This window comes from Hordeum vulgare, chromosome 1H, assembly GCF_904849725.1.
Source record: "Hordeum vulgare subsp. vulgare chromosome 1H, MorexV3_pseudomolecules_assembly, whole genome shotgun sequence".
Classification (NCBI taxonomy): Eukaryota; Viridiplantae; Streptophyta; class Magnoliopsida; order Poales; family Poaceae; genus Hordeum; species Hordeum vulgare.
Window position 1 is genome coordinate 499,139,975 of NC_058518.1, and position 72,089 is coordinate 499,212,063.

At 45.1% G+C, this 72,089-nt stretch overlaps 3 protein-coding genes and 1 pseudogene across 3 annotated transcripts; all 4 read right to left on the reverse strand.

Annotated features, from left to right (window-relative positions):
- Positions 1–22,870: 22,870 nt before the first annotated feature.
- Positions 22,871–23,749, reverse strand: LOC123419411 (annotated as a pseudogene).
- A 6,642-nt stretch (positions 23,750–30,391) lies between these two features.
- LOC123419426 (probable serine/threonine-protein kinase PBL9) lies at positions 30,392–33,246 on the reverse strand. Its single transcript, XM_045107172.1, has 2 exons — positions 32,801–33,246; positions 30,392–32,538 (listed from the first exon to the last, which is right to left on the reverse strand). The coding sequence occupies exon 2, from the start codon at positions 32,530–32,532 to the stop codon at positions 30,502–30,504; it is 2,031 nt and encodes a 676-aa protein (XP_044963107.1). The 5' UTR covers positions 32,533–32,538; positions 32,801–33,246; the 3' UTR covers positions 30,392–30,501.
- A 6,867-nt stretch (positions 33,247–40,113) lies between these two features.
- On the reverse strand, positions 40,114–40,620 carry LOC123402185 (plant intracellular Ras-group-related LRR protein 4-like). Its single transcript, XM_045096068.1, has one exon. The coding sequence runs from the start codon at positions 40,618–40,620 to the stop codon at positions 40,114–40,116; it is 507 nt and encodes a 168-aa protein (XP_044952003.1).
- Positions 40,621–58,773: 18,153 nt separating this feature from the next.
- On the reverse strand, positions 58,774–60,293 carry LOC123419442 (aspartate, glycine, lysine and serine-rich protein-like). The gene is made up of 3 exons (XM_045107173.1): positions 59,705–60,293; positions 59,502–59,609; positions 58,774–59,404 (listed from the first exon to the last, which is right to left on the reverse strand). Exons 1-3 carry the CDS (start codon positions 60,140–60,142, stop codon positions 59,111–59,113), a joined length of 840 nt encoding a protein of 279 aa, XP_044963108.1. The 5' UTR covers positions 60,143–60,293; the 3' UTR covers positions 58,774–59,110.
- Positions 60,294–72,089: the final 11,796 nt, after the last annotated feature.

Genomic DNA, 72,089 nt, shown 5'->3' on the forward strand with positions numbered 1-72,089 from the left:
TTATGATGAGCTTTTGATCACCTCCATAAATGAGAAACATCTCCTTAGTTTTTTTCACGTACTTAAGGATATTCTTGACCGTCGTCGAGTGTTCCACTCCTAGATCACATTGAAACCTTCCAGCCATACTTATGGCATGGCTAACGTCTGGTCTTGTGCATAATATTGCATACATGATAGAGCCTATGGCTGAGGCATAGGGGATGACACTCATCTTCTCTCTATCCCCTGTAGTCACTAGGCATCGAGTCTTACTCAACTTCACACCTTGCACGACAGGCAAGAACCCCTTCTTGGACTGATCCATTTTGAACTTCTTCAAAACCTTATCAAGGTATGTGCTTTGTGAAAGTCCTATTAATCGTCTTGATCTATCCCTATAGATCTTTATGCCTAATATGTAAGCATCTTCTCCAAGGTCTTTCATTGAAAAACTCTTGTTCAAATATATCTTCACGCTTTCCAAAAGTTCTATATTGTTTCCAATCAGCAATATGTCATCCACATATAATATTAGAAACACTATAGAGCTCCGACTCACTTTCTTGTAAATACAAGCTTCTCCATCAACTTGTATAAACCCAAACGCTTTGATCACCTCATCAAAGCGAAGATTCATACTCCGAGATGCTTGCACTGGTCCATAAATGGATCGCTGGAGCTTGCATACTTTGCCTGCATTCTCTGGACTCACAAAACCTTCAGGTTGCATCATATACAACTCTTCCTTAAGGAAACCATTAAGGAACGATGTTTTGAAATCCATTTGCCAGATTTCATAATCGAAAAATGCAGCTATTGCTAACATGATTTTGACGGACTTAAGCATCACTACGGGTGAGAAAGTCTCATCGTAGTCAACTCCTTGAACTTGTGAAAACCCCTTTCCAACAAGTCAAGCTTTATAGACGGTGACATTGCCTCCGTGTCTGTGTTCCTCTTAAAGATCCATTTGTTCTGAATAGCCTTTCGACCCTCGAGTAATACTTCCAAAGTCGACACTTTGTTTTCATACATGGATCCTATCTCGAATTTCATGGCCTCTAGCCATTTGTTGGAATCCCGGCCCACCATCTCTTCTCCATAGCTCGTAGGTTCATCATTGTCCAACAACATGACCTCTAAGACAGGATTACCGTACCACTTAGGAGCACTATGCGTCCTTGTCGACCTACGAGGTTCGGTAATAACTTGATCTAAAGCTTCATGATCACCATCATTAGCATTCTCTTCAAGTGGTGTAGGTGCCACAGGAACATCTTCCCGCGCCCCGCTACTCTCTCGTTGAAGTGAAGGTTCAATAACCTCATCAAGTTCCACCATCCTCCCACTCAATTCTTTCGAGAGAAACTCTTTCTCGAGAAAGGACCCGTTCTTAGCAACAAACACTTTGCCTTCGGATCTGAGATTGAAGGTATACCCAACTGTTTCCTTTGGGTATCCTATATTCCTATGAAGACGCACTTATCTGCTTTGGGTTCGAGCTTATGAGGCTAAAGCCTTTTGACATAAGCTTCGCAGCCCCAAACTTTAAGAAACGACATCTTAGGTTTATTGTCAAAACATAATTCATACGGTGTCATCTCAACGGATTTAGATGGAGCCCTATTTAAAGTGAATGCAATTGTCTCTAATGCATAACCCCAAAACAATAGTGGCGAATTGTTGGGGAACGTCGCATGGGAAAGAAAAATTTTCCTACGCGCACGAAGACCTATCATGGTGATGTCCATCTACGAGAGGGGATTTCCGATCTACGTACCCTTGTAGATCGCACAACAGAAGTGTTAATAAACGCGGTTGATGTAGTGGAATGTCCTCACGTCCCTCGATCCACCCCGCGAACCGTCCCACGAACCGTCCCGCGATCCGTCCCACGATCCGCTCCGATCTAGTGCCGAACGGACGGCACCTCCGCGTTCAGCACACGTACAGCTCGACGATGATCTCGGCCTTCTTGATCCAGCAAGATAGACGGAGAGGTAGATGAGTTCTCCGGCAGCGTGACGGCGCTCCGGAGGTTGGTGGTGATCTAATCTCAGCAGGGCTCTGCCCGAGCTCCGCAGAAACGCGATCTAGAGGTGAAACCGTGGAGGTATGTGGTCGGGCTGCCGTGGCAAAAGTTGTCTCAAATCAGCCCTAAAAACCCACTATATATAGGAGGGGGGAGGGGAGGAGGCAGCCTCAAAACCTAAAGGTTTGGCTGAAATTGGAGGTGGAGGAGTCCTACTCCAATCCTACTTGGAGTAGGATTCCACCTTCCCACTTGGAAACTCTTTCCACCTTGTGTTTTTTCCTTCTCAAACCTTATGGGCCTTAGTGGGAACTTATTCCAACCCACTAGGGGCTGGTTTATCTCTTCCCATAGCCCATGAGACCCCTTGGGGCGTGACACCCCTCCTGATGGTCCCCGACACCCCTCCCGGCACTCCCAGTACACTACCGATGAGCCCGAAACTTTTCCGGTAATGCACGAAAACCTTCCGGTAACCAAATAAGGTTATCCTATATATCAATCTTCATTTACGGACCATTCCGGAAACCCTCGTGACGTCTGTGATCTCATCCGGGACTCCGAACAACATTCGGTAACCAACCATATAACTCAAATACGCATAAAACAACGTCGAACCTTAAGTGTGCAGACCCTGCGGGTTCGAGAACTATGTAGACATGACCCGAGAGACTCCTCAGTCAATATCCAATAGCGGGACCTGGATGCCCATATTGGATCTTTATAGTCACCCAGTTACGTTGCGACGTTTGATACACACAAAGCATTCCTCCAGTGTCAGTGAGTTATATGATCTCATGGTCATAGGAACAAATACTTGACACGCAGAAAACAGTAGCAACAAAATGACACGATCAACATGCTACGTCTATTAGTTTGGGTCTAGTCCATCACATGATTCTCCTAATGATGTGATCCCGTTATCAAGTGACAACACTTGCCTATGGTCAGGAAACCTTGACCATCTTTGATCAACGAGCTAGTCAACTAGAGGCTTACTAGGGACAGTGTTTTGTCTATGTATCCACACATGCACTGTGTTTCCAATCAATACAATTATAGCATGGATAATAAACGATTATCATGAACAGAGAAATATAATAATAACTAATTTATTATTGCCTCTAGGGCATATTTCCAACAGTCTCCCACTTGCACTAGAGTCAATAATCTAGTTCACATCACCATGTGATTCCAACGAATCCAACACCCATATAGTTATGGGGTCTGATCACGTCTTGCTCGTGAGAGAGGTTTCAGTCAACGGTTTTGAAACTTTCAGATCCGTGTGTTCTTTACAAATCTTTATGTCATCTTATAGATGCTGCTACTATGTGCTATTCGGAAATACTCCAAACATCTACTCTACTATACGAATCCGTTTCACTACTCATAGTTATTCAGATTAGTGTCAAAGCTTGCATCGACGTAACCCTTTACGACGAACTCTTTAACCACCTCCATAATCGAGAAAAATTCCTTAGTCCATCAGTTACTAAGGATAAATTTTGACCGCTGCTAGTGATTCAATCATGGATCACTCTCTGTACCTCTCAACAGACTTTGAGTCAAGGCACACATCAGGTGCGGTACCCAGCATGGCATACTTCAGATTCTACGGCCAAGGCATAGAAGACGACCTTCGTCTATTCTCTTTATTCTGCCGGGGTCGGGTTTTGAGTCTTACTCAAATTCACACCTTACAACGCAACCAAGAACTCCTTCTTTGTTGATCTATTTTGAACTCCTTCAAAAACTTGTCAAGGCATGCATCTTGTTGAAACTTCTATTAAGCGCTTTCGATCTATCTCCATAGATCTTTGATGCTCAACGTTCAAGTAGCGCAATCCAGGTATTCCTTGAAAAACTCCTTTCAAACAACCTTGTATGCTTTACAGAAATTCTACATTACTTCTGATCCACAATATGTCAACCACATATACTTATCAGAAACTCTATAGTGCTCCCACTCACTTCTTTGGAAATACAAGTTTCTCATAAACCTTGTACAAACCCAAAATCTTTGATCATCTCATCAAAGTGTATATTCCAACTTCGAGATGCTTGCACCAGTCCATTGAAGGATCGCTGGAGCTTGCATACTTGCTAGTATCTTTAGGATCGACAAAACCTCCTGGTTGTATCACATACAATGTTTGCTCAAGGAAACCGTTGAGGAAACAATGTTTTGACATCCTATGTGCAATATTTCATAAATAATGCAGCAACTACTAACATAATTCTAACAGACTTTTAGCATCGCTACGAGTGAGAAATTCTCACCATAGTCAACTGTTTGATCATGTCGGAAACATCTTTGCGACAAGTCGAGCTTTTCTTAATAGTGACTTATCACCATCGTCGTCTGTCTTCCTTTTAAAGATCCCTCTTTACTCAATAGTCCTACGACCATCAAGTAGTTCTTCCAATCTCTCGGATTTCATGGCCTCCAGCCATTTGTCGGAATCCGGGCCCACCATCGCTTCTCCACAGCTCGTAGGTTCATTATTGTTCAACAACATGACCTACAAGACAGGGTTACCATACCACTCTGTAGTAGTACGCGACCTTGTCGACCTACGAGGTTTGTAGTAACTTGATCCGAAGCTCAATGATCACCATCATCAGCTTCCACTTCAATTGGTGTAGGCGCCACAGGAACAACTTCCTGTGCCCTCCTACACACTAGTCGAAGTGATGGTTCAATAACCTCATCAAGTTCTATCACCCTCCCACTCAATTCTTTCGAGAGAAACCTTTCCTCAAGAAAGAACCCGTTTCTAGAGACAAACACTTTGCTTTTGGATCTGAGATAGGAGATGTACCCAACTGTTTTGGATATCCTATGAAGATGCAATAATCCGCTTTGGGTTCGAGCTTATCAGACTGGAACTTTTTCACATAAGTGTCGAAGCCCCAAACTTTCAAGAAACGACAGCTTAGATTTCTCTAAACCTTAGTCTATACTGTGTCATCTCAACGGAAATACGCGGTGCCCTATTTAAAGTGAATGCGGTTGTCTCTAATGCATAACCCATAAACGATAGTGGTAATTCGATAAGAGACATCATAGTATGCACCATATCAAATAGGGTGTGGCTAAGACGTTCAGACACATCATCACACTATGGTGTTCCAGGTGGCATGAACTGCGAAACAATTTCCACATTGTCTTAACTGCGTACCAAAACTCGTAACTCAGATATTCATCTCTATGATCATATCGTAGACTGTTTATCCTCTTGTCATGACGATCTTCACTCTAAAATAGCTTTGAACTTTTCAACATTTCAGACTTGTGATTCATCAAGTAAATACTCCTGTATCTACTCAAATCGTCAGTGAAGTAAGAACATAATGATATCCACTGCATGCCTTATCACTTATTGGACTGCACACATCAAAAATGCATTACTCCCAACAAGTTACTCTACTTGTTTCATGTGGCATGTTTTGCATGTCTCAAGTGATTCAAAATCAAGTGAGTCCAAATGATCCATCAGCATGGAGCTTCTTCATGCATTTTACACCAACATGACTCAAGTGGAAGTGCCACAACTAAGTGGTACTATCATTATTACTTTTTATCTTTTGGCACTAATATTATGAACATGTGTAACACTACGATCGAGATTCAATAAACCATTGAGGGTAATTATTCAAGCAAATAGAATAACTATTATTCTTTTAAATGAATAATCATATTGCAACAAACAAGATCCAATCATGTTCATGATCAACGCAAACACAAAATAACAATTATTTTGGTTTCACCACCAATCCCGATGATAGAGGGAGTGTGCGACGTTTGATCATATCAACCTTGGAAACACTTCCAACACGTATCGTCACCTCGCCTTTAGCTAGTCTCTGTTTATGCCGTAGCTTTCATTTCGTGTTACTAATCACTTAGCAACCGAACCGGTATCCAATACCATCGTGCTACTAGGAGTACTAGTAAAGTACACATCAACATCATGTATATCAAATATACTTCTTTCGACTTTTGCCAGCCTTCTTATCTACCAAGTATCTAGAGTTGCTCCGCCTCAGTGACCGTTCCCCTCATAACAGAAGCACTTAGTCCCGGGCTTGGGTTTAATCTGGGGTCTCTTCATTAGTGCAGCAACTGCTTTGCCGTTTCATGAAGTATCCCTTCTAGCCCTTGCCTTTCTCAAAACTTAGTGGTTTTACTAACCATCAACTATTGATGCTCCTTCTTGATTTCTACTCTCGTAGTGTCAAACATCGCGAATCGCTCAAGGATCATTGTATCTATCCTTGATATGTTATAGTTCATCACGAAGCTCTCACAGCTTGGTGGCAGTGACTTTGGAGAACCATCACTATCTTATCTGGAAGATCAACTCCCACTTGATTCAAGCGATTGTCGTACTCAGATAATCTGAGCACACGCTCAACGATTGAGATTTTCTCCTTTACTTCATGGACAAAGAATTTTGTCGGAGGTCTCATACCTCTTAACAAGGGCACAAGCATGAAATCACAATTTCATCTCTTTAGAACATCTCTTATGTTCCGTGATGTTTCAAAACGTCTTCGGCGCCTTGCTTCTAAGCCATTAAGTATTTTGTACTGAACTATCGTGTAGTCATCAGAAACGTGTATGTCGGATGTTCACAACATCTACACACGACGCTCGAGGTGCAGCACACCGAGTGGTGCATTAAGGACATAAGCCTTCTGCGCATCAACGAGGACAATCCTCGGTTTTACAGACTCAGTCTGCAAAGTTTGCTACTATCAACTTTCAACTAAATTTTCTCTAGGAACATATAAAAACAGTAGAGCTATAGTGCAAGATACATCGTAATTCGCAAAGACCATTAGACTATGTTCATGACAATTAGTTCAATTAATCATATTACTTAAGAAATCCCACTCAAAAAGTACATCTCTCTAGTCATTTGAGTGGTACATGATCCAAATCCACTATCTCAAGTCCGATCATCACGTGAGTCGAGAATAGTTTCAGTGGTAAGCATCTCTATGCTAATCATATCAACTATACGATTCATGCTCGACCTTTCGGTCTCATGTGTTCCGAGGCCATGTCTGCACATGCTAGGCTCGTCAAGCTTAACCCGAGTGTTCCGCGTGTGCAACTTTTTTGCACCCGTTGTATGTGAACGTTGAGTCTATCACACCCGATCATCACGTGGTGTCTCGAAACGAAGAACTGTCACAACGGTGCACAGTCGGGGAGAACACAATTTCGTCTTGAAATTTTAGTGAGAGATCACCTCATAATGCTACCGTCGTTCTAAGCAAGATAAGGTGCATAAAGGATTAACATCACATGCAATTCATAAGTGACATGATATGGCCATCATCAGGTGCTTCTTGATCTTCATCACCAAAGCACCGGCACAATCTTCTTGTCACCGGCGTCACACCATGATCTCCATCATCATGATCTCCATCAACGTGTCGCCATCGGGGTTGTCGTGCTACTCATGCTATTACTACTAAAGCTACGTCCTAGCAATATAGTAAACACATCTGCAAGCACAAACGTTAGTTTAAAGACAACCCTATGGCTCCTGCCGGTTGTCGTACCATCGACGTGCAAGTCGATATTAACTATTACAACATGATCATCTCATACATCCAATATATCACATCACATCGTTGGCCATATCACATCACAAGCGTACCCTGCAAAAACAAGTTAGACGTCCTCTAATTGTTGTTGCATGTTTTACGTGGTGACCATGGGTATCTAGTAGGATCGCATCTTACTTACGCAAACACCACAACGGAGATATATGAATTGCTATTTAACCTCATCCAAGGACCTCCTCGGTCAAATCCGATTCAACTAAAGTTGGAGAAACCGACACTCGCCGGTCATCTTTGAGAAACGGAGTTACTCGTAGCGATGAAACCAGTCTCTCGTAAGCGTACGAGTAATGTCGGTCCGAGCCGCTTCGATCCAACAATACCGCGGAATCAAGAAAAGACTAAGGAGGGCAGCAAAACGCACATCACCGCCCACAAAAACTTTTGTGTTCTACTTGAGATTACATCTACGCGTGAACCTAGCTCATGATGCCACTGTTGGGGAACGTCGCATGGGAAACAAAAAATTTCCTACGCGCACGAAGACCTATCATGGTGATGTCCATCTACGAGAGGGGATTTCCGATCTACGTACCCTTGTAGATCGCACAGCAGAAGCGTTAAGAAACACGGTTGATGTAGTGGAACGTCCTCACGTCCCTCGATCCGCCCCGCGAACCGTCCCACGAACCGTCCCGCGATCCGTACAGCTCGACGATGATCTCGGCCTTCTTGATCCAGCAAGAGAGACGGAGAGGTAGATGAGTTCTCCGACAGCGTGACGGCGCTCTGGAGGTTGGTGGTGATCTAATCTCAGCAGGGCTCCGCCCGAGCTCAGCAGAAACGCGATCTAGAGGTAAAACCGTGGAGGTATGTGGTCGGGCTGTCGTGGAAAAAGTTGTCTCAAATCAGCCCTAAAACCCCACTATATATAGGGGGGGAGGGGAGGAGGCAGCCTCAAAACCTAAAGGTTTGGCCGAAATTGGAGGTGGAGGAGTCCTACTCCAATCCTACTTGGAGTAGGATTCCACCTTCCCACTTGGAAACTCTTTCCACCTTGTGTTTTTTCCTTCTCAAACCTTATGGGCCTTAGTGGGAACTTATTCCAGCCCACTAGGGGCTGGTTTATATCTTCCCATAGCCCATGAGACCCCTTGGGGCGTGACACCCATCCTGATGGTCCCCGGCACCCCTCCCGGCACTCCCGGTACACTACCGATGAGCCCGAAACTTTTCCGGTAATGCACGAAAATCTTCCGGTAACCAAATGAGGTCATCCTATATATCAATCTACGTTTCTGGACCATTCCGGAAACCCTCGTGACGTCCGTGATCTCATCCGGGACTCCGAACAACATTCGGTAACCAACCATATAACTCAAATACGCATAAAACAACGTCGAACCTTAAGTGTGCAGACCCTGCGGGTTCGAGAACTATGTAGACATGACCCGAGAGACTCCTCAGTCAATATCCAATAGCGGGACCTGGATGCCCATATTGGATCCTATATATTCTACGAAGATCTTATCCTTTGAACCTCAGTGCCAAGGATTCATATAATCCCGTATGTCATTTCCTTTGTCCTTCGGTATGTTACTTGCCTGAGATTCGATCGTCAGTATCCGCATACCTATTTCAATCTCGTTTACCGGCAAGTCTCTTTACTCATTCCGTAATACAAGATCCCGCAACTTACACTAAGTCACATTGCTTGCAAGGCTTGTGTGTGAGGTTGTATTACCGAGTGGGCCCGGGATACCTCTCCGTCATACGGAGTGACAAATCCCAGTCTTGATCCATACTAACTTAACGAACACCTTCGGAGATACCTGTAGAGCATCTTTATAGTTACCCAGTTACGTTGCAACGTTTGATACACACAAAGCATTCCTCCGGTGTCAGTGAGTTACATTATCTCATGGTCATAGGAACAAATACTTGACACGCAGAAAACAGTAGCAACAAAATGACACGATCAACATGCTACGTCTATTAGTTTGGGTCTAGTCCATCACATGATTCTCCTAATGATGTGATCCCGTTATCAAGTGACAACACTTGCCTATGGTCAGGAAACCTTGACCATCTTTGATCAACGAGCTAGTCAACTAGAGGCTTACTAGGGACAGTGTTTTGTCTATGTATCCACACATGCACTGTGTTTCCAATCAATACAATTATAGCATGGATAATAAACGATTATCATGAACAAAGAAATATAATAATAACTAATTTATTATTGCCTCTAGGGCATATTTCCAACACGAATCGGTAAGAGGCACCATATAACGCACCATATCCAATAAAGTATGATTACGATGTTTGGACACACCATTACGCTGTGGTGTTCCAGGTGGCGTGAGCTGTAAATAATTCCACACTGTCTTAAGTGCATGCCAAACTCATAACTCAGATATTCTCCTCCTGATCAGATTGCAAGAACTTAATCTTCTTGTTACGATGATTCTCAACTTCACTCTAAAACTGCTTGAACATTTCAAACGTATTAGACTTGTGCTTCATAAAGTTAATATCCATATCTACTGAAATCATCGCCTAAGGTGAGAAAGTAACGATATCCAACACGCACCTCAACACTCATTGGACTGCACATATCAGTATGTATGATCTCCAACAAGTCACTTGCCTGTTCCATTGTACACGAAAACGAGGTTTTCGTCATCTTGCTCATGAGGCATGGTTCGCATGTATGAAGTGATTCAAAATCAAGTGAATCCAAAAGTCCATCATCATGGAGCTTCTTCATGTGTTTTACACCAATATTACCTAAGCGACAGTGCCACGAGAAAGTGGTACTATCATTATTAACTCTACATCTTTTGGCACCAATGTTATAATTGTGTGCATCAATGTTATAATTATGTGTATCATCACTATCGAGATTCAACAAGAATAAACCGTTCACATTGGATGCATGACCATAAAAGATATTACTCATATAAATAGAACAACCATTATTCTCTGATTTAAATGAGTAACAGTCTCGCATTAAACAAGATCCACATATAGTGTTCATGATCAACTCAGGAACCAAATAACAATTCTTTAAGTTCATAACAAATAATTTTGAGTGCAATGCTTTATGTGATTTAGGAGATAGCGTTTCAACTATGTCGGAAGCAGTGTATGTTGTTATCGGTTTTACTAGTATGAGTGAGTGTTCTTTAAACTTGCAACTAGAGAATCAACGGTTAAAAAGCATATCGGTAGAGTGAATGATGTGTTTACAAATTCTAATAGATATTATGTTCCCGTAGATTTTTTTTCATTCTTGATATTGAATGCAATTCTGCTTGTCCTATTATACTTGGGAGACCTTTTCTAAGAACTATAGGTGCAGTTATCGACATGAACAAAGATAATATATGGTTCTAATTTCCCCTAAAGAAAGGTATGTAACATTTACCTAGAAAAATAAGTAAACCTCCTTTCGAATCTATCATGAGATCTACTTATAATCTATCTCTAAAAAAATAATAAAACTTGTTGGGAGGCAACCAATATTTATGCTAGAAAGGTATGTAACATTTCCTTAAAGAAAGATTGCATCAGGCCTAGCTGAAGGGCACTAAACAATGGCGCATGTTGGGAGGCAACCAATATTTATCCTTTGCTTTTATTTATTTTTAGTGTCTTTACATGATTATGTCCATTGTAGTAATTGTGTTTGTATATTTTATTTTATTTTTGTGCCAACTTAGACCTTTGAGATGTTGTAAGTGCTTGTTTATTATGTTATGTGCAAAAACACAAACTTTGCTGATTATTTTAACAAAGTACTGAATTACAACTTGTATGTAGTTTTCTAAGTTTTCGGAATTTCAGACTTGTAGAAGTACGACAATTAATTACATCCTTATGTACTGTTCTATTTTTTGATAAATTCTGTTTTGTTTGCTTGTTCTAAATTATTCATGGAAACTTTTGGGGGATGTAAATTGTGGAAATTTTAGGACACATTAGACATTAATTAGGAATTATTGTGAATCTTGTCTTGATGGTATATGGGTGAATGACTTATTTTTATTGTACAATGTCTCACGAGTTGTGTTAAGTTTTGTGTGAATAAATTTTTTATTTTTTTTATGAGATTGAGATATGAGATGAACAAGGAGCGGCAATAGCCTAAGCTTTGGGACGCCCAAATCACCCAAGGTAATATCTAAGAAAGACTCAAGCGTCTAAGTTTGAGGATGACCCGGATGACATCTCCTATTTTATCTTCAAAACTATCAATATATCTTACATGGAGTTATATTTTAGTTATTCACATGATATGTGTTTGCTTGCAGCATCATTTTCTTTACTTTTGTTTGCTGGTCTTTACAATCAATTTTTCCTGATCACATATATTAGGAGAGACACACATTCACCTAATATTTTTAAAATGCTCAATTATTTATTCACGTATATCTATTTGAGTTGAGGCTATTGCTCTTGTACTTTACTTATATTTGATTGATCACGATGTTATGTTTTTTTATAAGTGATATGTCCTCTTTTGCTTCACTTATATCTCTGAATATGAAGTGGTAATTTGCATGAATTACATGGTTGGTAAAAAATAATTGGTATATAACCGCGGTATAATAAAAACTTGCATGGAGCTTATAGATCACTTAATATGAAAAGTTTGATTTCTGGCAATATTTTTACGATACCGAGGTAGTAATAAGCGAGTGTGTTGGTAAATAATTAAAGCTAAGTATGAATAATTGTGTTAAAGTTTGTGAGTACTTATTACATGAAGTGGTAGCCGCTGAGATTAGTGAGGAAGTTGGAATATGGGATGTCTTTGACTGTCATCCATGTGTGTTCAGATTCTTGGGGGGGGGGGGGGGCAGTGCTAAACTCCTCCCTAATGGCATGAGAATTATTCTTTGCCTTGAGGGATACTAAACTTTACAAATACTTCGAGGGAACATGCATCCAGTGCGGAGTTTCTTTCTTATTTCCGGTTGTTTCTTATCTGGTTTGATTTTCTTACAATTCTTTATTTCTTCTTATTGTTATTGTTATTTTTTATTTTCCTTTATGGGTCCCATTGGTTTTTCTTTCATTCTATTATTTACGGGTTTCATTGGTTTACAACTTTTTAGGTTTCCATATTTATTATTTTGAATTGTATGAAACATTTACGAAAATTTCTTTAACCTATTTTCACATTACATAAAAAATATTTATAAAATGTTACTGTATATTCTTGAAATGTGAGAACATTTGTAAATAAATGTCCTATCTATAGTTTTGAATTACGAATAATTTTTGAATGACCCTAATATTTTTTTAAAGAACAAAAAGTTCTAAAACTCATTTTACAAACATGTAAACATTTTATAAGGTACAAACATATTTTTAAAAGTGTGCGAATTAGAAATTACATTGCATTATCATTTTCCAAATTCAGGATGAATATTTTAGAAGACTATATGAGTTAAATTAAAGTATATGTTTTTACAATATTTCAAAATATTTTTTTAAAACAAATAGAAGCTTTTTTTCTTACTACCCGTGTGTCTGACGTTTATGTGCCGGCATGGTTATCGGACTGTAACCGCCACCACTAGCGAGACAAAGGGGTACTATTCCTAAACGGTGCCTGCCCATTACACACACCTATGGTAGCGGTATATCTGGACATGGGCAGCCCGACCCGGCGACCCGGCCCGAGCACGACCCGACGACCCGGCCCGAGCCCGGCTTGAAAAACCCAGGCCTGGCCGGGTCGGGCTTTGTGTTCGGGGTGGGCTCGGGCTTGAAAATCGGGCTCGGAAGGCAGTTCAGATCGGGCTCGGGCTTGCAAAAAACGATGATTTACACGGAGGCACGACCCGACCTGGCCCATAATTCACCTTTTATGCCCATTCGGGTCGGGCTCGGGTTGATTTTACGTTTCTTTGGCCGGGTTCGGACTTGATACGTCCAGTTCGGGCTTTGTAAAGCCCGGCCCAAAGACCGGCTCGGCCCGGGATATGCCCAGGTTTAGGTAGCGAGCACACACCTCGGCATATCCTATTTGGCGCCTTAGGCATCGGTTACTGAGTATTTTGCAAATGGATGCCTAAAACACTCCAAACTAGGCCGACCAATTTTTTTTAATATATATATCCTTTTATTTACATAATTTCCTTCACTTTTTTAAAATTGGTAATTTCTTAAAAAAAGATGAACATTTTATAATTTATATACTTTTCACAGAATTGATAGTTTTGTAAAAAACATATGATTTTGTTTAAAATAAATGAATTTTACAAAAGGTTCTGCAAACCGACGATTTTTTAAAATTGGATGAACTGATTTTCAAAATCAATGAACATTTTTCAAACTCAATAAACTTTTTTGAATTCTATGAACTCGTTTTTTCGAATTAAAGAACAATTTTTCAAGCTTATGCTGTTTTTATCGCAAACAATGAACTTATTTGAATTCAGGGTGATTTTTAATTCTTGGAGAATTTTCCTTGTTTTTTTATTTTTTTAGTTTTAAATGTGAATACGTACATGGGGCGGTCTAATCACCGAATAGGAACTCTCTTGCACTGGGCCGGCATCTACAATTGGTCTAGCAACGGGCCAGACATTTTTCGTTTCTGTTCCGTTTTTTCCTGCGGTTTAACTTGGGTTCTCTTGTTTTTATATCTTTCTTTACTGTTTCTTATTTTATTTCCTTAAATAAGTGAACTTTTTAAAATAAATTAAATATTTTGCAAATTGATGAATATGTCAAATTCAATGAACCCTTCTTTAAGGCTGATTTTATTTTTCCAGTTTAATGAATATTTTCAAATTAGATGAACTTTTCTTGAATTAAACGAACTTTTATTAAATAGGTGAACATTTTTTAAAATTCTATGAACGTTTTGGAAATTCGATAAAATATTGTGAACTTTGTATGAAGTTGTTTGACTTTTTTCAAAAATTTGGGAACATTTCTTATGTCACAAACATTTTCGATTTTGAATACTCCCTCCGAATTTTAGACAAACCTAAGACAAGAATTTCGGAATGAATGTAGTATTTTTTTTGTTTTCCATTTTTCCGTATTTTTTGTGTAAGTTGACGGTCAACCTGCCAACTAGCAACTACGAGCGGTCAAAATACGATCAAGCGACCAGGTGGAAACTGGTCAAGCGATCGAACGCTTGCCTTCTAGCTGGCAGATGATCAGGGGCATGTGAGTGCCCGTTCCTTCAATTGGCGGTTAAGGAGCCACTTCGAACCTTCCACACAGGGAACAAAATCCCGTCGACAATGAGGTATGTACGATGCCTTCGTAAATCTCAAAATAATATGTTGGTTCGGTCTCTTAAAGATGTTCATAGGGATAGAGAATGCATGTGTATATTTCTAGAAATTAGTGTATGCACATTTAATAAACGTTTACGTCTATACTATATACAAAAAAACAAAGGGAAAAAAGGGGCACCCATAAGTCTCACTAATAGCGAGAGAACGCACGCAGAAGGCCTGTGTCTCGTGTGTTTGTTTTTTCATTTGTTTTAATTTGTTTGTTTCGTTTTTATTTCGACTTTACTTCCAAGTATTTTTAATAAATATATTAACACTTTTACTGAAACATTTGAAAAATATTTTTAATAAGCATTTGAAAAATATTGAATGTGTATATCGAAAATGTTCACGTGTGTACAAAGTATGCATACAAATGATATAAAATTTGTGTGAAAAAAGTTTATCGGGTATATAAAAATTTATTATTTAAGAACTTGAAAAAAATTCAAACAAATATATTTTAAATTACGCAAGCATTTGAAAATATTAAATACATGTAGAAAAATGTTAATATAGCATTTGAAAAGATGGTAATCAAAGATTTTAAAAATGTTAAATGTGAATAGAACAAATGTTGACCATGCATTAATAAATTATTTATCTTGAATTTTAAAAAATGTTATTCTTGCATTTATAAATGTTTAAAAGTGTGTATATGAAAAATGTTAACCATTATTCAAAAAATGTTGATCTTACAATGAAAATACGTTAATCAAGCAAAAATGTTTAAAACTATGTATGGAAAAAATGTTGTCCGTGTATTAGAAAAATGTAAAACTTGTATTGGAATATTTTTAAACGCGTATCTGAAAAATGTTGACATAAGGAATATGAGAATTAAAAACCAAAAGAAGCAAAGGAAAATCATTAAAGAAGGAAAACCGATAAAAAATAATTAAAGGAACAAAGAAAAACAAAAGGAAAACGAAAAAACAAAAACAAAGTAGAATAAAAGAGAAAACAAAACAAAACGAACAAAATAAAAAAAAAACAGGAGAAAACCGAGAAAAAGAAGGACAAAACGATCTTCATGTGGTTCACACCAAGTATAGGACGAACTCGATGAAGGTGTATTGGGGATCAGCGCTATGTTGGGATTTGGAGTACCTGGGATTCTCTACTATATATTTTGTGCTAAAGGCCGGCCTATTACTGTAGCACTCGACGCGAGATAGCTTTCACTGAGACAAAGCACGTCCTTAAAAACCATATACTACTATAATATACTCCACATGTGTATATTGACTTATATACTAAATTTCTGGCAAAAAAATATTGGTTATGTGCCGCATGCCCAAGAATTAGTCTATCCATAAAAAAACAAGTATTAATTTCTACCACGAGTTTACGACACCAAGAAATGCTAGAAAGTTCTACTTGATTCCATCTTCAGAATTCATGGCCGACTTCACAATACTGACCAAGTGAAGAAGATGGTTACGCTTTATGGAAATATTTGCCAGCCTAGAGCTTTGTGAAAACTATGATATTCTAGTTAAGAGATCTAGCAAGACAAAGAAATAGAAAAACGAATAGACTAGGAAAATGATTCAACTTTTTTTTGATAAGTATCTTTATATAGGTAATAACTAGGTAACGAAGTTATTTGATTAACATTTTCAATTTAACTAAGTAAGTCCATTCTTAATTGGGAAAACCTTTCCCTTAGCCGGCTGATCCGTGCTAGACATCGGTCGGACGCGCTGTCGTTCGATCGAGTCGATCGAATGGCTGCCTGGGCTATCTCTTTGCCCCACGTCCTCCCTATGTTACACAAAGACGAAGGGAAAAATTCTGCAACAAGCAAATTATTTCTGAAACTCGACCTTTGTTTCAGGAATTAACGAGTGCAAAATTTATTTTTCGTAACAAAGCGAAAGTTTCTACAACTCGGCCGTCGTTTCAGGAATGAAAGTTTGTGCAACTCGGCCGTTGTTTCAGGAATTATAGGATGCCCGGCTGGAGCGGATCGGACGGCTGCACGCACGCAGATCGGGACAACTGCGCGTACATTGGACGGACCTCCAGGTGACGGATGTTTACTAAATATCCGCCGGTAGATGCGTAGCAGCCCCCTTCTTAACTTTAGCTATTCCAATGAGATAAATCTTGGGAAATTAAAAATTCCAGTATTTTTTTTCTTATTCTTTTTATTTATTCTTTAAGAAAGAGATAAGACTTAGTTCCGTGAATCGGAAATAATTTATAGAAAAAATGAACCAAAAATTGCAAAAATTACAATTTCTTTTCTGAGGAACATGCATATCAATATGCATGGGTAATCCCTCTTCTCCCACTTCTAGATATTATGTCAGTGGGATATGGTCTTATTCTTATTCCAACAGCAACAAAAAGATCTTCGTCGCACATGGGCTTTCCCTAGTGTTTTACTCTTAAGTATAGCTATGATATTCTCAGTTCAATTGTCCATTCAAATGATAAAGTTTTATCTATCAATATCTATGGTCTTGGACCTTCAAAAATGATTCGCATATTAGGGTTGAATCGAGAGCACTTAGTAACTTCACATGTCGTTTTGGCAAAAGGATGGAAATCCTCTCCTGTGCGCCACCAATTTTTGAATTTAAAACAGAGCTTGGGAGTAGTAGCTTCCCCGGTCCATCAATTTTCGAGTTCTAAGTTGAGATTAGGCCGGGCTAAATTGAATCAATACATGCTAAAATAAGAGCACGATCACTTAGGATAATGGCAAGTGAAAAACATTAATTCAACTTTGTTTTGATTTGGTTGTTGCTTAATGCATGATGGTCTCTGGGATTAGCCAGTTTTGAGATTCCCCTGAACTGTGAAAATGTGGCAAGACTAAGCGGTACTGAACAGTTTCTTCTGTGTCGTCCAAGATATTACTTTCATGTTGTTCCTGCTTTGTAAGCCCGGAGTTTTGTTCTCTCTGTTATATGATTGGCCGTGGCTTTTTCCTCGTGATTTGGCCGATGATATATGAACTTTGTTTCCTTTCTGAAAATGGAACTTTGGTTTGGTTTGTAAGCCTGGAGTTTTATTCTCTGTAATGGCTGAACTTACCTGAACTTTGATTCATTTTCATGAAAATGGAACTTTGTTTCAATAGAGGTGTTATGCAGATTAAAACCATTACTAGTATTATGGAAGTGATTGCATCGATGCGCATTGGCCAAGGCCATCATAAAGAGGACTAAAGACAATATATTGTTAGACAAAAAAGTGGAAGCCAAACTAGAAAATCCAACATCAAACAGAGCACAAAGCTTAACACGAGCAATAGAGAAACATATACAGACTATAATATACTACCTCCATACCATAATAATTATAGTTGAAGAGAACTAGTCTAGTTCTCTTCAACCATAATTACTTAGGTATAGAGGGAGTACAATACTGATTATTCCTTTATCCGTACATGATGCTGTTAAGATTCCCCATGCAGATGACTGGTTTCCAAGCTTAGGCTAGCCATAGTGGTGGTATCTTAGCTAGTAACATATACTCGGGATTAGCAAACATGCTGATGTGGCAGAGAATTAAAAAAGAAAGAGAAGGTTAGAGTAACATAGGTAGATACCGTATCATGTTAAATGCAATGCTACTTTGTTTCATGCATGACAATAAATAAGATCATCTACGATACTATTTATGATAGTATGCACTATAAAGATAGTATCATACAATAATATCATATGCATGATACTATTATATGTTACTCTTACTATGACCAGCCTTATCATACACAAAAGTGGTAGGCGTAATATGATTCCAAATCTCCTGGTGACGCACACACACAGACACATGTATGCATGCATTAAGACACAACTGAACCTAAAAGCTACATAAACAATCCAAGCTAGCTATGGTAATAATTAGATAATGTAAGAACTGGCAAACAAGATAGAAACTTTCACTTCATCCTGACTCCTCGACATCGGACTTCTTTCTAACATTCCAAAGAGTTCTTGTCCTGGATGCCTGTTAAGCCTTTTAGATCAAACCAACAGTAAGAACTAGCATTATTAAGAAGAATTGGCATGCAAATCCATAATGTATCTTTTGTCATCATGATGAGACAATGAAATATTTATCTTTCAATGCAAATTGGCTCGTTTTATATGATCAATCATCCAAATAGCTTCTAGCTTGTATCCTCCATGTAGTGTTGCAATATATTTGGTAACTGGTTACATAGGATTTATCACAGGTTTAGAATTCTTTTAAGAGTGGGAGTGCTTCCCGTTATTTGGTCGCTTTGGCTATATAGAAATGATAAGGTTTTTAACGTTAAAAGTACTTCTCTGTTGTAGGTTATCTACAGATGTACCAGAATTCTTCGTTTACGGTCCTCTCTACAATGTGTGGAGAATTAAGACATGTTTACGAAGATGTGTACACAATTAAAAGCTACGGCAAGGAATATTTTTATCCAACATGGATCGTAGCATGATCTTAGGATTGGTGCAACTTCGCTTTAGGCGTTATACGGACTTTACATGTTTTATCAGAGGACCTTATTGGCTGTGTGCATCTTAATATGCAGAGGCCGAGTGTAATGCTTAAATCTTTTAAATAATAAAATGACCTTTTTGAAAAAAAAATAGCAAACCCGATGAAGGGACTTCATCTTAGACACCAAGATTTTATAAGATTTTTTTTGAGGCACCAGGATTTTATAGATGCCTCCCGTTCCTCAGTCCTCGATCACTACCACCGGTCATTAGATCCATCCCCAGCATCACCGGGATTGTAGACATCATAAAAAATCCCTGCAATGTTCTCTTCAGCAGCACCTCATCGGACACCTCCTCCACCATCGTTTGGGGCCGCGATGACTTCGCTATCCTCTGTTGGATAGATGGCTCGGTCTCTCTTAAACTTTTCGGCATCATCATGAACCGCGGCTCCACGGCGAAGCCACTTTGGGACATTATAGTTAATCTCTTCCGAGATAGCAAGAAGAATCGTGCCCTAGCTCTTGAACCCGAGTTCCGCAAAACTGCTTAAGGGGACAACTATTGGTGTGCCAAGCTCAAGTCCCTCTCACATGCTTTTGATGATGTTTTGTCATCCAGTCACCGACAAAACCCTCGTGCTTACTTTGCTTCGTGGGCTTGTAACTACAAGCAATAGTGTTTAAAAAACTTCACCGCTCTAAGGACTAGTTACAATAGTGTGTTCCCCATGTCGGCAGCGAGCATGCTCCAGACCCTCGTGCTTACTTTGCTTCACGGGCTTGTAACTACAAGCAATAGTGTTTAAAAAACTTCACCGCTCTACGGACTAGTTACAATAGTGTGTTCCCCATGTCGGCAGCGAGCATGCTCCACCTCCCAATGATGGAGCTGCACATAGGTGAGTGCAGTCAAAGGCGGACAAGTGAGTGCAGTCAAAGGCGGACGTATAAGAGCAACTTCAACGTGACGATTCATTTTGTACGTCGTTGTTCGTTTAGGTCTGCCCGTACATACAAGACGGCTCAATGCGTCGATTTAAACGAACGCGCGACCGCTTTTCATTCGTCTGCCGACCCATTTCAGGCTCAATTTTGAGCCTGATTTGGATCGGCGCGGACACAAAGCGAACGCGGACGACGCGCGCTTTCACCATTTCCTAGCCCGTCAGTTGGTGGCACATTGGTTATTTTCCACCCCCATCTCGCCCTCGCCTCGCCCTCAGTCCCCTCGTCGTCGTCGTTGTCGACGCCGCCGCCCAGTTCCAGCTGCATCCTCCCGTACCGCAGCGCCTAGCTACCCCACGCCGTCGACTGTAGCGTCGCCGGGGCACCGCAGCTTCCTCGACCGCAATCCGTCATCACCGGTCAGCTTCGTCGTCCACGCCCACAAATTGTTCGACAATTTGACTCAAGGTACAAAATGAACTGCGCCGACGAGTTCTTTTTTCCATAATATTCTGTGCAACTCCGATGATTCCTCATCTGACAATGAGGAGATGTTGCTTGCAGTGTTGGTCCATGACAACAATAATAGGCATCAGCCACTGTTCCGGGGCTCGATTCTGGGGCATGTTCCGTCTTTGAATCGCAATTGAGAGAGCGGCCATTTCCTTCTATGAAAGGACTACTTTGACACAAGCAACCCATTCTTTAAACATAAAAAATTCCGGCGTCGTTTCCACATGGCTAGGCATGTATTCAACCGGATTCGAGAGGGGTGGTCGGATACGATAACTACTCCGAGTGCAAAGAAGATGTCATTGGAAAGATTAGCTTCTCATCTTATTAGAAATGCACTGCAACCATCTGGATGCTTGCATACAGAGTACTCAGTGATCTTATCGATGAGTACGTTCGTATGAGTGAGTCTACGTGCCTAGAGTCGTTGTACATATTCTACAAGGCCGTGGTTGTTGTCTTTGGCCCTATGTACCTAAGAGAGTCGACTTATGTAGACACAGCCCGCTTGTTGACAACCAATACTAGCCGGGGCTTCCCAGGGATGATTGGCAGCATAGACTCATTGCATTGGGAGTGGAAGAACTACCCTACCACTTGACAAGGCCAGTATAAGGGTCACGTTAAGGCTTGCAATGTCATACTTGGGGCCGTGGCCTCTCAAGATCTCTAAATCTCGCACTCTTTCTTTGGCATGACTAGATCACACAATGACATCAATGTGCTTCAACGGCCGCCGATGTTTGCAAGGCTTGCCGAACGCAAAAACTCGCCGGTCAATGTTAACATCAACGGTCCCAACTACAACAAAGGATACTATCTAGCTGACGGAATCTATCCATAGTGGACCACTTGTGAAGAAAATCTCCAACCCTGTGGGAGAGAAGAGGAAAAGATTTTCTCAAGACCAAGAGAGTGCTAGGAAGAATGTCGAACGTGCCTTTGATGTTCTGCGATCTCGATGGGACATAGTTCGGTATCCTGCTAGAACTTGGAGCACCAAGAAGTTGTGGAAAGTGATGACTGCTTGTATGATCATGCATAATATGATCGTACAGGATAGAGCATCCGGAACGTCTACACGATCAAGGATTTGAGTTTCAGGGTGACAATGTGGTGCCTCAGCATGGCGGAGAAACGATATCGTTTGCACAGTTTATCCAATTTTATTATGAAATACGTGATTTGAAAACTCATATTCAGTTATATTCAGTTGCAAGATGATTTGGTTGAGCATATATGGGATCATGTTGGTAATCAATAGGTGTATTTTATAGATAATTTAATTTTTACTGGGCTTGTAAAATTTGGTTATATTTTATTTTTGATTGTGAAACTATGCTATATCATTTGTTGTTGCAATGTAAAATATGTGTATATGTTTAAAAACCGACGGTTGACCGGCCAGACGAACAAATATGGGTCGACGCATTGGGCGCAGACACGGAGCCGACTGATGACCCAAACGAACGAAAAACGAACGAAATCGCTTTTCATTTGGGTCGGTCGGTTGAAGTTGCTCTAAAGGATCGTGTCCGGATGAAAATCATGTCCGGACCGTGCCCCACGTTGAAGACGATTGTTGGTGGTGCTTTGAGGGCCCGTATTAGAAATACACATACGCTTACAAATTTCGGCGTGCGGGGGCTTCTTCCAACATACATCGATTAGATTGGTTAGTTTCATGGCAGCATGTTTGCTCCAACGAGATTTGAAAACTACATGTCCCTTTAAAAAGTTTGCATCGAACAAATTTTACGAGGTTTGCTTCGTGTCAGTCAATTTTCCAATCAAAATTGTAAACACATTGAGTTTTTTTTCTAGGTTTGACGAGTTTACGCGCTCTGCTACACACTCTTAGACCATCAAGTTCATTACAGAACAAGACGAGAAAAAAAAAATTGATAGACCAAGAGTAAGCCAGACCAGAACCCCAAATCGAACAGATCATAAAGCTTAACACTGAAGGAACAAATATATTTTACATCAACGGTTGCTATCACAAGGGTCCTAGAAGGATATTGCTAGCCCCCCCCCCCCCCCCCCCACCCCCCCCACACACACACACACCGAAGACCGATTTACCTAGTTTATTTATCATACACGAGTGATATGGTAATATCCAGATCTCCTGGAGCGGAACCCATACACACGGCAAAGTGGACAACTGAATATAAAATTATAGCATGAGAACTAGCAAACCCGATAGAGAGACTTCATCTTGACACCAAGACTTTGTAGATGCCTCAAGTTCCTCAGTCATCGATATGGTCGGTCTCAAAGGTGCCATGGGCGGTGGGAGAGAATAATGCACCGTGCTCAGTCGACGAACAGCCGTACGACTCATTCGTGGCATTCGTGTCCTAGAGAAAAAAAATTCATAGCGGCGTAAGCTGTGACATTACTATTTCATTCGTAGACTTGTAGAAAGAGAATGAGTAATGGTGGTCGAGAAGTTTGCCGGCTTACCGTCTGGAGGGCCATATAGCCGATGGTAGCGAATGTCGGCGTACATCCCGAGCCGCCACCGCCCGCACCACCTGCTCCCTTGGCACCTCCACGGCCGGAAGCGCCCACTCATTTTATAGCTCCCGAGCGCTTAGCGTTGCCGCCGCCGGCGCCCTTGCACTTCACTTCCCCAGCGGTGGCCGCCGTGGAAGAACGCGTAATTGTTAATGATCGGTAAGTTTTCCAGCTTACCGTCTCGAAGGTGCTATGCTCGGTGGCAGAGAACGTCGATGTGCCTCCCCAGCCCCCAGCACCACCTACTGCCTTCGATCCTCCTCCCGGTTACCGTTCCCGCCGCTCATGGCCTTGCCCTTCCAGGCGCTGGTGCCGGCGGTGGCCGTCTTGTGCACGCCCAGCTTCTTGTGGTAGGCCTTCCACATGAGCTTGGACGCCGGCGAAGATCCGCGGAGGTGTGGATGTGGGTGCGGTTACTTTTTATCGTGGGGAGGTGGGGGTGGAGATATTTGATCGTGAGGACGAGACGATAAAAACCACCCACCCACCGACCCACGATCTATGTAAAAGAGTTTCATTACGCGGGTAAAATTCACTATTTTGACTTTTGAAAAAAAGTTAAGTCAGATTTGATTTCGGTTGGAAAAAAATTCGATATGACTCTTTGCTATCGCCAAAGCCCTTGGCGCTAGGGTATAACAACCTATCGTCAAGGCCCCTGACGGTAGGAAAATGGCCTACTGCCAGAAAGGCTTGCAGTAACGCTTGTAACCCTATCGTTAATGGATCCGTCGGTAGGAACTCGCATGCACTGTGTCTGTAACTTATAAATCTTTTTACAGTTGGCGTGCAACCTTATCGTTAGGATGCTATGAATGGTAGAGGGACACACGTGACACGTACTGCACCGGCGCATGGCCAAACTGACCAGGCTGTGTTTAACACTAGCACCTGTCAACTTTGGGATGAGACGGGTGATGGCGTGAGGGTATGGTGGCCGGCGGGTGACGAATGACGTCGCTCATGGACGTTGCATCCACCGTCCGATGCAGGGAAGCGAATATAGGATTGGCAGCACGTCGGTCTATTGTGGGAGTTGTTTGAGGTGGCCATCGTCACCACTGTGAGCGGTATGGAATGGCGTCTCGTCGATGGTGTGGCCTGGCTACTGGCTCTCAATGGCGTGTGTGTGGATTGCGGAGATGATGTTGGGCTGGGAGAAATCCGATGCTATTGTGGACGACAGCGACGCCTGCGGGTGTCGTGACCTTTTTGAAGACGTCGTCTAGGCCCTTCCAATCCTCCTCCCGTGCAACGAGGGAAACCCCAGATCCAGCAAGGTGGTTCGGGCAGTGGCGGCGCTATGGCGCCGTTACCTTCTTGAAGGCACTATTCGAGTTGCTCCCGAAGTCCCACTACAGAGTTTGATGCTAGAGTTGGCCTCCACTTAGATCGTGGGCCCCTAGGGCGCAATGTACACCGATGCGGCACCTCTTCATCGACGCTTTCCTCAGGTCCAGTCGAGTCTTGCGGTCCACTCGCCACTCTCTTTTCGACGACATGGGGCTTGTCTGGGTTTGGTTTGTGCTTTAAGCTGTTTGTTTCGGTTGTAAAGCGGTCTTGTGGCTCTATGTCCTGACCTCCCACTATCTTGGCAGAGTTTAGGCAAGACTTGTCCTTGTTGGTGTGCGTATAGTTGTGCGTTGTAAGTCGGTTGACAACTTTTGTATGATTTTTCGCTTCAGTTTTCCTCATGAACTAGATCAATCTTTCCTTTGTTTAATAAATTTAGGAATGATATGGCTGACATTAAAGAAAAAAAAAACTTTGGAACGAGACAGAGCCTGAGAGGTCACCATGGACGACAGACTTGGCACTGACCATTGACCAGGACATATGCACGTCGCCATGGATAGACGGGACAGGCACCGGGCACTGCATCGGATCAGACTTGCAGGCAGAGCAGGCAGAGCAGGCACTGCTACGCTACATGATGTCTTTTGTCAGTTATCCCGCCGCGTCATTAGTTTTAGCGATGCCACGAGAAATTCACTTTGCTTCTATACAGTCTACTATTCTGATCGTAGCACGTATGACCAGCACGTATGACCACAAACTAACGAAATAACCCAATTCAAGTTGGATAGTTAGAGAGGCAGTAAGACCAACTCCAACGAGTAATCCAGACGGACATGGTTTTTATTCATTTTTTATTCATTTGAATCGTCCATCATCCTGTTTGTATCTGTTTTTTTAAATGCATCAACACATGCATTTAATGGAAAGCAAGTGAGCAGCAACATTGTGACACTAAAATAATAGAAGAGAGGTGGGTGGGGATGGACCAACGAATTAAATAAGCAAACGTGGATGGGTGGTTGTGTGACGACTGGGTCAGACCGGACACATGTGGACCATGCAATCACAGAAAACGTCCCCTTTATATCCGCCGACGATCCAAATATGACCCAAATTGTGTCAAAAATGAATCCATGCGGACACAAAACGGATGCAACATGAAAATGAGTCTCCATGTTTGATCATCATTTTTGTTTGCGCCGATCTATACGTACGCATACCGACGAAATGGATCTTTCTGTTGGGTTGTTCTAATATACTCAATCTACGTGAGTTCAAATTATAGATATTGTATGATAGTGATTTCCATATTATTTCTAAATTTATTTCAGTCTTTTGACCATATTCATTTAATGAGAGGAAACATTTTCTTTAACTGTGGGCGTTTGTGATAATTCCGTAAAATTTTTATATGCTATATACCGAATTGGTTTTTTGGAGGCGTTTATAGAAGTAGAGTCTGTGTGTCTGCGTTTACGAAGATGGATGTATGATCGTGTGTATGAGCAACTTTGCTAATACTATATTGAAACAAACTAATAAAATTTGTGTCCCTGGCTGCCACTGCATGTTCGTCCGCCGGTCCAAGGTCCCGCCGCTCCCCACTACCTTTCCCCGCACGTAGCCGGCCGTGGTGCCCTCGCTGGCGAGTCGTGCGATGCCCATCGTCGGACCGCCGTTGTTTCACCCGGCCGCATCGTCGCCGCCGACGAACATGGGACCACCCACCTTCACGCCTGCCCCGATGTCGCGCTCCCTCGTTGGGGATGCCCGCCAGGAGTACATGCCTCCACCAATCGTGAAGGAGACGCCGCTGATCGCGCTACCACCATGCCTCATCCAGGAGGTCGATCACCTCCGCTTCGTCCACCTCACCTCCCCGATGCACAACACTTTCTCCTTCACCAAACGCGCCATCGTCTCCTCTCGTGGCAACCCATCTGTTGGCGTCACTTTTTCCTCACGTGGCCCGGATCTGCTCTCCTTCCCAGCCGAGACATTCGGTGGAACACCACCGGCTAGGGACCTATCGAGTTCGAGGGCAACACCCTCACCTTCGAGCGCGTGGAGCACACAGACAACCATGCCATTGCAAACTTCGAAGACATCCAGGAGATTGAGGCGTCTGACTCCCCCCTGAGCTCTCGCACGAGGAAGGACTCAAGTACTTCTTCGGCCACCTGGGGGCAGACTGTGTGCTCGACCTGTACTGCGTTGGCGCGGCGACTTCGTCAGCGTTCGAGCGTTGGTGATGGTCCTCCGCGGCAAGCGCCTTCCTCCACGCATGATCGTGCTCCTACCTGGCCGTGATCTCATCATGGTCACGCTGACCAAGCTCGACTACCACCAGCACGGTATCGTCGCTGACAAGCCTTCCCTGTTCTCCTCCGACAAAGATGACTCGGCTTCGAACGACAGCCATGCCTCGGCGGTGCGTGAGACGACTCTGCGTGAGTTTGTCGAGCGCGCCAGGGGTAGGGGCCCGCCACGCTTTCCTACCATGTGGGAGCGTCGCGCAAACGCGGATGGAGGCCCTAACACCTCCTGCTCTGCACCAGTTCTGATCGTTCAACACCCCGGAGGCGACCTCGCCTCGCTCCATATCTCCTCCCCTCCCGCTTCGGCGATCCCATCGACGCTCTTTGCCTCGCCCGTGCTCCAGGCCGTAAGTGTTGTGGCGACTACCGGGGCCACCCCCGTGGACATCGTGGACGCGGTGACGAATGGGAATGTGCCTTCCATCGCACCCTACGGTCGAGGCGGCCCTCGCGGCCACAATTGCTGGTCGCGTTTGTGCTCGGTTGTGCCTCACGAGTCGTCCATCCTACAGCCTCCTACGACCATCCTCACAGCCATCTCTGACCTAGCTGTTCACGGCAACGTGCTCCGCAAGCAGGCTGTCAGCTCTCACCGCGCGGTCTTCGTCGCCAAGCTCCTTCGTAGTGCTCGCCTCATCGGACCGGAGACTCGGTTCTACTAGACCATCATGCAGAAGGCAGGCAAGGCCGCTTCATCCTACAATACTGCTGAATTAAGAAAAGACTAAGGAGGAAAGCAATCTAAATATCAACGCCCACAAAATCCTTTGTGTTCTATTCGCGATGTCATCTACGCATAGATCTAGCTCATGATACCACCATTGGGGAACGTCGCATGGAAAACAAAAAAATCCTATGCTCACCAAGATCAGTCTATGGAGATCAACATCTACGAGAGGGGGAGTGCATCTACATACCCTTGTAGATCGCTAAACGGAAGCGTATATAACACGGTTGATGTAGTCGAACGTCTTCGCGATCCAATCATGATCCGTCTAGCGATCTCATCACGACTCGTCCCACGATCCCGTCACGATCCGCCCTGATATAGTGCCGAACGGACCACACCTCCGCGTTCAACACACGTACAACTCGATGACGTTCTCCACCTCCTTGATCGAGCATGCGAGGGTGAAGAGGTAGATGAGTGCTCCGTCAGCACGACGTCATGGCGGGGGTGGTGGTGGAGCTGTTCCGGCAGGGCTTAGCCAAGCAATACTGAAACCGATCTAGAGGAAGAAGACGATCTATGAAGAAGAGGGCAACACGTGGCTTTTTTAGGTGGTGGATGCCCTCAAAACCTCCACTATATATAGGAGGAAGGGGGTGGGTGGACTTGCCTTGTCCCGTCCTCCAAGGAGGAGAGGTTAGGTCAAAGTAGGGGGAGAGTCCACCTCCCACAAGGGAGGTGGACACCCTTGGTAGGACTCCTCCTCCACCTCCTCTCTCAACCTTTGGTGCATGGGCCTCTTGAGGTTGGTTGCCCAAGACCATCAGGGGCTGGTGCACCACCTTGTAGGCCCATGTGCCCCTCCGGGGTTGGTGGGGCCCTCTCGGTGGACCCCGAAACCCTTTCGTCACTTCCGGTACAATACTGGAAATCCCCGAAACTATTCTATAACCCGAATACCACTTTTCTATATATAAATCTTTATCTTCGGACCATTCGGAGGTCCGCGTGACATTCGTGATCTCATCCGGGACAGGGAACAACCTTCGGTCACCAACACATATAACTCAATAATACCGAAACGTCATCGAACCTTAAGTGTGCAGACCTTGCGGGTTCGATAACTATGTAGACATGACCGAGATACTCTTCGGTCAATAATCAATAGCGGGACCTGGATGCCCATATTGACTCCTACATATTCTACGAAGATCTTTATCGACCGAACCACGATGTCAATAATTCAATCAATCCCGTATATTGTTCCCTTTGTCCATTGGTATGTTACTTGCCCGAGATTCGATCGTCGGTATCTCCATACCTAGTTCAATCTTGTTATGGGCAAGTCTCTTAACTCGTTCCGTAATTCAAGATCTCGTGACTAACTCCTTAGTCACATTGCTTGCAAGCTCATTGTTATGTTGTATTACCGAGTGGGCCCTAGACATACCTCTATGTCATATGGAGTGACAAATCCTAGTCTCGATTCACGCAAACCCAACACACACCTTTGAAGATACCTGTAGAGCTTCTTTATTGTCACCCAGTTACGTTGTGACTTTTGATACACATAAGGCATTCCTTCGGTGCTCGGGAGTTGCATGATCTTATGGTCATAGAACCAGATACTTGACATGCAGAAAACAGTAGCAATAAACTGACACAATCACATGCTACATTCATAGTATGGGTCTTGTCCATCAGATCATTCTTCTAATTATGTGATCCCGTTATCAAATGACAACTCATGTCTATGATCAGGAAACCTTGGCCATCTTTGATCTTTGAGCTAGTCCTTAGAGGCTCAGTAGGGACATTATGTTGTCTATGTATCCACACATGTATTTGAGTTTTCAATCAATACAATTCTAGCATGGATAATAACCGATTATCATGAACAAAGATATATAAAAATAACTAATTTATTATTGCCTCTAGAGCATATTTCCAACCGTTGTACTTCGGATACAGTACGGTTTTCCTTCAGAAGCAGTGCGTTCTTCTGTCTCATAGGATTCACATGTCAATTTTGATGTCGCGAAAAATAGAGTGTTCGTATTTCGGTAATTATAAAACTGTTATTAAACCTTAATGAATTAGAGAGAGTGATCTATATGAAAAAGTTGTTCCTCATCGATATCTTTCCAACGCCATATCATTTGCATAGTTCCAACATGCGGTTTGGAAACAAATATGAAAATACGCTCGCTGCCACTCGTACGCAAGCACACCATTTTTAAAATTCATTTAAAATCATAAGGAATCTCAACAAATGACCAACATATGAAAGTTGCGTCTATTCGACACCTTTCCGACGTCGTATCAGACATCTCATTCTGACAAATGTTAAAAAACTGTACCAAAAACCGTACCCGAAAAAAGAGAGAATTTTGAAAAAGGGAATTTTGCATTTCGGTAAATTTGAGACTGCTCTTAAACCGTAAGGAATTAGAGAGTGTAGTCTACATGAAAAAGTTGCGCCTCAATGATATCTTTTCAACACCATATCGTTTTCTTCATAAAATCATGAAAATGCGATCGCTGCCATCCATCAAGCGCCCATCGTTTCAGAAACTGCTATTAAACCGCGAGGAATCCCAAAAAGTGTTCTACATGGAAAACTTGTGCATTTTCCATAGCTATCCAAGGATATATTAATATTATACGTCTTGTTTCGACAAGCGGTCTAGAAACTAGAGCAAAAACAGTGCAGAATACCCATGCAGTTGTTTCTACTAACATTGCAGTGCTCGTTCAATAGAGACTATCTTATCAATCATTATACATGATTTTTTTTTTAATAAATCCATTGTACATGACATCTTTGTGGCATTACCTGATACTTCTTGTCTGATCTCTGGCCATTTTTATTCACCGAGAAGCTAGTCGTCACAGGCGCAAAAGATGACCGGCTTTTCTGGCTGCTTGGTCATCTCAATAGTGCCATCGAGCATCTTTACGACCTTCCCCATTGAGGGTCGCTTCTCAGCACGGTCCTGGAGACACCAAATGGCCGTGTTCACCATGAGCTCAGCTATGCCCGTGCCTTGGCAGGCCTCCGCTTGGAGGATTGGGTCGAGGATGTCCTCGATCTTGTGATGTATGTAACATTTCTCGTAGACCCACTTGGGAAAGTACCAATCCTCGCTGCCCACTGATTCCTCCCGGAAATTGTAGTTGCGGCCGGAGACAACCTCAAGAAGCACCATGCCAAAGCTATAGACATCTGCCTTGGCAGTGATGACCTCTCTGTGGATGACCCACTCAGGCGCCATATACCCACGGGTGCCCCGGACGCGGGACATCGTCTTACTGAGCCAGGTGGACAGCCCGAAGTCAGTCAGCTTGGGGCAGAAGTTGTCGTCAAGAAGGATATTATGTGGCTTGATATCACAGTGCAGCACACCGTCGGAGCACTCCTCGTGCATGTACGCCATGGCATGCGCCACCCCCAGTGCAATCTGATGGCGCGTGTTCAGGTCCAGGTGCTGCCGTTGACCCGGGCCGTCGTCCTCCTGCGTGGACGCCGGCAAGACGTGCTTGTCGAGGGAGCCATTGGAGATGAACTCTAGGATGAGCATGCGCTGTCCCTTATCCGCACACCATCCCCATATGCTTACTATATTCCGGTGATTCATCCGCGCCATGATGGTCACCTCCGACCAGAACTCCACCTCGCTGCCGCCCACCCCGTACAGCTGCTTCACTGCCACAGCACGACCGTCAGGCAAGTGCCCGCGGTACACTGTGCAGTACGCGCCGCGGCCCAGCACATCTATGAAGTTCTTGGTCATCATCTTCAAATCTCCGTACGAGTATCGCGGGATGCCGGCAGGGGCAGGGTAACCCTTTTTAAAGATGGTTGTATTCCTACTGAAAATGCTACTCCAGGCTACGCCAGGCTTTTCTGTTTTCAGTTCATTCTGACCACCGTTAAAGAATCGCCAACCTGTTTGTGATTTTCCTTGCCCGCTTTCTAGAACAGCTCTGAGATCCCGGAGGCGTCCAGCGACGTCGTTCATTTCAGGACGTGCATCATACTCCTCGTTCAAGCACTTGTTTGCAATTGCTCCAATGGCCTCAAGAACCTTGGTGTTGCTCTTATTTGCAATGTCTGCATCGAACAAGTCTCTTACAGGCCTCCCTTTCGTAAACGCTTTACCAAATCTCTGAATGACTCTTTTTGTCTCGTCTGTTGGTTTTGTTTTGGTAATTAATTCCACTAGAACAACCCCGAAGCTGTAGACGTCACTCTTCACGGTGATGAGACACCCCTCCTGTCTAAAAGCTGGATCCATGTACCCAATACACCCTATCACATTTATGGCACTTTCAATGTTGTCTCTTAACCTTGATATTCCAAAATCTGATATCTTTGCATGGAAATCATCACCCAGAAGAATATTAGAGGGCTTGATATCAAGATGGATGACAGGGTTATACATGGAATGCATGCAGCCCAGGGCTTCCGCACATTCTATAGCAATGTTCAATCTTGTGGCCAAAGAGATAGGATTATCATGGCAGTGAAGACGGTCACTGAGGTTTCCATTGCTGGCGTGCTCCAAGACCATCGTCTGAGCATTCTCGTCAATGCAACAGCCAACGAGCCTGATTACATTCTTATGATTGATTTGACTGTGAATGATTACCTCTTTAGCAAACTCTTCTTGTGAATCCAAGCGGATATATTTCTTCACTGCAACCCATTGGTCGTCGTCAAGGACTCCTTTGTAAACCTCTCCAAAGGCACCATTTCCGAGCTTGGTGCTATAGTTGCTGGTTATTCTCTTAATCTCATCTTCTGAAAAATATTTGATATTATGATTGTTCTTCAACCTCCACTTTGTCTTGTCCGTATCTTGGATGTAGTCTTTAAGCTTACTTTCTGGAATCTCTACTTTCTGCTCCATTAATCCCTGCAGTCAGTACATATAAACGTTCATAACTTATCGACCGAAGTAAGTTGTCATTTCCAGGAAAACCGGTGGAAGCTATAGTATATATAGACTAAATCCACGTCTAAAAAGTAAAAAGAGATCTGTTTAGATATAAATGGTATCCTATAAGATTCTTTTTCAATGAATTATTGCTGATAATTTGCAAGAAAAGTACACAGGTGTAAGAAAGGGAATCAACGTGGGTCTGAAATGAGAAGGATTGAGAATTATCGCTCCGTACCTGAGACCTGAGTACACGAGGATCAACCGGCTTAACGGCGCTGCCTCAGCCCAGCCCTGAGATCCAGCTGCAACCCAGCAACAAATCGGATAACCCCCACAAATCCAGAACCAGATCCAGCAAGAACCACCCAGCTCTTGCTAATAGCCCCTGCGGCTCATAGATCAAGCTGCAACCCAGCAACAAATCGGATAACCCCCACAAATCCAGAACCAGATCCAGCAAGAACCACCCAGCTCTTGCTAAAAGCCGGCCTGCTGCGCATAGATCAAGCTGCACCTTCGAGAAGAATTGGATATCTACAGAGCGCGAACCATCAGAGCTCTTGATAATATCTGCTAGTGTGGCTCACTCGTACGTCTCTGGTCAAACAGAGAGGATTGCCACTTGAGCACGCGGTTGGTGCGGTACTCGTTTGCATGTGATGAATGGGCCAAAAGACGGAAGGGGCGGAGAAAGAGCACTGGAACAAGAAACGGAACTGCATGTTAAAATTGTTTCCCAAGGGCGGGTTTGGTTCTTTCATCCAGACCTCCCAAACGGGCCGGCCCGGCACGGCCCAGCCTGGCACGTGGTAATCGGGCCTGGCACGTTTATTAGTCGGGCGTGCCGTGCCGGCCCGTGGGTTGCGTCTCTAGGCCCAGACATAACCCGATTATTAAATGGGTCGTCATGTTGGTCCGATTAACACGCTGGACCGTATTTTTTAGCCTTATGAATATATTTATATGTTTATTGAATTATATATATATATATATAAATATATATAAAAAATAAACGGGCCGTGCCGTGTCGGCCCGCGTGCCCAGCCTCCAGGCTCAGGCAAGGCCCGAGGCAAGTTTCGTGCCGGGCCGAGCACGATTAGCCCGTGTCGGGCCGGGCCGATGTTGTGCCACGCACTCGGGCTGTCGGGCCGGCCCATTTACCTGGCCCGTTTGATCAGATCTGCTTTCATCTAGTATTGCATAGCCTTCTCAACTTAGCCTGGTTGAACAAAAACAGCCTCAAATGCATCATGTTTGGTTGCGTGCATGCCCTCTTGGCTGCATGGGCTGAATCACACCGCATGATGTTTGGTTGCCTGCATGTTATTGAACAAACCCAAGGCATGGTGTTTGGTTGTATGCAACGCCTGATGTGTGGTAACCTCTTTGGCTAGTTGGTGAGGTTACCGACACACTTCGATACAATCATATACCACACATCATAAGCAGAGCAGAGCATAAAGAGAGCTTCAGCTACTTAACAACGTAGTGGCTTTCTAGTTTTCTTTGCTACATATTCAGCCATGTATTGGATGACATCGTACAAAACAAGCATGAAGATCCAGCTTGGTCAAAGAAGAAAGCTTCCTGATTGTTGGTGGCAAAGCCACAAGCCGATTCTCTGAAATATCAAGGGTAAGGTTGCCCGTAATAGGAGTATCATAGTGTAGTGCCCCAAGTGTAAAGCTTTCCTTTTTTGTAACCTTCCATGTGGGATCACCTTGGCATTGATATGAGAGAGCCCCTTTGCATGTATGATTTCATGTGTCTCTTATTTTTTGTCTCCCTTGCATGCATGCATATCATAATGTTTCATGCCATGTGTTCTTGTTGTTGCAATGTGGTCATATGATTCCATGTGGTGTTTGTGGTCTTGGGTTGGATGTGATCTTGTGATTACATGTGATGTTGTGGTGTGAAGTAGTGGAGTGTGGTGCTTGGCATTATTTTTCAAACCCCCTTGTTAGTTTCAAACCTTTTCTCTCTTTTATTCCCAAGTTCAAAACCTATTTGCTCCTATGATGTTTTAAAAATGTTACACCTTTAGTGCATTTTAGTTGGATAGTGGGCATGTAGGAGAGGGGTTTTTAAAACCTCTTTTGCTTGAGGTTTTCCTTTATTTCAGATTTATTTAAATCTGATTGGCAATTATTTTTAGCTGCCCAAATAGCCATTTTGGTATTTTATTTATTTGGGGCATAATTCCCTTATGCCCAGGGGTATTTTATCTCGACTTTTATGCCCTTAGTTTTTCCTAGGATTTTAGTTGCATGTGCTGTTGTATTTAAATTGGAGAGGGCCTCAGGTTTTTCTCCTCCCTCTCTCACTCGCAGCACAGCAGCCCAACTCCTCCCAGGCCCAAAACCCCTTCGCTGCAGCAGCCCAGCGTCGTCCCTCTTCTTCCCCGCGACGAAGTCACCTTGTACGATCGAGCCTCAGCCTCCCGATCACTCCTCCCTCGATCTTGCGGCTCCAGCGCTTCCCCCAAGGATCATATAAGCTCTCCTCTCCCTCCCCCAGGCAGCTAGGGTTCCTCCTCTCTCTCCTCTTCTCCCTCCCGCGCCGCCAGAGACCACCTCGTCGTCCCCAACGCCATGGCTAGCTTCGGGTCGAGCTCGACGCCGGCGTAGCATCGACCTCATCGCCTCCCCGCAGCTGCGCAAGCAAGAGGACCCAGGAGGGGTTCCCGTTTGCAAGCAGCCGAAGCCGGGACTCCCTCCTCGACGTCCATGACGTGCGTCTTCTTCCTCGACTCCGGCAACCCTTCCTGCAGCAGATCGACGCCGCTTCTGCTTCCACTTCGCCGTCGCCCTCCTCTCTCGTTCCCCCCTCGGTGAGCAGCCGTAGACCCAGCTCTTCCTTCTCTAGCGCGCGCGTAGACTCGAGCTCCTCGTCGTTGGATCGCTCGGTTGCAGTAGCAGAGTGCAACACATGCGGTAGACAGTAGCTTGTGCTCGTTGATAGCTGCGGCAATAGGATGGTTTCGATGCGGGAATGGATCCCCTACGGATCCTACTTCACCCCCCGCAGCGTGGTATGGCCGTAGGTAGCCGTGGTAGTCGCCGCCATCTTCCTCTGGTTCGGTCGTCGGCGGGATGCCTCATAGCAGAGGAGTTGTTCTTCAGAGCTAGCTCCCTTTCTCTGTCAAGTTCCCGCAACATAGCGAAGTGGTGTGTCTCCGTGATTGCAACCAACAGGTGCAGGGTTCGAGTCCCCTTGGTGCACCCCCTGTTTTTCCTTTCCTATTCGACAGAAGCTAGCAGAGTTGAGGTATTCTTGCTATTTGCTTCTTCTCTGTCGAAGCAAAGTCAGTAGCAGAGTGGCAACAACAGAGTTAGGTTGCAGAGAGGGCCTGGGTTCGAACCCCCCCAGGCCTGTTATTTTTTTTCTTTCCCTGTGTTATTTTTTTGTTCCTTGTTGTGTAATTTTGCTGCTAGCAACAGTTATTGCAGTGCATGTGAGATCAGTAGATGTTATGCTAGTTTTCCTTTTGTTTTGTTGTGTCCTTGTTGCTGCAAGTGTAGGTTATATGTAGATGTGTATGTAAGGAGTGTGTGGGTGTTGGCACTAGGTATAGTGGCTGTATGTGTGCATATGTAGATGGTGTGTGTGTTGGCACACCTACATGAGGTGATTGTGGTGCATGTATGGTGTGCATCTCAAACACATGGACTAGGGCTCATGTGCCCTTGGAATGTTTGTGTGTGTGGATAGGCATAAATTGTGCTTATGTGACTTAGTGTGCATATACTTGTGTGGATGTGGAGTGGTGTGTGTGAAGCAAACACACACATGAACATATTTCATGCGCACCATGGATTGTGAGCATGTGATTGTGTGTGTGTGGAATCCCCACCTACTAGAACAAGGTGCACCTTCATATGTCCATATGTGAGTGGTGCATGTTTCTTGTGTGGGTGTGTTTGCCTTGTAGATATGATTGGGAATGGTGATGGCCATGGCACACACCCATGGGGTCAAAACCCTCATGTCAACATTGGTGTTGTGGTCATGCAAGTGCTAGTGTAGATAGTGTTCTAGTGAATTTTGCACATGTGATGTTGCACTATTCTCTACTTAAGAATCTATCTTGTTTTTCCTTCCTAGTTTGTGATCACTTGTTCCAAGCAAGTGCATACATATTATATATGATTTTGGCATAGAATCTCCCAAGGAACCCATTGGTGAACTCAGTTTTTTCATTGGAACATTTTCTGGAGATGACATATTTTCATTTTCTTCTATGTTCAGAGCTTGGTTCCATGAGTTGTGGTGAGTCTTTGTGTTTGTTTCTTGGTTGTGGTAGTAGAGGCTGACCCCCTCTACCTCATGTTGGTTTCATCTCATGATTAGGATTCCATATATGCAAGTTATGCCCACTCAAAGTAGGCATGTGGCTGAAATTCCAGATTAGAGAAAATCTGGAATTTTCACTAAGTCTAAGAATCTGGTTATATTTTCTTCTCCTGTTGATGAGGTTATGCAGGTAAATGTGTTGTGATCTAGCCTTAGCGTTCAACTTGAAACTTGGACCTGATATGTTTGTCTAGCTCCCTGTAAAATTTTATTTCATTTGGAGTCTCGTAGGTATTGTTTTGGCTGCTGTCAAAATGCTTCAGAGCATAGACAGAAAGTGAGAATCTGGAATTTTCACTAAGTCCCTGAAAACTGATGTTTTTGGGCAAGTTTGCAGCCTTGTATCTTTCTGGGTTTAATTCTTTTTGTGTGATTCTTTCTTGTACTTGTAGTATTCTTGAATAGCTACAACCACATATATTATTTGTTATGTTTGGGTGGCTGTAGGTGCTTTGCATGTAGCTCACAAAGTGCTATGATGCAGTTTATGGCAGATTGTGTAGTTTTGTCATTTTGATGTTTGTGTATGCTTAGTTGATGATGTGGTGTTCTTCTTTGCTCCACCCCATCCTTGATGGTTTGTTTTATGTCTTGGTAACCTGGAAATACCAGAGTTGTGCCATTTGAGTGTGTGGTGATGATTTTGTCATGTAGGGCCTCATATCTTGTTTCGTTGTTTCCCGTTGATCCGTAGCTCCGATCGTGATGTTCCTTATATGGTTTTGCATCGTTTTCATGAGACGCATCTGATCATGTCATTCTCATGCATGTCAAAATAGCTTAGGATACAGTTCTGTCCAGGAACATGTATTAGCTTCTCATGCTTGTGCTAGTGATAGAAATGGTATTGCATGCTCATATTCATCTCATGCATCATGTGCTTGTTGCATCTTGAGGTGCTGTTGTTCATTGGATGTTATTCTTATGTTGGGTAGCATCGGGATCGGAGAACGAATATGTGGATTCAGGAGAGTACGTGCAGGACAAACAAGGACCATTCCAAGCTGAGGATCTCACAGGCAAGATGACATGACCTTCATTCCATCTCTAGACTTGTTATGCTAGTTTACGTTTTACTTGTCATATGCTCGTTGCCTACCACTGAAATATTTGCCTCTTGATATGCCATGAAACCAAACACTTAACCCTTCCTAGCAAAACTTGAATGGCTAAGTAGGCTTTGCTCAGCTACTAATGTTAGCGTTGCTAGATGCAGGTGCTTTGTCTCATGTGACAACATGAGCTTGATATCATTATCTTAAATTATGTTATTTAATTAATGCACCTATATACTTGGTAAATAACGGAAGACCTAGCCTTTTTCCGGGTGCTTTGTTCCGTTATTGCCGCCATAGTTACCGGCTACCGGTGTTTGATTCCATATTGATCGCTCCTAGCTAACACGTTCGGGGTTGTTATGGGGACCCCCTCGATAAATCGCGTAGTGTTAAGACTTGTCCGGCAGGACCCAACATTGGTGTTAATTTGCTAATCACTTAATAATAATCTGCATAGGGAATGATCACCCCGAGGATCTTTAATCAACAACCCGGTCCAGTGCTCCTCATGAGTGTTGGTCCAAAAATGGACAGACCGCGGGGGCGACCACAGGGAAACTTGAGGTTTGGTTCTTGTAGGCTTTTCCATCCGTCGTGTCCTGAGACTGAGATACGCGGCTCTTATCGGGGTCGTCGACATGACAGGAGGTCCTGCTAGTCTTGCCTTACCTTAGCGATATATCTTGCGTATAGGAATCCCAGTGAAGCTTTGGTTTTCCCCAGAGTTGAGGTTTTCCTCTAAGGAATCCGATGAGATCACGAGATTCGTGATAGAGGATTACTTTGCGGCCCGTGTACGTTTGTGATGGACTAGTTGGAGCACCCCTGTAGGGTTTAATCTTTCGGAAACCCGAGCCTGCGGTTATGTGGCAACTTGGAATATTTTGTTAACATCCGGTATTAGAGAACTTAAATAAAAGCTAATAAAATTGCCAACCGTGTGCGTAACCGTGACTGTCCCCTCGAAGATCTCTCTTCGATCGGGAACACGGTGGGGTTATGAATGACGTAGGTAGGTGTTCAGGATCACTTAGTGATCAAGTACTCCCTTCGGTCCTTTTTACTCCGCATATTAGATTTGGGTCAAGTCAAACTTTACAAAGTTTGACCAAATATATATTAAAAAATATCAGCATCTACAATACCAAATATACATATCATGAAACTACCTTTCGTAATGAATCTAACAATATTAATTTGGCATTGTGAATGTTGATACATGTTTCTACAAATTTGGTCAAAGTAGAGATACTTTGACTTCGGACAAAGCTAATATGCAGACTAAAAAGGACCGGAGGGAGTATTCTCGACCGCTAGTATAGACCACCTTCATAAATGTTCTACGTAAGATAGCCACCATATCAAGCTTAGGATGCTGCAACCTTAAACACTCCACCTATCCAACCTAATAACTTGACTAGAGTTGGCACCAAGGTCTTAGATTGCTGAGTCCTCGTGGCTCACGGATTCCTCCACAATACCAATAGGTTCAGGTACCCCAGAGACAGGTGATCACGACAGCACGCAGCTTGCGTGGCAGTATGATGAGGAGACAGACCGCCTGTACGTGAACTATCCAGAAGATTGAGGCCTGGTCGTGATCGTGGGCCAGCAGGCAAGGTAGCATAGCCTTTTCCCTTGTTTTGTAGTCCGTAACGGAACTACTTTGATTGTATGCGTGATGTACTCCGATATATTTATGAGAAGGCAATTGAACCCCTGATTGTCTATCTGTATTATTATGGATGTGCTGTGATACCTTGTTTGCGAGACGCTTAGATGCGCTCCTTTCCAATTCGGGGCCTCGACCCCCAGATCGGAAAGGACCGCTTCTTGGTCGTTACACATAGGTAGTATCATGCATGCCAACTAGGCAATCTTAATGAGGTGGCATAGAATTAAATGAAGAAAGATAGAGTTGAGTATCATTATCATGATACCGTATCATATTAAATGATGTGCTACTATGTGTCTTGCATATCAATAAATGAACTACTCTATGATACTAATATACGATGCTATGCATTACGGATGTGGTATCATAGACTAGTATCATATGCATGATACTAGTATATGATACTACCCATTACAACCAGCCTAACAAGCCGAGTGAGCTTTCCAATTTAATAATCATTCATGGAGACACTCCCCGTGCTCCTGCCCATAGTCCTCTCCGCACTAAAGACGTTGGGGAGCGGCCCGTAGCAGGCAACACCCTCGCTGATGAGGCCGACGAGGAGGAGGCAGCACCGGCTGCGGCGGTGGAGGTGATGCGCGGCTCGGCGCCGGTGGAGGTGGACGGCACGCACTGGGACGCTCGCTGGATGAGGTCGTCGAAGAGGGCGTGTAGCGCGTCGAGCTCAAGGATCCGCGTGGCGTCGCGCTGCTCCAGGCACTGGAAGCCGGCGAGCGTGCGGTGCATCTCCTGGGCGACGTAGACGAGCTCCTCGGGCACGAGCGGCGACCTCCGCAACGCCTCGGCGACGTCGAGGCGTGCCCGCTCCTCCCGGTTGGCGGCGTACGCGAGCGCCTCCGCCGCCTCCACATCCTCCAGCGTCAGACGCACCATCTGCGAGCGGTGCAACCGCGTGATCTCCCCCACCACCCCATCCAATGTGCCGAACGCCGTCGTCGCCTCCATTCCTCTCGGCTTCTCTGTCTGCGCGCGGTGCTCCACCCAAAAACCCAAGAATTCATATCCCCTCCCCAGCGAGGAACCCCCGGCCGCAGGGGCCTACTTTTTATGAGAGAGTGGGGGAGAGTGGGGAGAGGGAGAGGTGTAACGACTAAGATGCGGTCCTTTCCGATTTGGGGAACGAGGCCCGAATTGGAAAGAAGCGCATCTAAGCGTTTCACAAACATGGTAACGTAGCACATACATAATAATAGAGGAATGACAATAAGGGATTCAACTGTCATCTCATAAATATATCAGAGTTACATCACGCATCCAAACAAGGTAGTTCCGCTACGGACTACAAAACAAGGGAAATGATTATGCTACCCTGCATGCTTGCCCACGATCACGACCACGCCTCAGTCGTCTGGATAGTTCATGTACAGGTGGTCGTTCCTCGTCGTACTGACACGCCAGCTGTGTGCCGTCGGGATCACCTGTCTTGGGGGTATGTGAACCTGTTGGTGTTGTGAAGGAATCCGTGAGCCACGGGAACTCAGCAATCTATGACCTGGTGCCAGAACTAGTCAAGTTATTAGGTAGGAAAGGTGGAGTATTTAGGTTTCAGCATCCTAAGCTTCATATGGTGGCTAACTTACTAGAACAAATAATGAAGGTGGTCTTTCCTAGCGGTCGATGATAGGTGATCACTAAGTGATCCTGAACACCTACATACGTCAATCATAACCCCACCGTGTTCCCGATCGAAGAGAGATCTTCAAAGGGAACAATCACAGTTATGCACACAGTTGGCAATTTTATTAGCTTATGTTTAAGTTGTCTATTACCGGATGTTAACAAATATTCCAAGTTGCCACATAACCGCGGGTACGGTTTTCCGAAAGATTAAACCCTACAGGGGTGCTCCAACTAGTCCATCACAAACGTACACGGGTCGCAAAGTAATCCTCTATCACGAATCTCGTGATCTCGTCAGATTCCTTAAAGGAAAACCTCAACTCTCGGGAGAACCAAAGCTTCACCGGGATTCCTATACGCAAGATATATCGCTAAGGTAAGACAAGACTAGCATGACCTCCCGACGTGTCGACGACCCTGATAAGAGCCGCGTATCTCAGTCTCAGGACACGCCGGATAAGCGAAGCGTACAGTGGCCAGAGAAATCTCCCAAGTTGCCCCGGGATGGCCCCACACGGTGCTCTAGTTTGGACCAACACTCATGAGGAGCACTGGCCCGGGTTGTTGATTAAATTCCTCGGGTAGGCCATTCCCTATGTAGATTATTAAGTGATTAGCAAATTAACACCAATGTTGGGTCCTGTCGGACAAATCTTAACACTACGCGATTTATCGAGGGGGTCCCCATAACAACCCCGAACGTGTTAGGAGCGATCAATATGGAATCAAACATCGGTAGACGGTAACTATGGCGGCAATAACGGAACAAAACACCTGGCAAAAGGCTAGGCCTTCCGTTATTTACCAAGTATATAGGTGCATTAATTAAATAACATATTTACCGTAATGATATCAAACTCATGTAATCACATGAGACAATGCACCTGCAACTAGCAATGCTAACATTAGTAGCTGAGCAAAGCCTACTTAGCCATTCAAAATTTGCTAGGAAGGGATAAGTGTTTGGGTTTCATGGAAATTCAGGAGGCAATTATTTCAGTGGTAGGCAGCGAGCATATGACAAGGAAACGTAATCTAGCATAACAAGTCTAGAGATGGAATCAAGGTCATATCATCTTGCCCGTGATATCCTCAGCTTGGAACTGTTCTTGTTCGTCCTGCACATACTCTCCCGAATCCACGTACTCGTTCTCTAATCCCGGTGCTATCCAACATAAAAATAGCATCCAATGAACAACAGCACCTCAAGATGCAACAAGCACATGATGCATGAGATGAATATGAGCATGCACCTCTATTCTACTCACTAGCACAAGCATGAGAAGTAAATACATGCTCCTGGACAGAAATGCACTCTAAGCTATCTTGAGATGCATGAGAATGACATGATCAGATGCGTCACGTGAAAATGATGCAAAAGCATATAAAGAACATTACAAACGGAGCTACGGATCAACGGGAAACAACGAAACAAGAAATGACGTGCTACGTGTCAAATTCATCACAACACACTCCAATGGCATAACTCTGGTATTTCCAGGTTGCCAAAACATAAAACAAACCAACATGGATGGGGTGGTGCAAAGAATATCACCACACCATCAACTATGCACTCACAAACATCAAAATACCAAAACTACACAATCTGCCATAAACAGCATCATAGCACTTTGAGAGCTACATGCAAAGCACCTACATCCACCCCAAACATGCCAAATAAGATATGTGGCAGTAACTATCCAAGAGTACTACAAGCACAAGCAAAAAGATAATGCAAAGGAGTTTCACACAGAAAGTTACACAGCTGCTAACTTGGCCAAAAATATCAGATTTCAAGGATTAGTGAAAATTCCAGATTCTCACTAGCTGTTTATGCTCTGAAGCATTTTGACAGCACCCAAAACAATATCTACAAGACTCAAAATGGAATGAAAATTTACAGGGAGGTAGAAAAACACATAAGCTTCAACTTTCCAGTTGAAAGCTAAGGCTGAATCACAAAACATTGACCTGCACAAGCTCATCAACAGGAGAAGAAAATATAAACAGATTCTCACACTTAGTGAAAATCTCAGATTTTCACTAATCTAAAATTTCAGCCACATGCCTACTTTGATTGGGCACAACTTGCACATATGGATTCCTAAGCATGAAACAAAACCAATATGTGGTGGAGAGGGTCACCCTCTACTACCACAACCAAGAATCAAACTCTTGGGCTCACCACATCTCATGGAACCAAGCTCCAAACATAGAACAAATCTGAAATATGCCATCTCCAGAAATGTTCCAATGGCAAAACTGACTTCACCAATGGATTCCTGGGATGATTCTACCCCAAAAACATATAAAATACCTATGTACTTGCTTGGAACAAATGAGCACAAACTAGAAAAGAAAAACTACATAGAATCATATCTGGTGAATAGTGCATCATCACATGTGCAAATCACTAGAACAACTCCTACACAAGCACTTGCACATGACCACAACATCAATGGTGCACATGAGGGGTAAACCTCATGCCCATGTGCCATGGCACACCACCACACCATCGCATGAGACATGCACAACATAAATAAAACACCTACACTTGTAATCTTGCACATATGTCCATCAAGGCATAACTTGCCATGATATGTGTGAGACATACTCACATGAGCACCCACACACTCACATCACACCATGGTGCATGAGTTCATCACCATGCCCATGGGCACACACACTCACATGAATCTACACAAGCATATCTACTAAGATCATATCTACACACACACTCACACACTCACATAAGCACTAGCCTAAGCATATCACCCAAGTTATACACACTCACATACATGGCTCTTCCCACATACACACACTACACAAATCTGCACCATCACATACATCACAACTAGCTACAACACTAGGCAACAGAAGCTGTACTTGAGAGGAGAGAAAAAAATACCCTCATGGTGCAAGCTCACCTTAGCAACATATATATACAACAAACCAAAGGGAAAAATGCACAAGAAGCAAAAGGAAAAATAACAGGAGGGGGCAAGAATTGAACCCTGCACCTCCTGCTACATAACCTGCAACTCTACCACTCTGCTAGGGTCCAAGTGTTTGACAGAACGAGGCATCTAAACAGATAAAACTGTTCTGCTGCGCTACTACTGCCCGAAATTAAAATGCAAAAAGAGGGGTGCTCTCGCTGGGGCTCAAAACCAGCACCTGCTCACAATACCCACAACACCTACGCCACTACGCTATGCACGGGAGTCTGACAGAACATGGGACTACCGCAAGGTCAACTAGCACGAGCACATAGTGCTCTGCTCTGCGCACAGAGCTGCCGACGACAGGGAATCACCGGGGCGCTCTACCATGCCATGCTATCCCTACGAGGGGGAAACAACCACAGCTACCGCTGCTACCACGAGGGGGAGGAAGCCCCTGCTCTGCTACAACACCTACCGAACACACCACCCAAGCACACAGCAACAAACATCCATGGCCTCCTCTCGGGACAGAGGAACACCGTCGACCTCTACTCCGATCTACTCGAGGGGGAAGGAGGGAGGAGAGGTTCCTCACCTAGGGAAGGAAGAGGGGATGTCGTACGGTGGAGGAGGCCGACTGGAGAGGAAGAAGACGCGCCGAAGGGGTTCCTGCTACAGACCGAAGTTGAAGGACGGAGACCACCGGGACCGAGCTGATGGCGAGCTCCTGCCCATTGGTGAGGTCACTCCTCGACCTCAGCAATGGCGGGAATGGAGCGTTGGGTGCTCCCCCATGCCCCTGGACATGGTGGTGGCGCCAGACGACGACGGATGCAGGGGTAGACGCCGGCGGGTGCTTCTCTCCTCTTTGCTGCAAACTACAGAGACTCACCTACGGGGAAGGAAGAGGGGAAGTAGATGGAGAGAGGAGATGGTGGCGGCGCAGATGGGGAAGGGGGAAACCCTAGGAAGAGGGGGGCACGGACGCCCACGTTTTATGAGGGGGGACCTCGACGTTTGAGCCCTCACGGCGGTCGTCTCTCTCTTGGCTAGTCTGACGGAAAGGAGGCAGAGGTGGAACGGCGTCGGGAGGTGGAAGGAGGAACGTGGAGCTGGGCTCTAGCGCTAGCGCTATAGGTGGGGAGAGATGAATAAAATCCTGGGGCAAATTATAGACATGAATAAAATCCTGGGGCTTTCTAATTGAAATAAACCAGAGAAAGAAATAAAAGCACAGAGAAAACTATAAGTGCTAAAAATAAAACTATAACACCCCTCGACATGATAAATCATGACCTATTTGAATAAATTGCAAAAAGAATATTTGGGGCAACTAAATATTTACAAAACAGAATTATTGGAGTCTGTTTTGTATCTATTTGCACCATTTGCACACCTATTCGAAATAGCAATAACACATCACAAACTCACAACAATCATAAGCTAAATCAGGGACATTTTTAAAACAGAAAAGGGTCAAGTGAAACTTGACCTTGAGATGAAATAGAGAGGGGGAAAGATAGTTTTGAAACCTATGCAAATCACAAGGTTATTCCTACTATCACATCCATTCTCCACACAAGCTACACATCACACACCACCACATAAGATCACAAGGCATCACATCACCTCATAAGAACACAATGCAACAACACAAGGACATGGACATGAAATAATATGGCATGCATGCATGCAAGGAAGAATAACAAGGTGACATCACATGAAATCATAAGCATGAAACTCTCTCATGTCAATGACAAGTTGGACCCACATGAAGAAGGTTCCAAAAAGGGAAGGTTACACACTTGGGGCATTACAAGCGGTGAGGGGCGGTGAGGCTAATAACTGCTGGCGCTTCAGGAAGCAACGCGGCTTCACGAGAGTGGTCGCGAGCGTGCAGCCGCCACCGCCCACGTGCACCGCTCGGGCCTGGCTTTGAAAAACCTGTCGACTCGAGCATTCCCAGGGAGCCAGCCCAGGAGTTCTTTAAACATCATGCCATGCAGGCCCAACAGTGTATACAGCCAACCAAACAACCCATTTTATTCTCGCGCGGGCCTGGTTGGGCCTCATGCAGGCAACCAAACACGCCCCAAGAGATTCTCAAAAGAAAGAAAAAAGATTTTCCCCACGAAAAGTTTTGATAGATAAAGCGTAAGCCGAACTAGAAGCCCAAATATAACAGATCATAATTAAACCATATATCAGCGGTTGCTATCACAAGGATTTAGGAAGATATTGTTATGATCCCCCATATGGAAGACTGATTTATGTAGGTTCTCATACGCAAGAGTGGTAATACGACTTCAAATCTACTGGTGGGGAACCCATACACACGGAAAAGCTATGCTAGAAGCACGACTTTATAGATGCGTCCATCTCCTCGGTCCTAAGATTGTAACATAAGTGTTAGAAGGGAAAAAGAATTGGTAGAATAGTTGTTGTATTTCTTGAGCCTTATAGACATATATATAGGAGTACAATTACCAACTTGGAATACATGATAAGGTAGGACAAATTCTAGTCTATCTCATATTTTCTAATAATCAATATACTAAACATCCCCCCGCAGTCACAACGGTAGCGAGGCAGACGGTGAGACTTGAGAAGAATCCGAAGGTAAGCCGACGGTCATCTCCCCCACAATCGTAACAGTCGATTCATCACGGAAATTATGGCTGGAGTGGAAACCGACGAGGTTGCTCAAGCAAGGCAGTAGCCCTTTGTGGTGATGTCGAGGTAGGCGAGAGTGTAGGGTGGTGTAGCCGTGGTCGAGGTAGCCATGCAAAGAACACCGTGGTCGATGTTGAATCGGGGTAGCCGGTGTCGAGAAAGTCACTGTGGAGCCACGAGCACGAGGAGGTGCTAACTTAGCCATGGGTGCAGTGTTGTCGAAGTAGTCGTGCACCGGGAAGAAGAGGTAGTTGAGACACGTCACACCAGCTTTGCCAAGCCCGGGGACGCATCGTGGATGAAGGCACGCATCGGTGTTGCCAGCACCGGGCATGCGTAGACGGACGAAGTCGATGTTGACGATGCATCGCTCTAGGTTTGCCAGGTCTGGGAACACACCGGGAACGAAGGCACGCGTTGGTGTTGTCAACATCGGGCGTGCGAAGACAAGGACTTGCACAAGATGGTACACCATGTCGAGGAGGCTAGCACAGAAGGACTAGATGACGGTTGCGACGCAAATCAGCGGGGGGGGGGGGAATGTTACCCACGGTGTTCGAGAAGATGAAGTGTTCGGGGAAGACGACGACGATGCTAGCGATGAGCTAGTGTGCTGGACGGAGATGTAGGGGGTGGATGTGAAGCGCATCTCAAGTGAACGAGCTGCAGCGACGCCGAAGGAGAGCGTCAGCGGCGGCGACAGCTGGTTAGGAGTGCGGAATGGATACTCAAAGTAGGCGAGGAAGAACCTGACAACATGACGAAGACCGACGCAAACGATGGTGTTCCTGCGCCGATGGAGACGGCACAACGCATACCATAAGAAGTCGACAGGCGGGGATGATAGAGTGGACCACGTGCATCGGCGCTATGGCCCGAAGGCGCGATGAAGCGGCAGCTCGCAGGTCGGGGCGACGATGGGAAGATCTCGGGGCGGCGGCGTGGACCGCATGCTGCAGCGCGACGGCCCAAGGGGCGGTGTAGTGGTGGTGCGCGGGTCGGGGCGACCATCGAAGGCCTCGGGCGGCGACGGCGAACGCGTGTCGCAGCGCTACAACCCGAAGAGGCGGTGTAGTGCCGGCTCGCGGGTCACCGGACCACGTGTCGCGGCACTACGACCCAAAGGGGCGACGTAGCGGCAACGTGCGAGTCGGTGCAGCCGCAAGGAGAACCACGGGCCGGCGACACTGCGGCCCGAGGGGGCGGCGCAGTGTCAGCGTGGTGCTCGATCGGTGGAGGAGCGCATTGTACTCGAGACAGTTTTCACGGGATCTACGGATGCGCACAGAACCGACGGGCAGGTGATCAATCCGATCGCGTGAGGTAAGGGACGTCGCTCGGTGGAGGCGGGGTGGCGACGTCCGAGATAAAGTCGGCGATGACGGTCGCAGCCGAAGCCGGCAGTCGGCCAGAGGCAACAAACGAGGCTGACACGGCCGGCCCGAGGAAGCCGACGAGGCCGACGCGACCGGAGCCGGCAGCCGGCTAGAGGCAACCGACAGCTAGCAGCCGCCCGAGGCAGCCGGCGATGCCGACGCAGCCGGAGCCGGGAGCCGGCCCGACGCAGCCGATGCGCGACCGTACGAGGCGACGAAGACGGGTGGTGATGAAGCGGTCCTGATTGGAGAAGGGCGATGACAACAGGCGCAAGACGACTGGCGAGCAGACGCGTGGTCGACGATCATGAGGGGCCGCAATGTCGCGCGAGGCCGCCACATCCATGTGGAGGCCGGGTCGCGCTGATATTGGAGAAGAGGCTGGGATCAACGATGGCGGCGTGCGACACAAATTGATCTTAGATCGAAAACCCAAAAAGAAAAAACACTGCTAAAAGCGACGAACGGAAGAGAGAAAACCGGATCAAGAGATCGGGAAAAAGATTCTCTAGGGAAGCCAGTCAACAGACGAACCTTAGGTACGGGCGATGCGGCCCCCGACGACGGTCATGAAGACCGTTCGCCTCATCTGATTCTTTTAGTGGCAATGGTTTTGCTTTCGGTAAACTACTTTGTAGGTCCGTAAAGCTCCAGATAAACGATGGAGCCGCGTCGAGCTTGGGTGAAGAGGTTATCTAGCTTCTTTCTTTTTGGCGGCCGTTTTGGTGGTGTCGAAGGAGAAGAACAGATGATTGTATTTTGCACAAGACAATTTTATCTTTTCAGTCTTGCAAGATCGGTGTTTACGTGTCTTGTAACTTCATGTTATTCTATGAATGAGACATGTATTACCATTCAAAAAAATCAATATACTTAACAATAAGAACTAAGCCGGTGGAGAAACTTTATCTTAGACAACAAGATTTTATAGATTTTCTTGAGGCACCAAGACTTCATAGATGCCACCAGTTCCTCAGTCCTCAATCACTACCACCGGTCATCAGCTCCATCCCCAGCGTCACGGGGATCATAGACATCATCAAAGCCCCCTTCAATGTTCTCTTCAAGAGCATCTCATCGGACTTCGCTATCCTCTCTTGGATAGATGGCTCGGTCTCTCTTAAACTTTTCGGCATCATCATTAAGAGCAAACCGACAATCCAAGCAGAGCCTAGACCATCAAATACATCGTTCATTACAGGACAAGACGGAAAAACAAAATCTTTGATAGACCATGTTACGCAATCCTGGGTCCGCTAACACCAGCGTTTCTGACCCACATGCGTCAACAGGCCCAACCGGAGAGCAAAACTGACTTATGATAGGCCTTATGCCCTCTCCCCCCCAAAAGACTAGCCTATTAGAAGGGGACACCCTCACCCTTATAAGGGTGTTATGTCTTCTCCCACAACCAATGTGGGACTAAATCCAACAATCTCCCCCTCACACATCGGTCACCCATGGGCCCGCTAACACCAGCGTTCCAGCTCACCTACCATGACCGACCATCCATGAGTCCACCGAGATTTGTTCCGGGCACCTAGGCTCTGATACCACTTGTTAGAATAATCCGAGGCACTTCGTTGATCAACCGAGGACCAAGCAATCACACAAGCACGACACCGAGATTTGTTAACGAGGTTCACACTAGTGGGGACAGGGCCTATAGCCCCGGCCCGTAAGGGGCTTTAGTCCCGGTTCACCAACCGGGACTAAAGGGGCGGGACTAAAGGCCTAACCTTTTCGTCCCGGCCCTCTTACAATCCGGGACTAAAGGTGCTCCACGTGGGCGCCTCGTAGCGCCCCAGGGGCAGGCCCTTTAGTCCCGGTTCGTTACACGGTCCGGGACTAAAGATTTTCATATTTTGCTGGCTTTTGGGTTTTTTTTAATGAAATTATTTTTGGGTTTTAGGGTTTTAGGGTTTAGGTGTTCAGGAGATTAACGTGATGCCTCGTTTTGTGTTCGGGAATTAGTTTTCATATAATTTAAAATAGAAATAATTATGCATATATATATATAAGATTAACTTATCTTACAACCGATCATATATATACAATTATATCGAGATCTGAATTATCGGGACTAGAGCCCGTCTATTCGATTACATGGACGAACATCACTAATGGCCCTTAGCTACACTAAATCGTCCTTTGTCTTCTATAGCTTCCGTCCTCAGAAATCCCGCAAGCTCCTCCGCAACAACAATCGCGCGTTGCTCTGGTAGGACCTTCGTCCTCATGGCCGTGTGCTATATAAGAAGAGGAGATGAATATGAATATCAATCATGATAACAAAGAATGACGGGTAAAAATAGAGGTGTGAATGTTCATTGCTTACGTCGAATCTGTGCTCCTTGAACTCAGAGGTAAACGTGCGAATGGTCTCGCAAACATAGTATCCGCATAGATGCGTTCCCCGTGGCTGCTGGTCGCACTTTACGAGAATGGAATATATATAATCAAAATAATAATCTAGCATCATAAATGTATTGAAAATTAATAGAAGTATATCATACTACTACTTACCTGAGCCGCTCTAAAGGTCAGCTTCTCACGAAAGTTACCGGGAGTCACGCACTTGAACCGATTCCAAACCCTGTCCGACAAGGATAATGATTTGCTAAGTTTTTCATTAATTGATATATCAGAGGGGGAACATTCTCGGTTAACACCTTGAGGGGTGGGATCGACTGTTTGGCCTGTTGTCCAAGCTGAGGAACGTCTGATTTTTTCTTGCTTGTAGTTGAACTTGATTTGCTCCCACTTGCACTTGCATGTAACCTGCTCTTTTTCACTTCATTCTGCAATGTGCGTGTATAGTCATCAGGCTTATAGTGTAAGTCATACTGTGGTGGAGTGGTTATGAAGTCTTTTTCCCATGCTATGTTCTTCTCGGTGTATTTCGGGCGGGGCTCGGGTTCCTTCCTTTTCATCTGCGTGTCATGCTGTTCCTTTGCTATCCTGGCATTTTCCTTGGGGGTACGATCATAAGGTCTGATAGGAAGATTAGCATGAGGTACCTTTGGGAGGGGCGATAGTTTGCGCTTTGGGGAGCTCCGTCCCTTAGAAATCATCGACGAAGCGTTCTTGCTGGCACGCTTCCGCTTAGTATCATGTGCGGGCGGCGGCGGAGACGGACGACCCAAGTCCGGCGGCGGTGATCGAGATGGACTCGTGTTGTGCTGGCCGACGTCATTTGGAGGGCTTGGAGGTAATGGAGGTGTAGGTGACCTGCGACGACTCGGAGGCGGTGTTGTCCTTGGGGCCGAGCCTGGAAGCTTGATGTAGTTCTTGTCCCATAGGATGACTCCACCCAGTACTTCTCCGAGTGTCCTCTCATCTTCGGGTCCAGCTATGTCGAGCTCCATATCATTAAACCCCGTCATGATTTCATCCACCCCGACTTTAGCAAAGCCAGCTGGAATCTCACGGCCATGCCAGCGTGCATCAAGGCCAGAAGGTAAAGCTTGTCCGACGGCCACCTTCATGGATATGTTCTTGAATTTCTGATGGAGTTCACATGATGTTGACTCCTTGATTCCATCCACGGTGTAGCCGGGACCGCCCTCTATCATTCTTCGTTCATCGTCGGGCGGGGCCACAGATTCATCCACGCTGCTTTTCCGCTTAGATGGGGCGCCGGTAATATCAAGTGCAGGTTCTTCCTGGCGCGGTACTCCTCTAAGCTCATCAATCTGCTTATGTTGCTCTTTAATCCTGGGAAGCAACTGGTTGAACTTGTCATTCTCCTCATCCTGCTGCCGCTTCTTTGCTCTCTCTCGGCTTCTGTAAGTGTCTTGGTCTCTGGCAAACCCAAGCCACCACGGGTAAGAAGGACCGAAGCCTCGCGTTCGTCCTCCATGTTCGTCATTGCCGAGGACCAGTGTGAGCAAATCTTTCTCTCTATCTGCAGTGAACTTTCTTCTTCCCTCCTTAATTTCTTTCACTATCCTTTTCCAATTCTCCCTGGGTATCCTAAGAAAATCATTGCAGATGAGGTCCCCTGTTGTTTCGTCGTACGACCCATCATGCGCAAGGAACCAATTTCTTGCTCTCAATTCCCACTCCTCACGGAGTGGTTCAGGTACGACGCCTTTATCTATCAGATCTTCCTCTTTCTTATCCCACTTTGGGATGGCAGTCTCATAGCCCCCTGGCCCCAGCTTGTGGTGATATATCTTCTTGTCGGCATTTATCTTGTTCTTTTCTGATAATGCCTGGGCATCTTCTGACTCCTTGTACTCTTGAAATGCCTTCCAGTGATTCGCCTGCTTGGCTAGATACCCCTCGAATACTGGCACTTTCTGTGTCTTCAGATAGTTTTTCCATAGCTTCTTCTTCCAGCTACGGAACAGTTCGGCCATCTTCTTCAGAGTCCACTGCTTGACTTTGGCCCTCAGTTTGTCTGCGGCGTCTTCATTCTCACATTCTGGCAGGTTAAAATGTGACATGAGATTATTCCAAAGATTATCTTTGTACCTTTCGGCGACATAGTCCCTATTGGCTGCCCCTTTGCGTTTGTTCCACTCTCGAACGCTGATCGGGACGTGATCCCTAACGAGAACTCTGCATTGCTTCTTGAATGTGTCAGTAGCATTCTTAGGAAGCTTGGGTTCGCCCGTAGGAAATATCACCTCAAATGTGTAATGTGTCCGTGCATCCAACTTTTTAGTCGGGCCTCGTTTCGTAGTTTTGCTCGATGTGGAGGCCTAAGAGGGAGAAACATTCGTCAAATGAATGTATATGTATACAATATAGAGCTATCTCCAATATTTTTCACATATTACAAGTGATTGTCGAACTTCATATGTATACCTCGCCGGACTTCTCCTCTTCACTGGCTTCTCCATCAGTGGAGCTATCACCTTCTCCGTCGTTGGACCTATCTCCTGCCCCATCGGCTTCATCTTCGTGTCGCTCGACCTCCATTCCAACGTCCTGGTTTAGATATAACGACGGAGATTCAGCTGGTACAACGTCGGGGTCGTCTTTGATTATATCTTCCAGAAGTTCTTCCTCTTCGAGGTTCCTGATATGTGGATCCATAGTTCTGCAAAAAACGGATTCTCTTAACCTTTGTACCAAAAACCAAAGTAGGAGTACTTTTCCAATTTGAGACTCCTAGATTTCTGCATAGTATTCAAAGTAGGAGTACTTTTCCAATTTGAGCATTCAATAAGAAAAAACAAATCGTAAAATAAAGTAGTATTCAAATTTGCATGCATTCAATTGTAAGCTAATACATCATCACTTTTGTCCGTATATCGTCGAATATTATCATTAATACTCCTCGAATACTATCATACATATAGCATCACTAATACATCTAGAACCGTAGCGCCCGACGGGTATCGGCGCGGGCGGTGGACACCCAAAGAGAAGGAACCATCACAGGATCATAGCTCTAGTGAGATCCCCGAAGAACCTGCCAGGTATGCTCGAACCTGCCCTCCAACGCAACCATGTAGCGACGGACGTGCTCATCCTCCTCGCTGACACGGTGACGTACCACCCCCGCGGTGTCCGGAAGCCTCGACACCCTCACTGGCCCACGCGACCGCCACCAAACAAGGATCGGGTCAACGACGGGCTGGCTCCTCACCAACCTACGCCCCCCGGAAGGTAGCACCTCCCAATACCAGCCGGGCGGAGCCCAGTCCCGGACAGGGCCCCTCTGATCAAGCAGGTGTCCTCCGCCGAGTCGACGACGAGGATGCGGGATAGGCATCGTAAAATGAACTAAAAAATAAACTAGTTCTATTAATTTTCTTGCTAAAAATAAACTATTAACACTTAAGCATATACAATAGCAAAATTAAACTATTAACACTTATTTTCATTTTTCTTCTCCTCCTCTTCTTTTCTTCTCTTCTCCTCCTCTTCTTTTCTTCTTTTCTTATACACTATACACTATATACACTATATCAAAATTCCTTCTCTCCTTATACACTATACACTATATACACTATACACTTAAGCATATACACTATACAATATACACTTTTTCTTCTTTTCTTCTCCTCCTCTTCTTATTTTCATTTTTCCTAATCTTATTTTCTTATTTTTGTTCATATTTCTTCTTCTTGTAACCCTAACTTAATTCTAAATATTACTAACCCTAATAATCTAGCACAAACCTAATAACAATAGGAATTAAATGACAAAAAAATCTTTTCTTTTTCTTCTTTTCTTCTCCTTTTTCTTCTTTTGTTCTCCTTTTTCTTCCTTTCTTCTCCTTTTTCTTCTTCTCTTCTCCTTTTTCATCTTTTCTTCTATACTGGCCGGAGTGTTGGGGAGGAGGGGGCGGGGGGCTTACTGGCCGGAGTGTTGGCGAGGAGGACGGCACGGAGGACGGCGCGACGGCTAGGAGGACGGCGCGGCGGCGAGGAGGGCGGCGCAACGGCGAGGAGGACGACCGACGGCGAGCAGGACGGCGGGCAACCTGACGGCGTCGGTTACGTTCGTTGTTGTGCCGCGCCGGGCAGGAGAACGAGAGGAAGAAGAAGAGTAATGGACGAATTGGGTTGGAAATTTTCGAAGTCCCGCTTATATAGGTGGATCTATAGTCCCGATGCGTGGCTCGAGCCGGGACTAAAGACCCCCTTTAGTCCCGGGTGGAGCCACGCCCCGGGACGTGGCTCCAACCGGGACTAAAGCCCCTCCTCGGCTGTAAGATAAGTTTAGTCCCACCTCGCCCAGCGAGGGGGACTAACACTTGTTTATAAGCCCCGTCGCAGCTTCTCCATCGAGCTCCTCTCTAAAGCAGGCTTACGGGCCTAAACTCACTGAAAATTGTAACCCTATTTGAAATTATAGGGAAAATTCAATCTAAATTCAAATGAGAATTTAGATTGAATTTTCTCTATGATTTCGATTATAGTTTCAATTTTTTTTTTTTCGTAATTAATAATTTTGACTATCCAAACTATTATCTATTTTGTTATTTTTAATGAAAAACTATGTTTATTAAAAATTCTTTTTGCATATTTGAGAATTTGACAAAACTATGATAATGAAAAGTGTTTCAAATTGAATAAATAATTCAAAACTATTTTCTATTTTCATAATTAATAATTTTGACTATCCAAACTATTATCTATTTTGTTATTTTCAATTAAAAACTATGTTTATTAAAAATTCTTTTTGCATATTTGAGAATTTGACAAAACTATGATAATGAAAAGTGTTTTAAATTGAATAAATAATGCAAAACTATTTTTTATTTTCATAATTAATAATTTTGACTATCCAAACTATTATCTATTTTGTTATTCTGACTTCATTTGGTATATTTCGTGCATTTACTTTTTTTTTTGAGCTAGTTGACCCTGAAATGGAAAAGCACTACAAATGAACTCTGAAAATGTTGAAAGTTGGCATGCTATCATCATTTCACCCACATAGCATGTGTTAAAAAAGTTGAGAGGGCTATGACAAAAACTGGATGCACTTCGTGTACAAAACTGACAATCTCTCTCGAAGTAGCAGGGTTTCGAAAGAGAACTCATCTTTTTAACTTATTTGAACTCCATACTTTTTGTGTGTTCAAAAAGCACCATTCAAAGACACATCACAAAGGGATTTCTTCTTCTCTCATATATGATGGACACTAGCTCACCTGATTTTTCAACCGTCGATGATGGTCGCTACTCCTACTTCCCCTAGTGCATAACCAATATCTAGCACAAGGAGAAGAAGGAGAAGTGATTGTTTTAATCAAAAACAGATTTGTTACAAAAGGGATTTCATTTTTTGAACTTATTTGAATTGAAGACTTTTTGTATATATATATGGTCGAAATGCATGATACCATGAAGTTAGAAAGGGCTAAACCATTCAAAAGTAGCAAATGAAGTTAGAAAGGCTAAACCATTCAAATTTGGAAACTATAATGGCACAAACAGAAACTAGACATATATAAATTGCTCGAAGAAGTACATGATACTAGTCCAAACAGTACATAATAATAGCTACAATAGATATATATACAAGTGTTCGACGTTAAGAACACTACTCGTCTGAATCATCTGAATCAGAATGTCCACCTTCCTCGAGGTGACGCTGGCCATAGTGGACGACTCGAATCTTGCGGTACAACTCGTATGAAACATATGCATCTTTTGCTGCATACTCAATGTTGATATCATCAAGTGGGCCCTTCTCCCAAAGTCTGTGCTGAGACTTTGGGAAACTGGTCTTCATATCAGTATATGAAACGTCGATCAAGGCAACTGCCATACGAGCCATCAAAGTCCTGTCATGTTGAAGCTTGAATATCGTTTGGAGATCAACGAGGCAACCAGCTGGTATCTCAATACCGAAGTTGTGCCTCATCTTTAGCTTGTCGTTCCTTATGTCAACGGAAGCAAAAGTGACGCCGCTGCGAAGGAACCCCATGAGTCCTGGACAATGCTTGTCACTCCTGCAACAGAAACAAATTAAAATGGACCAAATGTTACATACTGCTGCAATAAGGAAACATGTTTCACTACAACTAAAGAGAAACTTATCTTTAGGATTCATATAGAACATATGCAATGGAACCTAGAGAGATCACTACAACTATTTGAAGCGAACCAACTATGATTCCAATGGAACATATTAAACACTAGTTCATTCTAATACGATTTTTCAGATTATGGAACACTATTCCAATCAGATTGTGTTCCCCTTCAACTAATCAAAATTGTTTCAGTACAACTATTTGAAGCGAACCAACTATGATTCCAATGGAACATATTAAACACTAGTTCATTCTAATACAATTTTTCAAATTATGGAAAACTATTTCAATTAGATTGTGCTCCCCTTCAACTAATCAAAATTGTTTCACTACAACTATTTGAAGGGAACCAACTATGATAGAAACAAATAAACTTATACGTGGAATTCACTATGATAGATTATGGACATTATGCATAATATGCAAACAAAAGAAAGCTTGTTAACTAGTAAATCCAAACTACAAACTAAGTCTTATCGGATTGACAAAATTGGATCCAATGTGAATTATAAATGAACACAAATAAATCAATTCCTACTAAATATAATATTAAGTATGATCGGACTCTAGCTACACTACTAAATTAACACAAAAGAGTAGCATGTCCTATTCAACACTAAAACATATTGAACACTAAAAAATTGTACACTAACAAATTAATTTCTACTAAATATACTACACTACTAAAACTAATTCCACACATACTACACTACTAAATCAAATGTACAAATACACAAAATCTACTACGCTACTTAATCAGATACACAAATACACAAAATCCATGTGAACATGGGAGTAGTGACCCTAGGGGAGGGATTATCTTGGATCAAAGAAAGCCTCACAACTTACTTCGCCCATTGAAAGATCAAGACATGGCTTGCGAAGCATATTTGGATGACGGCAACACCACGTTGATCGGCCGTGTACTCCAGATCAAGCCCGAAGAACTTCTCATGATCCGGTGCGTGGTTAAACCATCGTTCCTTCAACTGTTGAAAGAAAAACGGCACCTCCGTGCTCAGGTTCGTGTACATGACACGGAGCTTCGTCGCGCCATGCGCGACCACCTCACGAAAGATAGTTGGCATGGTGGAAGAAGAGAAGGGAAGAAGAGAGGAGAAGAACAGAGAGGGCGACGCGAGAGAGAAGAAGAACAGAGAGGGCGACGCGAGAGAGAAGAAGAACAGAGAAATGGCGACTGTACGCTTCGGTTCGTGCTTTTCATCGCCCGAAACAACGCGGGATGCAAACCGTTTGGGCCTTTAGTCCCGGGTTGAGCCACCAACCGGGACTAAAGAGGTATACCAAACGGTTGCCACCACTACGGCAGGCCACGTGTTAGGCTTTTAGTCCCGGGTTCAACCACCAACCGGGACTAAAGAGGTATGCCAACGGTCGCCCCACTACGACAGGCCACGTGTTAGGCCTTTAGTCCCGGATTGAGCCACCATCCGGGACTAAAGGGGGATACGAACGGTTGCCACCATCACTGTCCGCCGCGTAGCCCTTTAGTCCCGGTTTGGGACACGAACCGGGACCAAAGGCTCCTTACGGACCGGGACTAAAGCCTCGAGGAAGGCATTGAGAATTGGGGCGACGTGGCCTGGCCTTTAGTCCCGGCCCAGAGGCACTCCGGGACTAAATGGTCCAGGCAAAAGGCCCGTTTTCTACTAGTGTCACCGATATGGCTACATCCCCGGGGCCTGACTACGTACGGGCGCTCCTCCCCGTGACACCGTCACAATACCACACCTCAGCCGCCCGGGCGCCGGCTCCCCCACGCATCTGTGTTATTATGTTGGCATATGTTACATCGTGTGTCTACCCCCGCTATATATGAAAGGCCTAGGATACAAGTGTCCTACCAGGACACGACTTCATATCCTGTCTAAACACAATACTACTCAGAATCCAACTGTAACCTACCTTGTACAATAATATTCGACACAACTCTAACAGACCAAGCCCGACCAGAAGCCCAAATGGAACAGATCATAATTAAACCTTAACATGAAAACTGAAGGAAGAAGACATACAAATGTAATTTACATCAGCGGTTGCTATCACAAGGGTCCTCGAAGGATATTGCTAAGATCCCCCATACTGAAAACCGACTTACCTAGTTTATTTATCATACACAAGAGTGCTATGGTAATATTCAGATCTCCTGGAGGGGAACCCATACACACGGCAAACCAAGTCAAGTGGGCAACTGAATATAAAATTATAGCACGAGAACTAGAAACCCGATAGAGACTTCATCTTGACAACAAGACTTTGTAGATGCCTGATGCCTCAAGTTCCTCAATCATCGATCACTACCACCAGTCGGCAGCTCCATCCCCAGCATCACCTGGATCGTAGCCATCGTCAAATCCCCCGGCAACGTTGTCGTCGTAGTAGTCATCGTCTCCGAAGTGGTCACTCCCGGCACCGACATCATCATAGTAGTCAACCCCGGCGTCGTCATGACCACCACCGCCACTGCCATCATCGCCTTCGGCGTCTGCATCAGTCACTAGTTCAGGGTCCTGCATGCCATCTTCCTTGTAATCCATGGTCAAACCGAGGTGCTCCTCCTCATCGTAGTGCTCATTCATGGTCTGCGTGGCCTAGACGAATACACATAACGCAAAGTGTTTAATCAAGTCGTGTCATTCCATAAAACTGCATAACGGTGGTGGTAGCTAATTAAGTTCGCCGGCTTACCGTCTCAAAGGTGCTATGGTCGGTCTCGAAGGAGCCATGGGCGGTGGGAGAGAATAATGCACCGTGCTCAGACGAACAGCCGTAGTACTCATTCGTGGCATTCGTGTCCTAGAGAAAGAAAAAATCATAGCGGCGTAAGCCGTGACATTACTAAGAGAAAGAGAATGAGTAATGGATGGTGGTCGTGAAGTTTGTCGGCTTACCGTCTGGAGGGCCATATAGCCGATGGTAGCGAATGTCGGCGCACCTCCCCATCCGTCACCGCCCGCACCACCTGCTCCCTTGGCACCTCCACGGCCGGAAGCGCCCACTCCTTTTGTAGCTCCCGAGCGCTTAGCGTTGCCGCCGCCGACGCCCTTGCCCACCCCTTTCCCGGCGGTGGCCGCCGTGGAAGAACGCGTAATGGTTAATGATCGGTAAGTTTGCCAGCTTACCGTCTCGAAGGTGCTATGCTCGGCGGCAGAGAACGTCGACGCGCCTCCCCAGCCCACAGCACCACCGACTGCCTTGGATCCTCCTCCCGGTCCGGACCCGCCAGCGCGCTTACCGTTCCCGCCGCTCATGGCCTTACCCTTCCCGGAGCCCGTGCCGGCGGTGGCCGCCTTGTGCACGCCCAGCTTCTTGTGGTAGGCCTTCCCCATGAGCTACCAGAGTGCCACGCCACGCACTCGATGATCTGCTTTCTAGGCTCCTAGTTTGCTGCTACAACTATGGGGGTGGATGTGGATGCGGTCACTCTTTATTGTGGGAAGGTTGGGGGTGGAGATATTTGATCCTTATCTGCCTGAGGACGAGACAGTAAAAACCACCTACCCACTGACCCACGATCTATGTAAAGAGTTTCATTATGCGCGCCCTACCCTACCTTGTTGCATGCATGGGCGGCACGGAGGAGCCATGCGTGGGTGGCGGCTTCTCTGGTGGAGGGAGACGCCTGACACGTAGCGCACCGGCGCATGGCCAGACTGACCAGGCTGTGTTTAACACTGGCACCTGTCAACTTTGGGATGAGACAGCTGAGAGCCTGAGAGGTCATCATGAACTGGCACGTCGCTGCTATAGATGGAGATCTCTGCAAGACGGGACGCTGGCTGAAGGCACCGGGCACTGCATCGGATCATACTTGCAGGCAAAGCAGTACGTCACTGCTACGCTTCATCATGCCTTTTGCCATTTATCCCGCTGCGTCATTAGTTTTAGCGATGCTACGAGAAGCTCACTTTGCTTATATCCAGTCTACTATTCCGATCGTAGCACGTATGACCAACAAGCTAACGAAATACTCCCTCCGTTTCCGTTTCTAAATATAAGTCTTTTAAGCGATTTTACTAAAGGACTACATGCAAAGCAAAATGAGTGAATCTACACTCTAAAGGTTGTCTACATACATCCATATGTAGTACTCTAGTGAAATTTCTAAAAAAACTTATATTATGGAACGGAGGAAGTAAAACTGGATAGTTAGAGAGATAGTAATATACTCGATCTATGATCTATCTGAGTTCAAACTACCGATATTGTATGATGTTGATGCTCGCATTGTTTTTGACGGTGTTTCTTTAATGAGAGGAAACGTTTTCTTTAACTGCGGACGTTTGTGATAAATTCAATAATACTATGTTAAATAAACCAATAAAATCACACAGAAAACATGGAGTGGTATAGAAGCACGAAATAAGCCGTTTCACTACATTCTATCCCCTTGACCGTCGCTCCGAGCACCCAGGGCCTTTTATTTAAGAATGGAGTGGTATAGAAGTTTATGTGATGCATCTGCGAGTGGTCTTGTTAATTTAGGCACATAGATAGCTGCTAGAGGTGATTTATTCTCTCGGTTTTGAAATAAGTTCCGTGCCTTTGCCACACTTACTTTGAAGCGGGTGTGTCGTTGTCGTGTATGGAAACCAACATTCGATGCAAGCCGATGAAAACCATTTCACTACATTCTACCTCCTTGACCGCCGCTTCGAACATCTTTCTTTGACTTCGAGTGCAGTACACAGGACACACTAGCGAGGTTTCTTGGGGACACGAAGCCCCCACACGGCTGGAAAGGACCCCATCAAGACACACGACAATCTTGCAAAAATAAAAATTCAAAGCGCACAACAACTATGGGCTGCCCTAGTTGAACTGATCATCCATAGATTCTCGTGAAGCGCTGTAATACAAGAGAAAGAACAATGAAAGACAAGAAAGAATCAAACTAGAGTAAATAAGAAAAGATGAAAAAATGGAAAGTGATAGATGGATTGATCGATTATGTGTTGTTCAATCAGCCATCACTTCTCATCTACCTGTGAGGCGGTTGAACTTTTCATATAAAGAGGACTCTAAATCATGTTCAAATTATTTCAAAATCAATCGAATTCAAATATAGCTACCTCTATGACGACTGTTTGCTTTTTTAGACTCACAGGCCGCGTATCACATCGGATGGATACACTTTAAAAGAAAATTTATTCAATTTGACTAGACGGACAAGTTTTATCCTGAACATTTTTCGATTAGAGTACATCTTTGAAGGTTGAATGGTTCACGCAAAAAATGTGATAACTCGTACCACATAGGAGACATGGGTTATAGGGCAGTATTAGGCGCCGGCGCGTCGGTCCGAAATCTCGGCCGGTCGTAGCGCAGCCCTACGATTGGAGACTCCCGTATCGTTGGATCTACCCTGCTTCTTCGTCCTCCTCACGCAGCTCAACCAACATCCCGATCCCCCGCCTCCCCTACACCTCGCATGCACCGCCGTTTGCTGGTAGCCCTGTGGGCTCCCGCGCGCTTGTCGTCGTCGTCCCCATCGTCAGCCTGCTCACCGCGCTCGCCGCTGACGTCGTGGTTCGCAGCAACCCACCACCAACATCTCGCCTCCCGCGAAGCAAAAAAAGTTGTCGGTGGTAGCAAAAGAATAATTTGGTTGCAACAAAATACAATAACGAATGCAACAAATTTGTATAATGATTGTAGCATTTTTCATCATGGTTGCAGCTCGGCCATCTCAATTTGTAGCAAAAAAAAATACCGTTGCAACGAAACAGAATGATGGATGTAGCAAATTTGTATAATTGTTGTAGCATTTTTCCATCATAGTTGCAGCTCGGCCATGCCAACGCTTGTAGCAAAAATTTCATCAACGGTTGTAGCAAATTTTTCACACGGTTGTAGCAAAAATCGCTGGATGACCGCGGCTACAGCTCCGACGAACTTTGGTTGTAACTCTGACGGACGTGATTGTAGCTTTTCTTTATCAACGGTTATAGCTTTTTTTGTGAATGCTTGTAGCTTTTGTGATACATGGTTATAGCATTTGCGACGCCATCCCTGCAGGTCCTCGTGCGGCAACCTCACCTGCCGGTTGAAGCTTTTTTCATTCCGGTTGAAGCTTTTTCGCACATCGCTTGTAGTTTTTTCCATGCCGGTTAAAGCAAAAAAGGGTCGTCCGTTGTAGAACTGCAGCCGGCTGTAGAAGCCCGACATGGAAAGCTTGGAGTAGTTGCAGAGGTGTGCCGGTGCAGCAAAGGTTATGACAGGCTCACCGGTAATGCCGAAGCGCGTGAGGTTGGCGTCGAGAATGTCGTGGAGATGCGCCGGCAGATGTGAAGAAAAAAGGAAGAAGAAAGACAGGAAGAAGAAAGACAGCAAGGAGAGGATAATGGTGGGTCTATAGGGGCGAAAGCTCGGCCACAGGATCGCGCTTCATCGAACGCATCTGGTCCAACGGTTCGAACGCATCTGGTGCAACGGTTCGACCGGCACGCCGTGGCCAAACGTTTCCCTGGTTCATATGGGTTTTTGTGCCGGTGGCCACTTTTTACTCATGGTCAGGCCGCACTGTACTGACTGTGATTTTTTTGCATACGATCTTGGGTTGATATGATTTAAATACAAAACTGATCGTCTCGACGAGACAACATCATTCCATATAAAACACCTTTTCATCTGAGGTCGTCTTTGAGACGTAATAGCCGAACAGTACTGCGAACATCAAATCACGTACTTTAAACACAACTTCAGCTTCTGTTACAACTTTAATAGTTATACCAAGACAACAATAATTAATTTGGATTGGAGAAAATACTTATTACACTCTTCAAGAGGGGAATGCTGGGCCGATGCTCGCGACATCCACGTGGGTAGGAGGGGCTGGCGACAACACTCTTCCCTCCATAGAAGATTTTGTCGTGGTTCTCGTCCCTCTACCCTCCATGTCATCTTTCTTAGACTAGAGGTAAATATCTACCCTGACGCAAGCAGTCAATTCCCTTTCTCCTTTCTCCTTGCTCGCACGCGACATCCTCGTCTCCCTTGCTCTCGTCTCTTCTCCTACAGCCCGCGCGCGACGTCGGTCGGCGGCCGAGGAAGGCTGGTGGCAGCAACGAGTGCATAGAGCTGCGTCAGAAGGTAGTGGAGGGAGAGCAGCGACCGACGGTAGATCGGCATGTCACGAGAGCGGACATGGCCGCCGTCACAAGTAGAGCAAACCAAAGCCGGCACGGCGGTCCGGACCGGATTGGATCCGGACGCGGTGGTGGTCCACGACAGCATCACCGTCAACGATTGGAAAAAGCAGCGCGTGCCGTAGAGACAGCCGCCTCCATTCTGTTGATCCGATCTCGCTTAGCTGTCCGTCCGCCCGATGAAGAAGAGAGGACCCCGCGCCGGTGCCGCTCCTCGGTCACCGGAGATCGCTTGTCCGCTTCCTCGACCTCCTCGCTGCGGGGAAGTTGCTGGACGGCTCCTTCACCCTGTGCCTCCAGCATGTCGGCCCCCACTACGTTGCCTCCTGCGGTCTTGCCTCGAGGCGTTGCGCGAGCTGGAAGCTGTTGGCGCGGGGGCACCCCGCACCCGTCGACTACCTCCGCACCTACGTCCCCGACCTAGGGGACCACCGCACGCTCGACCAGCTCCGCTGGATGATATCCTTTGCCTCCTCATGTTGCTCAAGGTCGTGGCCGCAGGGCCGGGGTACGTCTCGGTGCCGCTCTCTCTCCTACCGTTGGCGCGCCTTCAGGTGCTCGAGCTCCGGGGTTGCGACCTCTCCACATCCGCCGCTGAAGAGGATCGTCTGCCACAACTCCACGGTGTGCTAAAACCTGAACTATCATGTTGTTTGAGAGTTGAATTGTGACCATAGTTACGTACTTCATTTCTAGGTAAGGTTACAACATACTGTGATTCTTCCAGTAGTTCATGATGATGAAGTCTGCGACCGTGATATACTAGCATTATATTTAAATCCCAATGGAGTGGGCAAAGAACCATTGGTGTACCAACATTTAAGCAAGCAAGTTTTACACATTTTCATTTTTAGCACATAGTTTTGAACATATTATTCTAACTACGCAACTTCACAGAGTCTATGCCAATGTAAGTCTTGCAATTCTCTGAACTATTTCTGAATTATGCAGCTACACTCGGTTACAGTGTCTTGCTTCAAATGAGATCTAAAATATTTGCCTTCGTAGCTGCATGGGTGTCAATTTTTGTTATCACTAATCCTTCCAAACTGAAGCTTAGAGAGATTCAAATGTTACATGCTCAAGGTCCAGGAGAGAACTACTCAACTCAATTTCTGTAAGAATCATACCAAAAAATATCCTCGCATTATCACGTATTACACAACTTTTACATTTGCATCAAGTAGCTAAATTGAACACTGAATTAACACACCATAGTTAATAAGATATAGAGCTGATGGGACTTATAACATATAGAGAAATTCAACCCTAGATCCCTTATTTGTTTTGTGAAATTAAATAGGTATTTCTAGTAGTATAAAATAAGGGGATGGGTTATATACACTAATATCGAGTATGGTAAAACACTAAGGGATCCTAAATTAAAAGAAGGACGAAATAGAGAAGCAGTACATAGCATGCTAATGCTATTGTAGAACATGCCCCTTAAAGAATATTTGTGTACCATACAATGGTTCAACCATACGATTAAGTGGTTCATGGGTCTATAAAGCTACCTAGCATATCATGATCTTATGAGCCCTTAGTGAATTTAAATTTGGTTAGTATTTGGTTTCTTCTACCAAATGATAGAAGCTTTCACGTACTTTTGGAGGGAATTGATGTTAATTATTGGCTTGCTGTGATTCTCTTCTACGATTCAGAATTTTAGTCCAGATCATAGGCTTGATATGATTCTCTTTTACGATTCAGAAATTTGATCGAGGAGGCTTTGGCTATGTCCACTGGTTATCATACATCATACTCATCTGATGATTTCATTTTATGGATGTCTAGACTTCACTATCCACGCGACATCGAAGTAAAATGTGGCTGCTGGATTCCGTAGCCGGGTAGTGGTCGCATCCGTTATGTGATGTAATTGAAGTACATTTTTTCCTTAGCATGTTATCCCTCGAGTTTAACCGTCCTCTTAGAGCGCACAATGGAATTACATTAAAGGTTAAGATGACCTCACCTACACAAAATGTTTCTTTTTTTATGTCTATTAATGTATATGTGCCTACTTACCCTAAAAATATTTAGTTAAAATGTTTCCCTACGAAGTTTCTATGCTATATAAGAAAGTTGGCCTGAAATATTTGAGGTCATATTCTGTTTTACAGCTTACTCCTATAGTTGCATAGCTGATTCAGTTGCATTAGTTCAGAACAAGTGCTTGTATCTACAACAAAGATAGCATATTCATCTATATTCGAAACTATAAATAAATGTCCTTAAGAATTATAAACAAGATAGGTGCGCACCGAACCGTCTAAGAGACGCGTCAAGGGCGCGTCCCTACCACTAGTTAGAATGATTGCACCATGCGGTCTGTTAGACCATCAGATACATTGTTGATTATAGGACTAGATGACAAAATCTTTGTTAGACCAAGCCGGGACAGTGCCCCAAATCGAACAGATCACAATTAAGGCTTAACATTAGCACTGAAGGAACAACATACAAATATAATTTTCATTAGCGATACTGCTATCGCAAGGGTTCATGATATTGTTATGATCCCCCGTATGGAAGACAATTGGTAATACGACTCGAAATCTCCTGGTGGGGAACCCATACACACGCAAAAGCTAAGCTAGAAGGAAGCTCGCAACTGAATCTATCTAATATAAGATTATAACATAATAAGAACTAGCAAACCCGACAGAGACTTCATGTTGACGATTTTATAGATGCCTCAAGTTCCTCCGTCCTTGATCTCTACCACCAGTCATCAGCTCCATCCCCAGCATCACCCGGATCGTAGCCATCATCAAACCCCCCGGCAATGTCGTCGTCGTAGTAGTCATCGTCGTCGAAGTGGTCATCACCACTCCCCGCCCCGACATCGTCATCCTGAACGTCCTCCTCCTCGTTGTCCATGGACAACCCCAGGTTCTCCTCCTCCTCGTAGTACTCATTCATTGTCTCGACGGCCTAGACGTACACATAACTTTTATATGGTGTTAAGCCGTGACATTGCTTGGAGAATAATGCATAATGGTGGTGGTCGGTGAGTTTGCCAGGTAATCGATCTTACCGTTTGAAAGGTGCTATGATCTGTGGGGATGAACGGGGACGAACAGTCGTTCTCGTCGTCGTCATAGTACATATTTGTGGAATGAACGGCCTAGAGACGATTGCATAGTGGCGTTAAAGCCGTGACATTAACAATAGAATGCATATATAATGGTGGTCGTGAAGTTCCCCGGCTTACCATCTTGAATGTGCTATGGCCGTCGGGAGTGAGTGGTCGGCAGGCTTCCTCAGACGAAGAGTCGTTCTCCTCCTCCTGGTCGTAGTGCTCGTTGGTGGCAGCCACTGCCTGGCAACGAATGTGTAGCCGCGTTAGGCACTGCTCAGACAAGATGCATAACGGTGGTCGTGATGTTCGCCGGCTTAATTACCGTCTGGAAGGTGCTATGGCCGGTGGTGAAGAATGTCGACGCGCCTCTCTGACCCCGGCCATCCGAACCACCTGCTCCCTTGCCCGAGCCCGCGCCCGCTGTGCCTCCTCCCGAGCGCTTACCTTTCCCGCCGCTGGTGGCCTGGCCCTTCCCGCCGCGGGTGGCCTGGCCCTTGGCGCCGGCGGTGGCCGCCTTGTTCACGCCTAGCTTCTTGTGGTAGGCCTTCCCCATGAGCGGAGCGTGGATGGATCTGCTTCCTTGGGAGTAGGCTTCGATCGCTTGGCTTTCTTGCTCTCGGTGCTGCAATTGCGGGGTGCGAGATTCGCGGTGGTGTGGTTACTTATTATTGCGGGGAGGTCGAGATATTTGCTACTGAGGCGTACCCACGATCGACGGGCCAATAGCTCCTGTGCGACGTCTTTCCTGTGAATTGGATGGAATGGAACGTTGTTCAATGAAATAGCTCTCGTGCGATAGTTTTGAACGAGTCAATAGCTCCTGTGCGACATGGCCCTTAAGCTGAAGTGATATCCTCATTAGCTGTTATGGGTTGGACCCACAACGTATCCACGTAAGCGCGGGACCCACCACTTGTCCAGTAAGCGCGGGACCTACCTCGTCGCGGCTAGAAGCGATTCCGCCCGTTGCCCGTCCGTCCGCCGCCGCCCATTGCTTTTCCTTTTCCCCATTCTTCTTCTTCCTCGTGTCTCCGGCGACCTAGTGCAGATGTCCACCTCCTCGGCCACGCAATCAAACTGGCGTCAGTATGGTCCAGTGATGCTCACAAGGTGCCCTAACTGCCCACGCCCAGAGCCTCTCAAACGGTTGGTGACTAAGACTGATGAGAATGGCAATCTTGGGCGGGAGTTTGTGAAATGCTTGAGCAAACCAATGGCAGGACGGGATGGCAAGGTTAGATCTCGGTTCTAAGCTCGCTCTTTCGCTGTTGTTTGCTTTGATTTCTCCATATTTTGTTTTTTGTCCTCGAATTTGAGATTTAGGGTTCATTTTGTGGTTTGCAGATCCTGAAGAAATGCACACATTTCGAGTGGATTGATGAATATGTTCACAGGATTAAATCTTAGGGCTACATTGATTCTAGCGTGGCCGCAACCTGGGAGCTCAATTTGGACAGGGTGCCGCAGATGGAGAATTGGGGGAGCTCGGACAGAGGGGCGGGCAGAGTTGTGCCGATGGCGAGGTAATTGGAGTCTGAACTGACCGATGAACTGAAGAAGATAAAGAAAAATCAAAGGGAGATGATCGATTTGCAGAAGAAAGCAAATATCATGGCAGTGTTTTTTATTGCTGTGTCATTGCTCTGTTTATGTTTTACTTGCTATTCATCGTCATTAGAGGGGGCATTTAGGTCTGTCCAGTGTAGACGATGTGATCTGTGCGCCATGACAAGTTCATGTTCTTAAATGAATTAGCAGTTTGGAACACAAATTATTCAGTTTTCATGTTGTGTTTCCTCTGTTTTTTGTTCTTCAGTTAACAGAGTACACACCCAAATTCAATTTGCAGTAAAAAAACAAAATTGGGCTGCCGAGTGCGAGACCAAAGAAAGTTCAGTTCGAGTACAAAACAATTATTCGTGGGCTGGCGAATAGATGTTGGGCCCAAAATAAAAACGACGGATTATAACCAGGCCTAAAGGTGTAATTTACAAAAGGTACTACTGATTACAATAGGAATAACCAGGCCCAAAATTATTTGACTGGTCATGTATGATTTTCAATAGGAAATAAAAACGACGGAATATATACAACAATCCAAGTTCATTTATCTTAACATCTAATCTGCTTTGTATTATTTACAAACGGGCCCATTTACAAACATGGCCTAAGCGGCCTGCAAGATACAACTGTAAAATGTACAGAGCAAGTACTACACGGGGAACTACACTTGAGGAACGTCTGTGATGCGTGGAACAGTGGCTGGAACAGGTTCTGCTGCTTCTTTTCTGGCCCTTACTGCTCGCTGTGCCCGTTATTTTCTGCAGAATCGCCTGTTCTAGCTGGAACGGGACCGGCTGGAACAGGTTCTGGCTGCCAAACCGGAGCCCCTTGTCGCTGCGGCTGCGCTCCATTGTCCCCCCCCTCCATTGCTGCCTTGCTGCTCCGGGCCCTGCTGCTCCTGGGTCAATCAAACGATAGATTAGTTCCTAGTGAATGGTGACAAGATAAACACAGAACCATGAATGGTGAGAAGAAAGGATGAGCCCGCCCCAATACCTGGTGCACTGCGTCACGGTCACTGATAAATATATAAACTTACAGTATAGCCCCAAATAAACACATAGATGTGCACGACATAGATAAGATATAAACGGGCACGATATAAACACGGGCATCACATAAACGTACGTAGGGCACAATAGTACGGGCGATTACAATAAACTTACAGATAACATAGTGTTCAACATTACAGATGCGATAGAAAGATTAAACTAAGATAAACCCGGCATGGAGGGGCGACGGGCGCGCGTCTTCACTCCTCGTCGTCGGCCGGCGGGAGGTTGTAGGGGAGGGTGTGCATGGCGTGCTCGTTGGGCCAGATGCTGTCGAGGTCGGTGAAGATGTTGTAGGTGGTGAAGCAGATGAACTCGCACCCGCCAAACCACACACGGCCGAGGAGGTGATAGGCGTCGTAGGGGTTGCGGAAGCGCACGATCATGCCCGTTCCTCCCATGCGAGACTCGTCGATGGTGAACATCTGCGGAATTCCCACAGGGAGGTGGCGATAGAGGGCGCGAAGGAAGAGCCCCGCGAACTCCCGTCCACCCCGCCAGCGCGACATGGCCCAGACCCGGAGCTCGTTCTCCACGATGACCCCAGCGGGGTACATCCTTTCCGGCCTGGTGCCGGGCGCTCGGAACGTCGGGCCGTGGAACTCCATGCCGGGGCTTGCGGTTGCTTGGATGTGAGGAGGGCAAGGAGGAAGATGAAGATGTGCACGGTGCAGGGGCAGAGGTGTTGGGGAACGTCGCATGGGAAACAAAAATTTTCCTACGCGCACGAAGACCTATCATGGTGATGTCCATCTACGAGAGGGGATGAGTGATCTACGTACCCTTGTAGATCGTACAGCAGAAGCGTTAGTGAACGCGGTTGATGTAGTGGAACGTCCTCACGTCCCTCGATCCGCCCCGCGAACAATCCCGCGATCAGTCCCACGATCTAGTACCGAACGGACGGCACCTCCGCGTTCAGCACACGTACAGCTCGACGATGATCTCGGCCTTCTTGATCCAGCAAGAGAGACGGAGAGGTAGAAGAGTTCTCCGGCAGCGTGACGGCGCTCCGGAGGTTGGTTATGACCTTGTCTCAGCAGGGCTCCGCCCGAGCTCCGCAGAAACGCGATCTAGAGGAAAAACCGTGGAGGTATGTGGTCGGGCTGCCATGGAAAAGTCGTCTCAAATCAGCCCTAAAACCTCCGTATATATAGGTGGGAGGGAGGGGAGGAGGCAGCCTCAAAACCCAAAGGTTTGGCCGAAATTGGAGGTGGAGGAGTCCTACTCCAATCCTACTTGGAGTAGGATTCCACCTTCCCACTTGGAAACTCTTTCCACCTTGTGTTTTTTCCTTCTCAAACCTTATGGGCCTTAGTGGGAACTTATTCCAGCCCACTAGGGGCTGGTTTATCTCTTCCCATAGCCCATGAGACCCCTTGGGGCGTGACACCCCTCCCGATGGTCCCCGGCACCCCTCCCGGCACTCCCGGTACACTACCGATGAGCCCGAAACTTTTCCGGTAATGCCCGGAAACTTTCCGGTAACCAAATGAGGTCATCCTATATATCAATCTTCGTCTCCGGACCATTCCGGAAACCCTCGTGACGTCCGTGATCCCATCCGGGACTCCGAACAACATTCGGTAACCAACCATATAACTCAAATACGCATAAAACATCGTCGAACCTTAAGTGTGCAGACCCTGCGGGTTCGAGAACTATGTAGACATGACCCGAGTGACTCCTCGGTCAATATCCAATAGCGGGACCTGGATGCCCATATTGGATCCTACATATTCTACGAAGATCTTATCGTTTGAACCTCAGTGCCAAGGATTCATATAATCCCGTATGTCATTCCCTTTGTCCTTCGGTATGTTACTTGCCCGAGATTCGATCGTCAGTATCCGCATACCTATTTCAATCTCGTTTACTGGCAAGTCTCTTTACTCGTTCCGTAATACAAGATCCCGCAACTTACACTAAGTCACATTGCTTGCAAGGCTTGTGTGTGATGTTGTATTACCGAGTGGGCCCCGAGATACCTCTCCGTCACACGGAGTGACAAATCCCAGTCTCGATCCATACTAACTCAACTAACACCTTAGGAGATACCTGTAGAGCATCTTTATAGTCACCCAGTTACGTTGCGACGTTTGATACACACAAAGCATTCCTCCGGTGTCAGTGAGTTATATGATCTCATGGTCATAGGAACAAATACTTGACACGCAGAAAACAGTAGCAACAAAATGACACGATCAACATGCTACGTCTATTAGTTTGGGTCTAGTCCATCACATGATTCTCCTAATGATGTGATCCCGTTATCAAGTGACAACACTTGCCTATGGCCAGGAAACCTTGACCATCTTTTGATCAACGAGCTAGTCAACTAGAGGCTTACTAAGGACAGTGTTTTGTCTATGTATCCACACAAGTATTGTGTTTCCAATCAATACAATTATAGCATGGATAATAA

Excerpts from the sequence above, each read along its gene's own strand:
- LOC123402185 (XM_045096068.1), bottom strand. The coding sequence starts at position 40,620 with ATGGAGGCGACGACGGCGTTCGGCACATTGGATGGGGTGGTGGGGGAG.
- LOC123419426 (XM_045107172.1), bottom strand. The coding sequence starts at position 32,532 with ATGGAGCAGAAAGTAGAGATTCCAGAAAGTAAGCTTAAAGACTACATC.
- LOC123419442 (XM_045107173.1), bottom strand. The coding sequence starts at position 60,142 with ATGGGGAAGGCCTACCACAAGAAGCTGGGCGTGCACAAGGCGGCCACC. Across the intron at positions 59,610-59,704 it reads GCTATATGGCCCTCCAGACG|GACACGAATGCCACGAATGA; the intron begins GTAAGCCGACAA and ends TTCTTTCTCTAG. Across the intron at positions 59,405-59,501 it reads ACCATAGCACCTTTGAGACG|GCCACGCAGACCATGAATGA; the intron begins GTAAGCCGGCGA and ends GTATTCGTCTAG.